This window comes from Lycium barbarum, chromosome 5 (genome assembly GCF_019175385.1).
Source record: "Lycium barbarum isolate Lr01 chromosome 5, ASM1917538v2, whole genome shotgun sequence".
In the NCBI taxonomy this organism is placed as follows: domain Eukaryota; kingdom Viridiplantae; phylum Streptophyta; class Magnoliopsida; order Solanales; family Solanaceae; genus Lycium; species Lycium barbarum.
The window spans coordinates 108201437-108273525 of NC_083341.1; the positions used below are offsets into that span (position 1 = coordinate 108201437).

The 72089-nt window shown below is 38.8% G+C and overlaps 1 pseudogene; it reads right to left on the minus strand.

Moving 5' to 3' along the window:
- Window positions 1-22788: 22788 nt before the first annotated feature.
- LOC132639609 (uncharacterized) lies at window positions 22789-53774 on the minus strand (annotated as a pseudogene).
- Window positions 53775-72089: the final 18315 nt, after the last annotated feature.

A 72089-nucleotide genomic window follows, 5' to 3' on the forward strand; every position in this document is an offset into this window, starting at 1 on the left:
CCTTGTATGGCTACTATGAAACACCGAGCTTATATGGCCGGGTAGTATATGTATAGATGTATATGTATGTATGTTTACGTAACGCGCGCACACCACTGCAGTTGGGTATGGACACACTGAGCCTTGGTAGGGCCAGGTACGTGTAACACTGAGCCTTGGTTGGCCAGGTATGTGTGATCACCGAGCCTATATATGGTCGGGTACGTGAAACACCGAACCTACATGGTCGGGTATGTTATATAAGGATATGTATGAACCACCGATCCTGCGTGGTCGGGTATGCTATGTATATGACATGATTATGTATATGATATGATATAACTATGTGTATGAATGTGAATAAGGGCATGTTTACGAATACGAGCACAAATATGGTATGAGTACTATTGTGGAATACGGACAATGATGTATGTACACAAATATGTATTAGAAATGGAAAGTTTCTATGAAAAGAAAGTAAGTGTATATGACGATGATACTGCCATCTCCCATTCTATGCTATTTCTTATGTTGCTATTTGTGCTTCTATGTTGATGTTGATCATACTTTACATATCCAGTATATTTTTCGTACTGACGTCCTTTTGTTTATGGACGCTGCGTCATGCCCGTAGGTGCACAGGGAGACAGGCTTGATCCATAGCTGCTTTCTCAGAGACTACATAGCAGAGCTCCATTTCATTCGGAGCCATAGCTTTTGGGTACTTATTCTTTTGTGTACATAGTATGGGCATAGCGGGGTCCTGTCCCGCTTATGTGTTATGTTACACTTTCCTTAGAGGCTCGTAGTCACGTGTATGTGGGTAGATATGTCTGGCCTTGTCGGCCTATATTTTGTATATCATTTTGTTGGCCTCGTCGGCCCATGTACATTGATGTGGCATAAATGCCTATGATGATATAAAGAATCTTGTTGTCCAAGGGGACTAGAATGATGGATGAGTATAAATGTATGTTTTAAATATATGGCTCACCTAGATATTTTGCAAAAGTCTGTCAAGGGGTGCCCGGGTGGGATAGCACCGGGTGCTCGTCGCGGCCCCTTAGTTGGGTCGTGATAGTATCATAGGTCGTCCTCAGTTAGTTAGCATATATACAGAAATTAAATGAAAGATAGACTGCTCACAATCAAGTACAAGTATGATAAAGTCTCATTAATACATATCAAGTCCTCAAGTATCAGCAATTCACATTTGTATTCAAACCATCAGCTACCAACAAGGTTCCATAACCGATCAAGTCTATAGTGAAGTATCTAAACCCTAGTGTTCCCTGTCTCATCATATCCGATCAAGGCTATTGTTATAGCATTTAATCTCAAGTGTTCCGAGTACTCATCATAACCGATAAAATATTTAATCAAGTATCCATAACACAATAACATTCCAAGCACAATGATGATAACAAGTGCAATGCAATGTAATGATATGGATGACATGAATGTAATGGCCATATATCAATACCGTTTACACTCAAATCGATGCCTAGGGAACCGTGCCACCTATCCTCGCGGGTCAAAATGGTAATAATAAGGCTCAAGGATGGGTCAACGAGGGTAAAATGGTTAAAAATGCAATAATGACCGGACGGGTCATTACATCAGATACCAATTAGACAATTGCTCGTCCTCGAGCGAAGAAAGAGATTGTGAAGGTTGACGGTAACCAAGGACTTATTATCATAATCAACACGAAGACTCCACGGCATGAAGTATACCAAGATCCCAGCTCACTTACCTTATAAGTCAACGCTTCCTCTAACTAGCCAAAAGACCCAATTTCCGTATAACTATACTCGAAATGCTCCCCCAACTGATTCCTGAATGAAATAGCCGCTCTTACCGGAACTCTCTCTGATTTGATGTAACCATGCCTCTGAAGCGATCAATAGGTCTCACATACATCTCTCGAAATAGCACAAGCCTTTAGACACACCTTTAGACACAAATACAATCATAGCCCACTTTGAACTACTAGAACATTATGATTCCGCTAACCTTTCCTTCTCCCTTCTCAAGCCGTTCTTCAACCACGATTCCTTAGAAGCACACAAGACAAACCCGAAACTATGACTTGCTTTTACCAGAAGAGAATTCTCGCTTCATCAGAAAACCTAAGCTATTCCATCAAAACTGATCTTTCTCGGACCCAAGTTGGCCAGTTCTAAGTCTTCTTAAACCTTCAAATCATTATAAAGGAACGTAACACCGAATAACTCACTGAGCAAAATTCGTCCGAACTCAATTGATTACTATGAAGATTTATCACAACCATAGCGCCTCCTCTAATCATTACCACGCCCATTGCAAACCATTATGCTAACCGAAAAGATGACCCTGGTAAAATATCATCAAGTCTACTCGCGACAAACCCCAAAACTAGACTGAAACTCATCGAATCCATGAAGGTGATCCACTAGGAACCCGTAAGTTCTCCTCGAGATATTAAGATAACTCATCAAGTTCTAATCAAACCACACTGACCCGAAATGAATGCACCACCCCATCTCATTAATAACCACTCGAACTGACTCCCATTTTAAAAACTAATCACGATCTTACCACGCATAAGAAATCATGTCCGTCACCTTTGTCTCCAAAAACTGAAACATATCTAAGCTGTCATCTGAGTACTAAGAACTAAACCTTTTAAATGTAACTTCGAGTTCCTCGACCTTATCCCATACGCACATCTGACTCACCCGAACTTTTCGACGCTAAAAACTTGCTATCTCATATAACAACCCTTTAACCATCGAACTTACCATTGTCTCACCTCGATATTCCCATAAATATTTTTAAACGTATCCAATCTTACAACTGCCGCTCTAAATCTCACGTAATACCTCCCAAGTCCATAATATCCAAAGCGCTTACCCAAGCTATCGAGTCAATATTACTTGCAACATAATATACTACCATGAATATGGTCGCATCTAAAAAATGTAACTCTAGCCTTCCCATAATAGGGATTTCCAAAATTCCTTTCCCTTAAACCACACCAACTTATCCACTGAAGAGTGTTACGAAATTCTTCAACTGTGAACCACACAAGCCACTTCCTTAAGCCTTAACATGTTGGTTACTTGAAACTTTCTTCTCACTAGTCGCTAATCATGAAACCTCACGAAATTCTATCATATCACATAGTCCATTCCTGTAGATTTCCTTTTTTAAGCATACTCAACAATCACACTCATCTAAAACATGCAGGACAACATCACCACTATTTATAATGACCCAAGTAATCCCGAAGATGCATTTAATTCTTATTGACTCTCGACCACTGTACCTTTTATCGACTTGTCAATTTCCCAATTTCTAATGAATTCACGATCATCGATACCATAATCAATCCTCGAATCCAATCAATTGAATACCGTATAATCATAAGTCTTAAGCGCTAACTGAATCAATATTGGAGATAGGATCATACCATACACTCTGCACATTAAAGTCTCCTTAATGCTTACAGCTCTAAATTTAACACTCCCTAAACCTAGCGTATCACTTAATCCCAAGTCCGTCATATATCATAGCCAATATAACTAATATCCTCATGTATCCCACTGAATCATTCTTGCCCAAATTATCTTACTTAATCTCTGAAATGTTATCTCGCACTTAACTCAGTTAACCCATCATCGATCTACCATTTCAAGCATCCTTGTTTACTAACCCCTAACTCAAAATCCTTAACGTTGCTAGCCCTCGAAGAATCACCTCTTACCTCATTCATGGAATATGAATATCACGACCCAACCCGCCATGACTGGCACCCAACGAATCCTAGTGGGCGAACCAACACACAAGATATCTATTCATTCAAGTCCAATTTTATATTAACCAAGTCAATAAGTTATTACTCATTCAAGCATCGAATATACAAAATAAGTCATGCCATCAATACTGAAATATGTGCGGAAGTTCTAACTAATACGAAATCCCCAAAATCTGAAAGTCATCGTACAAGACTCTAAGCTAAAACATGTCTAAGGAATGAAATCTAACTAATATCTATTTATCTATCTATTTATCTATCTATATTAAGACATTATAAGAAGAAGATCTTTAGGCGGCCTGGCATGGGAAGAAACTGACCCTAGATCTGTCAGCAAACGTCCTCAACGCTAGATGTGAGGGCGGGTAGCAGTCTCTGCGTCACAATCTGCACTCAAAAGAATACAGCAAGGTAGTACCAGTACAACACTATGTACCGGTAGATATCATAGGCCGACTAAGATTAGTATTATGCATATTTCATAAAATCAATAGAATAAATACGCCAGCCAACAGATACGAATATCAATAAATCATAACAGGTCAACCAAGGATAAGCACGATCAAATCACCAAGATATCAGGGATCACAATCAACGAAAGCCACGAAGGATGTAGATTTACCACAATAACCACACTCATTGTACACACATGTTAAATGATGTCATTGCTCAGTAGTCATGACCTGTAGGGGACCCATGGTGTCCATGTACCACTCATTCTGGATTCCTTCCACGGACCCGAGCACCAACCTTCGCTCCAGAACAAACCTCGAACGCAGGACATGGCAGCATACCTCGCATTCTCGGAACTAACCTCGGACCACGAGTATCACGACCCAGCTAGAGGCCACGACGGGTACCCGGGGCTAACCACCGAGCACCGCTCGTTCTATTACTCATTACACTCATTCAACATTCCTTTATCAATTTCATACCCAAATTATAAGAAAATCATCTTTCATTTGAAAACATGAAAACTTTTATATACTTAAGCCCTTCGGCCATCAAAATAATATATATACATAGTAGCAACCTCGTGAGACCACATCACCCACACTGCGCATCTATGAGCCTCTACTGGAGTACTAGACATAAGGAAGGGACAGGACCCCGTCGTGCCCAATATATACAAATATACACAAAAGAATAATCAAGCACCTCCGGAACGAAGGAGTGCTTTCAATCGGCTATCAGCTCCTACGAGTCTAGATCAATCTCGCCTCCCTATCTACCTGTGGGCATGAACATAACGTCCAAAGAAAACAAACGTTAGTACGAACATTGTACTGAGTATGTAAGACAGGAATGAAATAAATATAATAGAAGGATCATGAGCCATAAGAGAAAGATATAACCTGCACGAGTTTCATAAGTGAATACATTTCGTACATATATCGTATTTTTATATAATCATGATACATATATCATCCCATAACATATATCATCACATCATAATCCTCATCGTTATCCTGCGTCCGAGTAACCATCATATGCCGCCCACTAGTGGTGATCATGCCCGGCCCTCTAGGCTCGGTGTAAACATAGCAGCCCGCCTTAGCGGTAACATGCCCGACCATTTAGGCACGGTGGAATCATATGCAGCCCGCCTTAGCGGTGACATGCCCGGCCATTTAGGCATGGTGGAATTGTATCGTCATATAGTCAAACATAACCCATCATTATTGCACATCTCATGAACATATCATAATCTTATCATAGCTCGGCATTTCATACATAACATAGGCATATTACAGGCTAGCATTATTGATCTTCTTATAGACATATCATGACTTAGTATCATTTCACATTTATCATTAGGAGCATACATTATATTTTGAAGGCAACCATGGCTATGTCGGGGTGACGTAAGGTCGTGAACCCCTGATTATATTATGAACATTTATGAATATTCTGCCTCACCTTGAAGGAAATAGTATGTAAGGTGAGTGTTAACAATAATGACATCATTAACGTTATAGGATCATCATATCATGAACTTCTAGAATCTCTATACTTTAACTCATCATCTTCGTTATCATGCTCGAATGTAGTTTGGTATATATACGGACTCATAAGCTCAATCATATAGGAGGATCATGGAAAGCTTGAAGGATTCATGCCTTTGAAGGAAGGGATTAGCCTTACATACCTTTGTCGTTTATGTAATCTATCGCTTGCTTGTTCTCCTTTAATACACATGTTCTACCTTCAAGAGAATTCATATCGACATTAGCTAACAATTATAAGAACGGACTTACTAATGCTAGAGAAAATTGGGCAGCACTTCCTTTGTTTATACTACTTTTCTCATTTTCTATATCAACTCCCAAACGTTCATATCAACATTCACAATGTCACACACGACAATCGTCATTTATCTACATTTACCACAATTCGCCATTTCCCTTTAATTTCTCCACAATTATGGTTATGACTCCCTATCGCGTTTTCTCACATATAATACCTATTCTATGGTCTAAATGTCATTTATAACGTATTCAAAATTGCAACATATCAACATTCATCATTCATCCCAACCACTATTCAATAATGACACTATTCACCCATTTATGACCCATTTTCTATGTCTTTCTATAATTCAAGTGTCTCAGCCTTCCAATACCTTAAAAAACATGGTATGGTCATGAAACTTACCTTAGGTGATGGATGAACAAGCCTTGAATGAAAATACTCTTCTAGCACCAAAACCCTATTTCTCTCACCTTGAGTTTTCTTGGTGTTGATAAACTTTGGCTAGGTTTCATACACTTGTTTTCATGGATTTGGTGTTGTTAATCTTGGTTTTCCCATGAATTCTTATGGATAAATGATGGAGAATATTCTAGAGGTTTCTTGAAGTGTAGAGAGTGGAAATGAAATGAAATGAAATGAGAAAGGGTCCCTTATATTAAATTGAAAGCTGTCCCGACCAACTTATATGGACCAACATACGGTCCGTACATTTTATACGGACCGTATGTGTGTCCGTATGTTTGGTCCAGAGAGTGGTGTCCCTCTTGGCTAATTATATGGCCTCACATACGGCCAGTATAATTTATACGGTCCGTATGTTTAGCCGTATAGTGCCCAGTTGTTCCGTTTTCGTTTTCGTTCTCGTCGACTCGTTTGATATCCGATCCTTATGGAACCTTCTTGACACTTGTTTAACACCTAAATAACAATCTAAAGGACGATATCACCCTTCTCCAAGACATAATTATGCCATCATTAACTTGTTACTCATAATTCCTACCCGACACATAACATATCCTTTACTTTCTTTGCCAAACTTCTTCCTTTTTGTCACATGTCTTTGAATCTCGATTAGGACCATCAAATGCTATTTCTTAATTACCCAAATCATCGTATACCTCATTTTCCTCGCTATCCTATTCACTGTACATTAACTGGGATTTTTCGAAGGTGTAACATTTTTCCCCCCTTTTGGAACATCCGTCCTCGAATGTTAAACACTCGGAATTCTACGAAAATTTCGCCATAGTTTCCCCTGTAATATGGCAATACCAACCTGTCACAACAACCCATAATACCATTGCCTCATGGGGCTACAACATAATAGCATTATAAATTGGCCACATACGACCCATGTACATAAAAGAAGAGCATACATACCTCATAACCTCAATGTCTCATCACAGATTTCTTCCGGGGGCTGAAAGAAATACGGATATGTGGATTTCATCTTCTCTTCCACCTCCCAAGTCATTTCCTCCCGGTTTTTGTTTTGCCACAAGACTTTGACTGAAGCTACTTCCTTATTTCGAAGTCTCCGTACTTGTCTGTCTAGAATGGCAATGGGAACTTCTTCATATGCTAGCTTTTCTGTCACTTGGACATCATCAATCGGAACAATCCTCGTAGGATCTCTAACACACCTACGGAGTATCGAAACATGGAAGACTGGATGGACTGATTCACGCTCTGAAGTCAAGTCCAATTCATAGGCTACATGACCCACCTTGCAGGTAATTTTATAGGGTCCAATGTATCGGGGACTCAACTTCCCTTTCTTACCAAATCTCATCACCCCTTTCATGGGCGACACTTTTAAAAATACCCAATCATCAACCTGAAATTCCAAGTCCCGTCGGCGATTGTCCGCATAAGACTTTTGGCGACTTTGGGCTGTCAACAATCGATCTCGGATCACCTTGACTTTTTCTACTGCTTGCTGAACCAATTCAGGGCCTATTAACTGCACTTCTCCTATTTTGAACCATCTGATTGGGGATCTACACTTCCTTCCATATAATGCTGAGCCATTTGAATACTGGAATGGTAGCTATTATTGTATGCAAACTCAATAAGGGGTAAGTGATCATCCCAACTACCACCGAAATCTAGCACACATGCTCGTAGCATATCTTCCAAGGTCTGAATATTACGCTAGGCTTACCCATCAGTTTACGGATGGAATGCCGTGCTAAGCTTCACTTGGGTACCTAGACCTTCTTGGAAAGACTTCCAGAACTTGGCTATAAATTGTGCTCCTCTATCTGTGATAATGGATAGTGGAATACCATGAAGTCGCACAATTTCTTTGAGATATAATCTCGCATAATGTTCTGCCGAGTAGGTAGTTCTAACCGGAAGAAAATGAGCTGCTTTCGTGAGTCTGTCCACAATCACCCATATGGAATCATACTTGCCTCGGGAATGGGGTAATCCCACAATAAAATCCATATTGATCACCTCCCATTTCCATGTAGGGATTTCCATTGCCTGCAATAATCCTCCTAGCTTTTGATGTTCGACTTTTACTTGTTGGCAATTTGGACACTGAGCTACAAATTCTGCTATGTCTCTTTTCATGCCATCCCACCAATATATTAGTTTAAGATCATGATACATCTTGGTGGCACCTGGGTGAATAGAATACCGAGATTAATGGGCTTCTTCTAGAATTTGTCGGCGCAATTCTGCCACATTCGGCACACATAGCCTGCTTCGGTATCTATGAATTCCATCTGTGGAAACTTCAAATGGAGACTTCTCTTTTTCATGAGATATGTCTCTGTAATGGCACAGTTTAGGATCTTCATACTGATGCTCGTTCACTTCCATGTTCAAGGACGAGACTGTGGGATCATTAATGCCAATCCCTGCACTACCCGAATCAATTACACGTACTCCAAGATTAGCTAATTGATGGAGCTCGTGAACCATCTCTTTCTTTTCGGGAGGAACTTCACATAAACTGCCCATTGATCGGTGGCTAAGCGCATCGGCTACCACATTTGCCTTTCCGGGATGGTAAACAATGTTCACATCATAATCTTTTAACAATTCTAACCACCGCCTCTGCCGCAGATTTAACTCCTTCTACTTGAAAATGTACTGAAGACTCTTGTGATCTGTATAAATATCAACATGCACACCATACAAGTAATGTCTCCACATTTTTAATGTATGAATGACTGCAGCTAATTCGATATCATGAGTTGGGTAGTTCTTTTCATGTTTCCATAGCTGCCTCAAAGCATAAGCAACGACTCTACCGTGCTGCATTAACACGCATCCTAGCCCAACACCGAAAGCATCACAGTATACCACGTAACCATCTGACCATTCTGGAAGTGTTAAGACTGGAGCTGAGGTTAATCTGTTCTTCAACTCCTGGAAACTACGCTCACAAGCATCATTCCACTGAAATTAAGCTGACTTCTGGGTTAGCTTCGTCAATGGTTCAGAAATAGATGAGAAGCCCTCTACGAACCTTCTGTAGTAGCCTGCTAATCCCAGAAAACTACGGACTTCCATAGGCGTTGTAGGTCTTGGCCAAGTCTTCACAGCTTCAATTTTCTGAGTGTCGACTCGAATACCATCATTTGAAATAACATGGCCCAGAAATGTTACAGAATTCAGCCACAATTCGCACTTTGAAAATTTTGCATATAACTCCCGGGCTCGAAGAATGCCAAGAACAATTCGCAAATGATCTGCATGTTCTGATTCTATGCGAGAGTACACCAGAATATCATCAATGAATACTATCACAAATAAGTCCAAGAGTGTCCTGAACACATTATTCATTAAATTCATGAACACTGCCGGAGCATTAGTCAACCCAAACGACATTACTAGGAATTCATAGTGGCCATATCTCGTTCTGAAAGCTGTTTTGGGAATATCTCCTTCTCTAACTCTCACTTGATGATAACCCGACCTCAAGTCTACTTTAGACAACCACTTGGCACCTTGTAGTTGATCAAATGAGTCATCAATCCTTGGGAGAGGAAATTTTTTCTTTGTCGTCACTTTGTTCAATTGCCTATAATCGATGCACATTCGTAGATATCCGTCTTTCTTTCTCACGAACAAGACTGGTGCTCCCCACGGTGATGAACTGGGTCTAATAAACCCCTTTTCAAGCAAATATTTCAACTACGCCTTTAGCTCTTTCAATTCTGCCGGAGCCATTCGATACGGAGGAATAGAAATAGGCTTGGTGTCTGGCAACACATCAATGGCGAAGTCAATCTCTCTTTCTGGAGGAAGACCTGGAAGTTCATCTGGGAATACATCTGGAAATTCATTCACTACCGAAACGGATTGGAAAGTTGGCGACTTTGCCTCGGTGTCATAAACTCGGACTAAATGATAAATATAGCCCTTGGCTATCATCTTTCTTGCCTTAAGGTAGGAAATAAACCTACCTTTTGGAGAGGCTGTATTACCCTTCCATTCAAGCACGGGTTCTCCCGAAAATTGGAATCGAACTACTTTCAATCGGCAATCAACATTAGCATAGCACGAGGCCAGCCAATCCATACCCATAATTACATCAAAATCTAGCATTTCTAGCTCGATTAAATCAGCTTTGGTCTGGTGATCACATATCACCAGTACACAATTTTTATACACTTGTCTCGCTATCACGGGATCACCAACCGGAGTGGATACCTCAAAAGGTTTGATTTTCTCAGGTTTCACCCCAATACGACCAGCAACATATGAAGTAACATAAGAGAAAGTAGAACCTAGATCTATCAAGGCATACACATCATGGGAAAATATGCATAATGTACCTGTAACCACATCTGGGGAGGACTCAAGATCCTGTCATCCCGCTAAAGTATATACACGGGGCTGAGTGGCACCTGAAGTAGATGCTACCCCTCTGCCTCTACCTCGACCTGCTGACATCTGGGGAGTTTGCCCTACCGGGCGTACTGAGGAAGAACTAGCTGCTGAACATATGGGCTGAACCCCACCTCTACCATACCGCGAGGGACAATCTCGCATCAAATGTCCAGTCTGTCCACAAACATAACAAGCATCTGTGTCCTGGCGACATGGCGCCGAGTGTAATTTCCTGCACCGGCTACATCGTGGAACTGGTGGTCTCCTCTGACTATAGTCACCCCCAAACTGAGAACCCGAAGCTCTCGAACTCTGGCCCTGTCCTGAAGGAAAGGAGCGATCAAATCTCCTATCTACAAATCATGAAGGCGCACTAGTCACTGACTGGCCTGAATGTCGGGAATAAGTCTGCCTTGATCCCCCTCTATAGTCGCTACCTGCCCCCATAGATCTGGCCCTCTTGGTTTTCCTTCTATCAATGTCGCGATCACCTCTTTGTGGATGTTGTCGTCCCTTTAAGTTCTGGGCATGGGCTTGTATGCGGGAAATATCCATCCCGTCTTGCAATGAAGCCGTTAAGCAATCTGTAAATAAATGTGGCCTTAAGCCACTCACAAATCTATGTACCCGATCTCCCATGTCGGCCACCATAGTCGGAGCATATCTAGCCAAAGAATTAAATTGCATGCTATACTCCCGGGCACTCATATTTCCTTGCTTCAAATTTAGAAATCTATCCGCTCTAGCTCGGCGGACCTCGGGTGGCAAATAGTGACGGATAAAAGCATCTACAAATTCTTGCCATACGGGTGGAGGCGCATTCTCTTGTCTCGATGCTATCCAATTATTATACCACAATACCGCCACATCTCGGAGTCTATACGATGCCAACTCCACGGATTCAGTCTCGGAGGCATGAATAATTTTCAATGTCCTCAACATCTCATCTATTTAACCTTGCGAGTCTTCATCCGGCTTCGACCCGAAAAACTCTGGAGGATTCAAACTCATAAAGTCACGGGCTTGGGTACTAGCTGACCGATCACTTGCGCCCTCATTCTGCCGCTGTGCCTGAGCGGCAACCAACTGTGTCAATAAGTGAATGGCCTCGGTCACTTGTTGACCCGAAGCACCCGGTGGAGGAATTGGAGCTGAAGCTCCCCCCTATTCTTCCACATTAGGCGGGGTGGAGGAAGTATTAGATGGAGCCTCATTTTGTGACTCACCCTCCTCTATATTCATGGGCGGCTCTCTTTCTACCCGCCTTTTTGTCGTAGTCTTGCCCTTCTGGGCGGCTGTAGCTTTTCCCTTTGGCGGCATTTTTGAAATCATAACACACTATTAGGAGGGGAAAATCTTATAAGACAGCTCTATCGCACGATCTCTTAAGAAGAAAGATGGTCGTTTTTCCTAAATGCCCTGTAGCCTCCTGTTTATTGATGTGACGCGTAACACACCATAAACAAGACTCTACTAGACACCGCTCGTAGACACTTCCTAGGACTGAACTGTTCTGATACCACTTTTTTCATGACCTAGCTAGGGGCCGCGACGGGTACCCGAGGCTAACCACCGAGCACCGCTCATTCTATTACTCATTATACTCATTCAACGTTCCTTTATCAATTTCATACCCGAATTATAAGAAAATCATCTTTCATTTGAAAACATGAATACTTTTATATACTTAAGCCCTTCGGCCATAAAATAATATATATACATAGTAGCAACCTCGTGAGACCACATCACCCACACTGCGCATCTACGAGCCTCTACTGGAGTACTAGACATAAGGACGAGACAGGACCCCGTTGTGCCCAACATATAAAAATATACACAAAATAATAATCAAGCACCTCCGGAACGAAGTAGTGCTTTCAATCAGCTATCAGCTCCTACGTGTCTGGATCAAGCTCGCCTCCCTGTCTACCTGTGGGCATGAACACAACGTCTAAAGAAAACGGACGTCAGTACGAACATTGTACTGAGTATGTAAGACAGGAATGAAATAAATATAATAGAAGGATCATGAGCCATAAGAGAAAGATCTAACCAGCACGAGTTTCATAAGTGAATACATTTCGTACATATATCGTATTTTTATATAATCATGGTACATATATCGGCCCATCACATACATCATCACATCATAATCCTCATCGTTATCCCGCGTCCGGGTAACCATCATATGCCGCCCACTAGTGGTGATCATGCCCGGCCCTCTAGGCTCGGTGTAAACATAGCAGCCCACCTTAGCGGTGACATGCCCGGCCATTTAAGCACGGTGAAATCATACGCAGCCCGCCTTAGCGGTGACATGCCCAACCATTTAGGTACGGTGGAATTGTATCGTCATATAGTCAATCATAACCCATCATTATTGCACATCTCATGAACATATCATAATCTTATCATAGCTTGGCATTTTCATACATAACATAGGCATATTACAGGCTAGCATTATTGATCATCTTATAGACATATCATGACTTAGTATCATTTCACATTTATCATTAGGAGCATACATTAGATTTTGAAGGCAACCATGGCTATGTCGGGGTGACGTAAGGTCGTGAACCCCAGATTATATTATGAACATTTATGAGTATTCTGCCTCACCTTGAAGGAAATAGTATGTAAGGTGAGTGTTAACAATAATGATATCATTAACATTATAGGATCATCATATCATGAACTTCTAGAATCTCTATACTTTAACTCATCATCATCGTTATCATGCTCGAATGTAGTTTGGTATATATACAGACTCATAAGCTCCATCATATAGGAGGATCGTGGAAAGCTTGAAGGATTCATGCATTTGAAGGAAGGGATTTGCCTTACATACCTTTGTTGTTTATGTAATCTATCGCTTGCTTGTTCTCCTTTAATGCACATGTTCTACCTTCAAGAGAATTCGTATCGACATTAGCTAATAATTATAAGAACAGACTTACTAACACTAGAGATAATTGGGCAGCACTTCCTTTGTTTATACTACTTTTCTCATGTTCTATATCAACTCCCAAACGTTCATATCAACATTCACAATGTCGCACACGACAATCGTCATTTATCTACATTTACCACAATTCACCATTTCCCTTCAATTTCTCCACAATTATGGTAATGAATCGCTATCGCGTCTTCTCACATATAATACCTATTCCATGGTCTAAATGTCATTTATAACGTATTCACAATCGCAACATATCAACATTCATCATTCATCCCAACCACTATTCAACAATGACATTATTCACTCATTTATGACCCATTTTCTATGTCTTTCTATAATTCAAGTGTCTCAGCCTTCCAATACCTTAAACAACATCGTATGGTCATGAAACTTACCTTAGGTGATAAATGAACGAGCCTTGAATGGAAATACTCTTCTAGCACCAAAACCCTATTTCTCTCACCTTGAGTTTTCTTGGTTTAGATGAACTTTGGCTAGGTTTCATACACTTGTTTTCATGGATTTGGTGTTGTTAATCTTGGATTTCCCTTGAATTCTTATGGATGAATGATGGAGAATATTCCAGAGGTTTCTTGAAGTGTAGAGAGTGGAAATGAAATGAGAAAGGGTCCCTTATATTAAATTGAAAGTTGTCCCGACCAACTTATACGGACCAACATACGGTCCGTATCATTGGTCCAGAGAGTAGTGTCACGACCCGGCTAGGGGGCCGCGACGAGCACCCGGTGCTACCCCACCCGGGCACCCCCTTATCGTACATAACATAACATCTAGGTGAACCATAAGTCAATTCGTGCGTTTTATTTTATCGTTAATCATATTGATCCCATTAGACGACCATCATCATTTAACATATCATAGGCATCTATGCCACATCATAAGTACAAGGCCGACGAGGCCAACAAAAGATATACAAATCATGGGTCGACATGACCGAACATCTCTACCCACATACACATGACTACGAGCCTCTAAGAGTGTGACATATCGTATGAGCGGGACAGGACCCCGCTATGCCCATAATTATGTACACAAAAGAATGAGTACGTAAAAGCTATGGCTCCGAAGGAAATGGAGCTCCGCTCTGTAACCTCTGAATAAGCAGCTATGGATCAAGTCTGTCTCCCTGTGCACCTACGGGCATGACGCCGCGTCCACAAACAAAAGGACGTCAGTACGAAGAATGTACTGAGTATGTAAAGCATGAGCAACATCAATAAATAAGCATCATGAACAACATATGAAATAGCATAGGAGGGGGGGAGACAATAATATCATCGTCATAGCGCTTACCTGCCTTTCGTGGGACTTTCCATTCCTCGTATGTATTTGTACACCTACGTCATCATCCGTATTCCGTAATAGTACTCGTACCATACTTGTGCTCATATTCGTATACATGTCCTTATTCGCATTCATATACATAGTCTTTTCACATTCATATTCATATTATATACATAGCCATACTCTTATATACATACATAGCATGCCCGACCATAAGGTTCGGTGTTCATACGTACTTAGCCAACCAAGGCTCAATGTTATTTCTACCTGGCCCTACCAAGGCTTCATGGTTATCCGTACTATCTGCAGGCGTGTGCGCGCGTTACGTAATCGTATACATACTTTATACATAATCATATACATATATACATCCATATACATATATTCTACCCGGCATTATAAGCTCGGGGTGTCATTATAGCCCTTCGTAGGCACATGTGAATATAATAGCCCGTAGGCACCTTTAGCATCATTATTATTATCATCTTCATCACTATCATCGTCATTATTGCTACATCCATATCTTAGGCTTACTCGTCATATGAGGGGCGTAGTACAATCATAGTACATGTTAAGGATCGTGAGCTTATGAGCTCGGAGTGTCAATCATTGGAATACAACATACTCATATAGAGGAATTAGAAATTTGGCCAAGAACCATGCCTTATGAGAGAAGGGTTAGCCTTACATACCTTTTCGTCGGACTATTCTACACTTGCACGTTTCCTTCCAATGCTAGCGTCTATACCTTCATTAATATCATAACAATGGCCATTAGTCATTCACATCATCCACATTATCTAGATTTCTCAATTTGCTTCTAATTCTCCCATATTTATGGTCAGGACCTCCAACTTCGTCCATTCGTCTAAAGTGTCTAGTTCATGCTCTTAGTACCATTTATAATACATTCATATCGTAACACAACAACATTCATAAATCAATTCAAACTATTTCTCAAAATGTCACTATTCACCATTCATGACCTAGTTGACCACATTTTCTACAACCCATGTATTTTAATTCTCCAATACCTTAAACATCTTGTAAAAATCATGAATCTTACCTTAGAAGTTGTAGGAACAAGATTGGGTTGATAATACTCCTCTTTGAGCAAAACCCTAGTTTTTCTCCATTTGGATTTCTTGACTTGGATGATCCTTGATGATTCCCTTATCCTTGATTCACTTGTCTTAATGTTATTGATGGCTTATAATCCTTGAAAACTCATATAATAAATGTAGAGAGAAGTTTTAGAGAGAAGTGGTGTAATGTTGTAATGAAATAAAACAAGTGTTGGTCCCTTTATTTAATGACTTGTGAAATTTGTGCTGAGATGAACAGTGGTCGTCCATGGAGGTTTACGGACCGTATTCCACTATACGGCTCGTTCTCCATGGGCGTATTTAACCATTTCCAGAACCAGAAGCTGGGCTGCCTTCATGGTGGTTTACGACCATGGTTTACGGGCCGTAAATCACTTTACGGTCCGTCCACCAGGTCGTATTTAACAATTTCCTCGGCTGGCAGAAAGTTGAAACCTTGCATGGCAGTTTACGACTGCCAGTTTACGGACCGTATTGCAATTTACGATCCGTATTTTGAAACCTTCCCATATTTCTTAGACTTCTCATTTTAATCACCCCCGTCCATGCACATGCATCGCTCACCTTGTATCTCATCTTAACTTAGCCAACTTCCTCGTCTCACATCGGATACTTTCGAAATCTCGCCTAAGGTTATCAAACGTCGTTTCTTGTTCATAGACATCATGCACTCATATTCATCACTAGTTTATCCACTTGCGTACCAACAGAAATTTTCCGAGGTGTAACAAGTAGTGTCCCTCTTGGATAATTATATGGCCTCACATACGGCCAGTATAATTTATACGGTCCGTATGTTTGGCCATATAGTGCCTAGTTGTTCCGTTTTCGTTCTCGTCGACTCGTTTGATCTCCGATCCTTATGGATCCTTCTTGACACTTGTTTAACACCTCAATACCAATCTAAAGGACGTTATCACCCTTCTCTAAGACATCATTATGCCATCATTAACTTGTCACTCATAATTCTTACTCGACACATAACATATCCTTTACTTTCTTTGCCAAACTTCTTCCTTTTTGTCACATGTCTTTGAATCTCGATTAGGACCATCAAATGCTATTTCTTACTTACCCTAATCATCGTATACCTCGTGTTCCTCCTATTCACTATACATTAACGGGGATTTTTCCAAGGTGTAACAACGAGCCCATAATATAGGTCACATGTGTGCCTTTTCATACCTCTTTACAGAACAATGTTTCTTACCTTCTCATTATCAATACTCAATTCATCATTTCATGTCACAATACCGTCAAGAAGAACATATTAGCTTCTCATCACAATACATCCACTGCAGATTTAACACACAGGAATAGTAGCACGAAGCCTACACAATCACTCAATCACATTCACATAGCAGTTTAGCCACACAATATCATGCATGAAAACTAGACATGCTTTCTCCTAAAGAATTCACAAAACATAAAATCAACTAACCAAAATCTAACCCAAGTAGATCAACCTACCTCAAATGTAGAGCTGGAACAACGCAAGTCACTCCGCTACAGCTTTTCCCTTCCTCAAAGCCTCGGAGCGCTCAAAGTCTAGAAATAGAAGGCTAAATAAGTCACAATTACTCTAGTCACAATCACCAAATCAAGATTACCCTTCCTTTTACCCCCATTCCAATGGGTGAATGATTCCCTAGGTGTAAAGCAACCTAACAAGGGTCTTAGCAACCATTAATCAACAAATAGTAACAATAATATATCAACATTCTCACTACAAGCAGATTTTATAGTCAAGTTACCATTTTCATAGAACCCTAGGTCTCAATTCACTTAGCATATAGTCATAAGGACTCAATTCATGATTAGGAGGAGTTAATCCAAGCCATTGGAGGATAAATAAGTGATAACTACCATAACCCATCAAGTTTAGGAGGTTGATAAATTTCTAGGGTTTCTATTTCAATTCCACCATTAAAGACCCATAATAGGGATGACAACTATGAAGGAGAAATGGAATGATAGAAAGGAATAGATGCGACTTACCTATCAAGAGTTTCTTACCCTAGCTTGGAATTCCACCCTAGGTTCTTGTTGGGAAATGTGTTGGTGTTTTATGAATAAAGAATGTGAGACTAAGTGTTATAAAACTGGGCTACTGTTTTCCTTCGACCGCTGCAGCGGTCCCGCTATAGCGGTTAAGTGACCGCTATATTAGACCAAGGAAATCCGCATCACTGCTATAGCGGTTCATCCACCGCTATAGCGGTATCGTCATAGCGGCCACCTAGAAAATGGATGGCCGCTGACAGCGGTCCACCTACCGCTATAGCGATACCACTGCAGCTGTACTCCCACCACCACAACGATATCATTTGGGCAGTGAGCTCGACTTTTGCCCAGTTTTTTCCCCTATCACCCAACATTTCATCCTAGGCCTCAAAAGCACAAAGAAAACATGCACATATACATAAAGACGTCCTATGAATCCACCCGTGGCCTCGAAATTCCCATCGGTATCCCAAGGTTTCACTTTGAACGCGCCAAACCATCCAATAGGAGACCTACACCGCTTTCCATACAACGCTTCAAATATGGCCATATCAATACTCGAGTGATAGCTATTATTGTAGGAAAATTTGGCCAAAGGCAAGAATTGGTCCCAATGCCCACCAAAGTCTATCACGTACGCACGAAGTATATCCTCAAGAACTTGAATAGTCCACTCAGACTTCCCGTTAGTCTGAGGGTGGAAGGCTATCCTAAGATCCAACTTCGTACCCAGCTCCTCACACAAAACTCCCAAAACCTGGATGAGAACGTGGTGCCTTTGTCAGACACGATGGAGATTGGAACCCCGTGAAGCCTAAGCATTTCACAAATGTAGACTTTAGCCAATTTCTCCGCATCATAAGTTATCTTCACCGGAATAAAGTAGGCAGACTTAGTCAACCTGTCAACAATAACCCAGATAGAGTCAAAATTCCTAGCATCTTCGGAAGACTAACCACGAAATCCATGGCTATTCTTTCCCACTTCCACTCAGGAATGGGCATCCTCTGCAGTGTTTCCCCAGGTTTCTGATATTCATACTTCACCTATTCGCAATTCAAACATTGAGCAACGAACTCTACTATATCGCGCTTCATCCCAGTCCCCTAGTAATGTTGCCTCAAATTTTGATACATCTTAGTGGTGCCAGGATAGATAGAATACCTCAAACTATGAGCCTCTGTCAGAATGGTCTTGATTAATTTTCCCACACGTGGCACACATACTCGCTCCTAGATTCACAGCACGCCCTCTTTGGCCTTGCCACACAACATCTTATCATGTATTTTACACAAGTTAGCATCCTTAAACTGCTTAGCCTTAATATGTTCTAAAAATGACGACCGAGCCTCAACATAAGCCAACACCCTGCCTATGTTGGAAATATCCAACCTTATAAAACTGTTAGCCAGAGTCTGAACCTCTCTAGCCACGGACGCTCCGAAGAAATCAAACGAGCCAGCCTACCCATACTAGCCGACTTCCTGCTCAAAGCGTCAGCCACTACATTTGCCTTACATGGGTGATACAGAATGGTGATGTCATAGTCCTTCAGCAGTTCCATCCATCTCTGCTGCCTAGAGTTCGCATCCCTCTGAGTGAACACATGTTGCAAACTGCGATGGTCTGTGTACACCTCACAATGGAAACCATACAAGTAGTGCCTCTATATTTTCAATGCAAACACCACTGCTGCCAACTCTAAGTCATGAGTAGGATAGTTCTTCTCATGTACCTTCAACTGTCGAGAAGCATACACAATCACCTTCTTTTCCTGCATCAAAACAACGCCCAAACCAGAACGTGAAGCATCATAATAAATAACAAAATCCTTGCCCTCCACGGGCAATGCTAGAATCAGTGTCGTAGTCAACAATGTTTTGAGCTTTTGAAAGCTCTCCTCACACTTGTCAGAGCACTGAAACGGTACCTCTTTCTGAGTCAAGCGGGTCAAATGAGAAGCAATAGAGGAAAACCCTTTCACAAACCAATGATAGTAGCTAGCCAGACCCACGAAACAACAGATCTCGGTCACTGATGTGGGCCTAGCCCATTCCCTGACTTCCTGAATTTTCTGAGGATCCACCATAATGTCCTCTTTTGAAATATCATACCCCAAGAAAGACACATAAGACAACCAGAATTCACACTTGGAGAATTTAGCATACTGATCCTTCTCCCGCAATACTACAAGAGCAATTCTCAAATGTTTCTCATGCTCTTCCTTACTTCTAGAGTACACCAGGATATCATCAGTGAACACTATTATGAAAGAGTCCAAATAGGGCTTAAACACACTATTTATCAGATCCATGAACACAGTTGGGGCATCAGTAATCCTAAACGATAGAACCAAGAACTCATAGTGTCCATACCTTGTCCGAAAAGCTGTCATAGGAACATCCTCTGCCCGAATCTTCAATTGATGATACCCTGACCTTAAGTCAATTTTAGAGAACACAGAAGCTCCTTGTAACTGATCAAACAAGTCATCAATACGGGGAATAGGGTACTTATTTCGGATAGTTACCTTATTCAGTTGACAATAATCAACACACATGCGCCTATACCCATCCTTTTTCTTAACAAACAACATAGGAGCACCCCGTGGAGAGGTACTCGGGCGAATAAACCCCTTACTCAGAAGATCTTGTAACAATTCTTTCAATTCCCTGAGTTCTGCTGGCGCCATCCTATATGTTGGGATAGAGATAGAACGAGTCCCTGGGTCTAAGTCAATCCTGAAATTAATGTCTCGATCTGGTGGCATACCATGAAAGTCCGTGGGAAACACATCCGCAAACTCGCGTACCACTGGAACCGAATCAATAGATAGAGTATCTGCACTGGTGTCACGAATATGTGTCAAGTAAGCTAGACAATCCTTCTCTACTAGCTTCCTAGCAAGAACAAAGGATATAACTTTCTTAGGGAGGGGACTAACATTACCCTTCCACTCAAGTCTAGGTGCCCCGAGCATAGCTAATGTACCAGTCTTAGAATGGTAATCTAGTATAGCATAGTACGGGGACAACTAACTCATACCCAAAATAACATCAACAATCTACCATATCTAGGATCATCAAAGCTGCCCAAGTACTATATCCTATAAAAGTAATCGCACAAGAAGGGTAGACGCTGTCCACCACTAAAGAATCTCCAATCGGAGTAGATATATAAATAGGGACATCAAGGGTATCACACATCATATCCAGACCCACAACAAAATATGTAGACACATAAGAAAAGGTAGAGCCGAGATCAAATAAAACAGAAGCCATCTAGTAATAAATTGAGATAGTACCTATGATAACCGCATCGGAAGCCTCAGCCTCGGGTCTACCTAGAAAAGCATACAAATGACTACGCCCTCCCGTAGCCTACGAACCATCGCGATTACCATGACCAGTCTGAGCCTCGCCCCTACCGGGCTGCTGTCCCCATCTACCTGTCTGAGGACCGCTTCGGTTAAGCTGGGCACCACCCCTACCCGCGGTGTGGCCGCCTCGCCCTACCGGTGCGCGATCCTTACCCCCTCGATCTAGTGCAAACGGAGCTCAGGGAGCCAGATATTGAGTCCCCAGCCTACTCTGTCTAAACCTTGGGGCAATACCTCTTAATAAGCCCTATCTTACCACACTCGAAGCAAGCACGGTCCAGCGTAGGCCGCTGAACAGAAGATAATGAAGCAGTGTAGCCTCCATGCTGACCGGAAGCCTGATAATTTGCCCCTGATGGGCCCCCAGCTGACACCTGCATCGCGGACTGAACTGGATGCCCTGCATATACTTGCGAACTCTGACCCCTCGAGGAGGAGTTGCTGAAAATCCTACCCCTACGGGCGTTCTTCTATACCTGCTTCCCATGACTCTCCTGTTTAATACCCTCAACAATACGGATATGCTCCACTATCTCCTGGAATGAAGCCCCAGTGTCTATAAGATGAAGAGCCGATAACTGAAGCCCAGTGTTCAACTCCTTCACAAACCACCGTATCCTCTCCCCCTTAGTGGGTAGCAACTGAAGAACATATCGGGACAAAGAGTGGAAATGGGACTCATACACAGCAACCGACGAGTTCCTCTGATCAATGGTAGCGAACTCATTCTTCCTTTGGTCCCTCAGAGTACACGGAACGTACTTATCCAGAAACACAGAGTAAAACTGAACCCAAGTCAACGGAGGAGACCTAGCTGGCCTACACTTCACATATACCCTCCACCATAGCTTGACATTACCCAAGAATTGGAAGGTCACAAAATCTACCCCGTACTTGTCCACGACCCCCATCTTATGGAGCCTTTCGTGACAGTAGATGATGAACTCATATGCATCCTCTGACTCAGTACCATAGAACACAGGAGGCTTCATTTTAGTGAACCTCCAAAACAGATCATGCTCCTCGCCGGTCATTACCGACCCAGCAACTGGCCTCTGCAAGGCCTCAAAACCCGAAATGTCCTCCAAGCGGGTTGTTACTACTGCTGCATGCTGAACCCCCGGAACCTGTGCTCTGTCCACACCAGGGGCTGCTACTTTTGCGTCCTACCTGCTGGACCGGCTAGTATAGCTCTGGCTTGTGCTAACCCGTGCAACAAATTTAGCACCTGTGCCATAGCATCTGGTATACCCTGAGTAGCTGCAGCTCCTGGTGGAACTGGTACTGCCGCTGGCTGGGCTGGTGCGGCTGCATCTCCCGCTGCCTCGTTAGGAACCATTGGAGGCACATGGTCAACCACTGGGACGCCGCCCCCTGCTGGTGCCGCCCCTCTGCCAGCTCTTCTGCCTCCGCCTCTACCTCTACCGCGAGAGAGTGAAGGACAGTTAGATACCAATTTGAATCATCAGATACCAATTGGAATCAACTAGCATGGAAGAAAGAAAGAAAAGGGAATTTTCCTAGTGTCCGGTAGCCTCTCAAAGATAAGTACAGACGTCTTCGTACCGATCCTCTAGACCCTACTAGACATGTCTTTGTACGATGAGATCGACGAACCTAAAGCTCTGATACCAACTCTGTCACGACCCAACCCGACATGACAGGCACCCAACTAAATCCTAGTGGTTGAACCAACACGCATGATATCTATTTATTCAAGTTCGATTTTATATTAACCAATTTAATCAGTTATTACTCATTCAAGCATCAAATAACAAAATAAGTCATGCCATAATTACTAAAATAAGTGCGAAAGTTTTAGCTATTACAAAATTTCCAAAATTTGAAAGTCATCGTACAGGACTCTAAGCTAAAACATGTCTAAGGAATGAAATCTAACTATATATATATATATATATCCAGACTGTCCAGAATAGGAAAAGACATCATAAGAAGAAGATCTTCGGGCGGCCTGGAATGGGAAGAAGCTCACCCTAGATGTGAGGGCGGGTAGCACTCTCTGCGTCACAATCTGCACTCAAAAGAATGCAACAAGGTAGTATCAATACAACACTATGTACCGGTAGATATCATAGGTCGACTAAGATTAGTATCATGCGTATTTCATAAAATCAATAGAATAAACACATCAGCCAATAGACATTAATATCAATAACCATAACAGGTCAACCAAGGATAATCACAATTAAATAACCAATATATCAAGGATCACAATCAACGGAAGCCACAATAACCACACTCACTGTAGATACATACTAACTGATGTCATTTCTTAGTAGTCATGACCTGCAGGGGACCCATGGTGTCCATGTGCCACTCATTTCGGATTCACTCCTCAGACCCGAGCACCAACCTCTGCTCCGGAATGAACCTCGAACGCCGGACATAGCGGCGCACCTCTCGTTCTCGAAACTAACCTCGGACCACAAGCCTATAATCTAGGTCATATGTGTGTCTTCTCATGCCTCTTTACAGAATAGTGTTTCTTACCTTCTCATTATCAATACATCATCATTTCATGTCACAATACTGTCGAGAAGATCATATTATCTTCTCATCAAAATACATCCACTGCAGATTTAACACACACGAATAGTGGCACGAAGCTTACACAATCACTCAATCACATTCACATAGCAGTTTAGCCAAACAATATCATGTATGGAAACTATACATGCTTTCTCCTAAAGAATTCACAAAACATATAATCAATTAACCAAATTCTAACTCAAGTAGACCGTAGCTTACCTCAAACGTAGAGCTGGAATAACGCAAGTCACTCCGCTACAGTTTTTCCCTTCATCAAAGCCTCGAAGCGCTCAAAGTCTAGACATAGAAGGCTTATTGAGTCACAATGACTCTAGTCACAATCAACAAATCAAGATTACCCTTCGCTTTACCCCCATTCCAATGGGTGAATGATTCCCTAGGTGTAAAGTAACCTAACAAGGGTCTTAGAAACCATTAATCAACAAATTGTAACAATAATATATCAATATTCCCACTACAAGTAGATTTTATGGTCAAGTTACCATTTTTATAGAATCGTAGGTCTCAATTCACTTATCATATGGTCCTAAGGACTCAATTCATGATGAGAAGGAGTTAATCCAAGCCATTAGAGGATAAATAAGTGATAACTAGCATAACCCATCAAGTTTAGAAGGTTTATAAATTTCTAGGGTTTCTATTTCAATTACATCATTAAAGACCCACAAAGGGGATGCCAATCATGAAGGAGAAATGGAATGATAGAAAGGAATAGATGAGACTTACTATTGCACCCCGTACTTGCGGAGAAGCACTGATCAAATTTGAGCGTAAGTATGTTGAACTATGGCTAAGTAAAATAACTTGGGAGGATAAGGGACAAAACATTATTAAGTATATTTTATAAGTAAAGGATGCATATGCGGAATTCCGGATGGTCCTATAAGGAATTGAGTGGAAGGAGTTGAGTTAGTATGACTTGGGAAAAAGATGAGTGTTACTTTGAACAACAAAGTATGAGCCAACTTGGGGAATAATATCTTTAGTATATGAGGAGTTTTGAATAAAACAAAAGCCTAAATTTAAGTTCATGACGTCTAGCTTCCAACGCAATAAACCGCTTGTCGATACAACGTTGGAGTAGAGAATTATGAACGTTACAAGTCAGGCTGGCAGAGTAGAAACACGCAGCTACAGTACGCGACACGCAGCTACAGTGCGTGAAAAGTTCTAGGTCAGTGCCAACCAACCCTAGATCACTATAAAAGGGGTTTTACCTCTTATTTATTCATCCAAACCCTCTTAAACATATCCCAACTCCTCTAGAACATTCCCCCAACTTCCACAACATGCACATATATTCCTACAAGTCTATATGACAATTTTTGTCATTTTTATTTCATTTTTAACATAACTCCAAGTTCTAGAAATCCCTAGAAACCTCTCCAAACATATTCCAACATATTTCCAAGCCTAAACCAAGGATCAAAGTGAAGATTAAAGTAGTTAAGGGTTCCAAGTGAGGTCTACACTTGTCTCCTCTTCTTAAAGATGTTTAGGTGAGTATTTCTAAGGTGGAGTAATCATGGAATTGAAGTGTTATTGAATTTTTAGGTAATATTTCATCTTAGTTTCATGTTTATGAGTTTGTTGGTAATTATGTTAAGATTTGAGGAGAAGAAAATTGGAGGAAAAGTTCAAATATGCATTTGATGATATTTTGAGTTATGAATTAACTTCAGTTATAATTATTAGTATGTTTTGAGCATAATCTTGCTATGAGGGATAATAATGATGTTAAGGAATTGTCGTATACAAGTGTATAAGGGGTTGTATGAAGTTGTTATTATGGATTGATTATGAAAAGATGTTTTGGGATTGAATTGAGTATAGTTTGAATGTGATCTTTTGATTATGGAATTGTTGATGTCTTATTGTGCTTTGGGAGTTGTTTTGAAGATTGGAGGGAGTAGAAGATATAGGGGAGATGCTACCCAAATTTTGGCAGATTCTACACGGGTTTAATTTGAAGGCTTAAGATACGCATACGACGACAAGCCTAACAATAGTATGAATTTTCTTGAATGTAGATATACGAGCTTAGAAGGATAAGCGTTAAGTAGTTAAGGAGACCAAAAAGCTATGTTAAGGTTGTCCCTTTCTTTCTAAAGGAATGATTCTTTTCTTATGAATCTATACGTGTTTTCCATAACATCCTTATTCTCAAAAGCTAGAAGTTCATGATTTTCAAAGTTTTTATGATACTAAAGATAGATGTTTCCTATGATGATAATGATGATGATGATGATCCCATTTCTAGAAATTTCAAAGCTTATGGTTTTGATGCTATTATGAGATTATTGAGTTTATTTTATGACTTTCTTGATTTTATTCATTGTTGTTGATCTCATCTTATGTTACTTTTTCCTTCAAGGTAAGATATAGCGATAATGATTGTTCCATAATATAAATCAGAGGTTACCGACCTTACGTCACTCCGATAAAGTAGTAGCTTTTATTTGAGCTCTCATGCATGCTACTTATATATATATATTATATATATATATATATATATATATATATATATATATATATATATATATGGGATATAGGGAAAGGTGAGGCATTATATACGTATAACCACCTGATCGGCTAGTATACTATGATATCGTCCTGACGCAGGATGCCCGGACGTAGGATATATGGGATAAATGGATCGGGTCGTTTGTACCGCGGCAACATATATGATGATGATATAATATAGTTATGGATTGGGCTGCATGTTCCGCAACACTATTATGTTATATATGTATGAGAAATGTTTTTTTTAAAAGAAAGCTAAGCATGCATCATATCCACCTTACGAGGCAATCAGATGTACAGGTTATCTCCTTATCCCATGTTATGTTCTGTATCTCTTGTTATGTTGTTATTCATGCCTTACATACTCAGTGCATTCTTCGTACTGAAATCCTTTCTTGTAGACGCTGCGTTCATGCCCGCAGGTAGACAGGTAGACGGACCAGACCCTTAGAAGTTTCATCAGCGGAGTTTCAAAAGCGCTCCAGTTCCTTCGGAGCTGCAGTTTATTGGTATTACTCTTGTGTATATGTATACTTGGGCATGGCGGAGTCCTACCTGTCTTCATGGATTCTTGTATTCTATATAGAGGCACGTAGACATATGTGTGTAGCTAGAAGTCCCATATCGTTATCAGTTCATATTGTTGTATTATATTTTGGCAGCCTTGTTGGCTTATGTTTGTGGGCATAGTTATTGATGATTATATAGAGATGTGTCATTATTTTATGATATATGCCCTTACAGATCATGATACCCATGAGCTATCTTTGTGGTCCACCTAGAAATTATTATGAGATGCATGTTCAGAGGTGCTCGGTAGGATAGTTTCGGGAGCCCGTCATGGCTATCTGGTTGGGTCGTGACACTTACTTCTCAAGAGTTTCCCATTCTTTATTCATAAAACACCAACACAGTTCCCAACAAGCACCTAGGGTGAAATTCCAAGCTAGGGCAAGAAACTCTTGAGAGGTAACCAAACATACCAACTCCACGACCAATTACCTCTATTACCCCACGACATAACCAAACATACCAACTCATCCATAAACTCTGAAGCCCACTCTACACTGTACAATCACAACCAAGCTCTCACATTACTGGCTCTCGCTTTAATGATTTCCTTTCTGCCCTTAACCTCGAACATACTAATCAACCTCATCGGTCACACCTTTTTACTGTACGTCTTGATATAATGCCCCCGCAGTCCAAACACGACTCAAGTACCCATATTACCTCACCTCAAGTCTTACGAACCTTAATCCTCTAAACCCGATAGCAAGATGCCTCATTGTAATCCTTCAGTTTCCGTATTTCATTCAAGTCACTTTTAACCAACAAACACTCAAATCCACTCGATCCTCTAAACTAATCATCCCTCTAAGCCGAACGAACCACCAACAATATCAATATTTCTCCTCAAATTAGTGAAATAACTAGTAACTCTTCAAGTCATTAACTCATCGCCTTCGCCCATAATTGAAATCATTTCTGTAAGTCGATTACTAGCTCCTTAAAAGTCTACAACCCATTAAAATTTACCGATCAAGCGATATGCCCATAGCAACACTTAATAACAGAGTTGTCCCTTAACATCAACGAGCTTATATCAAGAATGACTCTCAGTACCATATCCTCGAACTCTTAGTACCATATCCCCGAGATATCACGTGAACCTGTAAGTACGACTGTTACCAAACCATTCCTAATTATTTCCACAAGATTTAATACTCCATAATGACTATAGCTCCGACGACCACTACCATCGGTACCATTCTGTCATACTGAACCCCCTTTACCTTTCACAACAAAACACGAAATTCGCCCTCACATCAATTGCAACCTTATCCTGACAACCATGTCATATACCAATTTTTCCTTCCCAACTCATGAAAAGTACTCATGTCTAAGATATTTTATGAAGTCTCACTCCGCTACACGCTTTCCACAAAATTCTGCCTTCATGTCCTTATTGTCAACTTCTTTTCTTTATTACCTGCGATCACAATACGTTTTCCCAAATTCGATGGTTATTACCGAACTTACACTTATCCTCACATACCGACGTCTAATACTCTGCCACTGCTGAATCGTTGACCTGCCATTAGTACACCAGTGTCACGCACACCATCATAAAGCCTTGACAAAGCTGTAGTTTTCCCCAAATCGATCATATTATCGAGCAACCCAACCTTGTAACATGGAGACCATGTAACCCTCTGAATTATCTTTCCTATTTCTCACAAACTCCCACAATAAACGAGTCTAATAGCGACTCCACACAATCGAATCCTTAGGCCATAACTAGAAACTGAACTTGATCACGTATCCGAATCAGGACGACACGTCTCGTACCATACCAAGCCATGTCATAACAAAACCGCTCGCATAAGAATTTAATGACGAGTTTCCACTCTTCGTGGGTGATTAAGATAAGAAAAGTCCAGATACCAATTTGAATGAAGTCGCACGAGAGAATGAAAGAATGTGGAGTTTTCTAAATGTCCTATAGCCTCTCGCAGATAAGTACGGAGCTCATCGTACCGATCCACGAGACTCTACTAGACACGCTCTTATATTATAGACTGGGTAACCTAGGGCTTGGATACCAACTTGTCACGACCCAATTTCATTAAGTCATGCGGGCACCTACCTTTCCCACCTTGGTAGACGAACCCTTAACACAACATTCACAAGTAATAGAAAAATAGCGAAAGAAGATAAGATAAGGTAAGTCTCATAATAAGATATAAATAAGTGTGAAAGTAACTGAAATCCACCCCAGTATCTGGTCTGGTCATACAAGAGGATCTAAACTAATTACTACAAGTCTGAATAATAATACATAATGGTCTCAAAATCATGTTTCAGAATGGAAAGCAAGACATAATAATAGGAAGAGTCTTTAGGCAGCGAACGTCCTTATGCTCACCCTGAAGAGACTCCAATCAGCAATAATGGAATATCAGCCATAAGGGCTAAAAGTAGATTTGTCCTAGTGCAGCAAGTGTAGGTCAGTATACACAACAAATACTGGTAGGTATCATAGGCCGTCCTTAGTTAGCTAACATATATACAGAAAGTAATGAAAGATAGGCATGCTCACAATCAAGTACAAGTATGATACAATCTCATCAATGCATATAAAGTCCTCAAGTATCAACAATTCACATAAGTATTCAAACCATCAGCTACCAATAAGGTTCCATAACCGATCAAATCTATAGTGAAGTATCTAAACCCTAGTGTTCCCAATCTCATCACATCTGATCAAGCCTATTATTAAAGAATCTAATCTCAAGTGTTCTAAGTACTCATTATAATCGGTAAAATATTCAATCAAGTATCCACAACACTATAACAATCCAATCACAATGATGATAACAAGTGCAATGCAATGCAATGATATGGATGACATGAATTCAATAGCCATATATCAATACCGCATACACACATGGCTCGAGCGGAACATCACGTCTCGACAGTCATGACCCATGGGGGACTCACGAAGTCCATGTACCATGACGCTCTGTAACACACATCCTAGAGACGACCTTTCCACCGTTCACACCTGCCAACCATCCTGTATCACATAGCCTAGAATGGTCGGGCAATCAATATAGTACTTCCCAAGTGTTTCCAAGAAACAACATATGCCACATCGTCACCCCCGGTCAAATGTCCCTTATATCTATATATATGCAAGATGAGTGTTCAATGTATGATGTAAGTATGAAGATGACAACAACAAGATCTCATATTAACCTCATATCAACAAACAACGTGCCCCACATGGACACCTCATAATATCAATCGCATCTCAATTTTACGCTCTCCGGCAAAGACCTCAGAGGCTACACTCTCTCACTTATCATCATCTATACCATAACCATGCAATATCAATGTATCATGGAAATGAGTATGAATACGATGCAATGTAATATCGATAACTAATTCAATCCCCAAATAGTACCACACATGGCACACTAGTAATGTCAATAATAAGGCTACACAATAATCCACAATGGAATCACAATTCTCATCTCCAATCAAGTAAAGTACTGTAATATCCTATCCATGATATTTCACTAATCACCAATATCCAATGTCTCAACGTGGCAACGAGCAAACAAGTAAATAGAACAAGATAAGTCAATAATGCAACGGGGTGGCTAGCCTCCAAATCACATAACAAGGCCCAACCTAAGACAATATCTAACCCGACTTCATATCCCGAAGGCTCACATGTTTTCTCCACCACAAACTAACTATACATATGCTTCACAAACCGAAGTCTAACCAGAACGTAAGCCGTAACCTACCTGGAAAGCCGAACCGTAAACTTGAACCTTCAAGCATAATTTTTTCTCTTCTTTGGTGCCTCAAGGTAATGGAAGTCTAGTCACATCCGAATAGGGGATTAGAATCAAGCAGAATCAATGCTCACAATCTTACTTCTATTCAAGTCCCAAATCCTAACCCATGGAATGGGGTTTATGAACAAAATAGGAGAAATTTGGGATTCTAAGCTTAAACATGAAATTCATACTCTAGGTGATCAATTCCCATCAATTAGAAGCTATATTAACTCATGAAATACTCAAATTTGGATTCTAGGTGAAACCCCCAATTTTGGGTATAAACCCTAACTTTAAATTTCACAAATTTGTCAGTAATAATAAAGCAATCATGTTTATATAGTTACTTACTACTCAACAATTCCATGCTTAATCAAGCTTAATCCACCAACAAATCAAGCTTTTATGATTAACAACTTCAAACATCATCAGAAACATCATGAAAGAGGATATGGCGACAAATAATAGAGGAAGCGCAGACAAACTGAAGCAAGGATCCAGTAACAAACCTGAAGAACGAAGATCGATCTGCAACAACAATGGCTCTACTTCACACCAACATCAGATGTCGAATTTGAGCTTCCAACAACTTCATAGGAGCTTACAACAATGGAATACACATAGAGAACACCACAAACCATGGATAGTTCACCGACAGAGACACCTCGGATGGAGGAAACTTGCCATCTCCATCGGTTCAACTTACTCTTTTGGGGGAACAATTTTATTTTTCTTTTGTTTTGTCTTTAGATGTAGGCTATTTGTTTTATGTTTGACAACTTGGATAATGTAATAAAAAATTCACTGGGTCCCACTAATGACCTTATTTTTAAAAAAAAAACAAAAAAAAAGATACCCAAAAACTCTGTCATATTCTCCAAGTTCTGTGGAGTTACTAGCATGAATTCTTACTTAGGAAAGGTAATGAAAGAGATTGAGATCAGAGAACTTACCCTAAAGAGAAATCTAACCAAAACCTCTTCAAATCGCCTCCAAGATGCTAAGGCATTTAAATCAGAAAACTGCCGTCAGCCACTTTTGCAGAGCACCACCGCTATGGCGGTCAAGAGGACCATTGTTGTGGCATCGCTATGGCTGTCAAGGGGCCACCCTAGCGGAACACCTGACACCAGAACTTTATGGTGTCTTCCAAACTTGGAATCGAGACCCGAAACCACCCCTGAACCTCCCGATCACAAACCAAATATGCAGATATACATAAAAACGCGCTACGAACGCACTCGTCGTCTCGGAAGTCCCAACGAAGGTCTCGCTGACTAAGTCAACCCCCCAATGGCCTAAAAGAAACTTTTCAACCCAAGTTCCAAAAACGCACCGAGCGCATTGGGAACTAAACCAAACCTACCAATCTGTCACAAATAATCATCCGGACCTCCCGAAATTAACAGATTTCCGAAAAAGGTCTGTTTACCCAAAAGTCAACTATGAGTCAAACGATTTTTACTGAAGAGCCAAATTTTTCCAAAAGTCACGTCGAAACTCAAAATGATGCCTAGGGAATCGTGCCACCTGTCCTCAAGGGTCAAAATGGTACAAATAAGGCTTGAGGATGGGTCAAAGAGGGAAAAATGGTCAAAAATGCAATAACGACCGAACCGGTCATTACAGCTTAAATTCTCAATCCTCATCATTTATAGACTCAGGTTTCTTAGAAAAAAAAACGCAGGTAAATGCATTTTCTTGACAAAAAGAAGATCTTTCATCTTGCTTTTTTAAATATGGTAAGTACGTCCATTTAAACAAATCATCTTGCTCATATTTACTTCCATCATTCAAATAGACAATCAACTCAACCAAACACAACCACAAGCTCTTTGTTGGGAAGAAACACGCAAATGCCAAATTGCACGACAAGGTAACAACCGAAAATACGCAAGTCAAAACTTCCTATACTATTTGGACACGAGGAGAAAAACTATTTCAAGCACAAATGGAAATCCTGACAGCAACTATACCAACGATAAAATAATAAAGCAAGCAAAATAAATCAAATGCAAGAGACACCAAATTTACGTGGAAAAAACCCTCAAAGGTGAAGAGGAAACAACCACGGGTCCAAAGCTCCACTATAACATATGAGAGAGTTACAACGTATTCTCCAAATGGCTACAACATCCAAGTCAAACACGGAGCAACAATAACAACAAGAACAACCATCAAACAAGAGAAGATTGGAAGCAAATCACCCAAAAAAGCAACTATTGTTCACTGACAAAAATCTGGAGTGACGGGGCTCCAAATCCACCTCTGTCAGTACCAAAGCAAAGATTAATAGGAAGGAACACGCTGTCCAAAAACAAGCTCAATCAGACAAGGAACGAAGTGGGAATCAATAGAACAAGTTGGCCGCACAAGCTGATTTTCAAGCAGAAAAATCTGCACATTCTCTCTATTTCTGAGTTGCTCACTCTCAATGTTTCTTACCCCCAAATCAGACTTAATAGGTCTTTTAATGTATGAGCCAAATATATAAATGGGCTGGACCAAGTTGGGTATTTATTTATCCACATAGGAAGGGAAAATCCCAAAACCCAACAATTCTCCCCCTCCCGACGATCATGCAACACTCTTCAAACTTCCCTCTTGGCAAAGCTTCATCATGTCCGAACCATTATCATCAGCGTAAATATTCTCAAGTTCAAGCAACTTAGAATCCTACACATCTCTAATCCAATGGTATCTCACATCAATATGTTTCGACCTACCATGGAATGTAGAGTTTTTGCCAAGATGAATAGCACTTTGACTGTCGCAATAAAGCACATACCTCTCTTGAGCAAAGCCAACTTCCTCCATAAATCTCTTAATATTCTTCGTTACTGGAGATCACAGAAAACAAGTACCATGACTTCTAGACAAAACACAGATCCAAAATCTCAAACAAGAGAATCAACACTTTAAAAATTAACTTTAATCATCATATACTATTTAAAGTGGGAAGCCACAAAGCCTAACGTTAAAATATGAAAATACCCATCAAAGATTATTGATTGGCCAGGTTATCCTTCTTTAAAGAAAAATGAAAATAAAATATATTTTTATGACCTTCTACTAAACGTCTAACCGGATGCAAATTCATGAAATAGTAAGGGCCCTTTTAACTTTCCAATTAAAATCATACGTTACAGTCTTTTCACATGCTTTTTCTTCCATAAAATGTGACTTCACTTGTACATTTTCTTAATTATTTTGTCTTCTTTGTCAAAGCTCTTATCCATTATCTAAATCCTTAATTTTTCCCACACAACACAATGCTTTTTTGCTCTTCTCATTTGGCGTAACACAGTGGCAGGAGATAATTAGTTCATCTCTGAAATTAATATTCTAAAATATCAATTGTCTTTGAGCAAGATACTTTATTCATAGATATACTTTGTCAAAGCTCGTCCATTATTATAGTTTTTTTCCGTGCTTTACTGAAGTTTTTTTCCTTTCTCCACAACTGATAAGAAACAATTCTAAAGAGCTTTAGTTGGACCAAGTGCTTCTCAACATACTTAGTTATGACAAAGAGTACGTATACTTCATTTATGTTGATAAGAAACAATTCTAAAGAGCTTTAGTTGGACCAAGTGCTTCTCAACATACTTAGTTATGACAAAGAGTACGTATACTTCATTTATGTGGACCGCTGTCGTAGCTAACTCCGCTTATTCTTCATGTTGCATCTTATATTCTTATTTTGTCCTGTTTATTATGTTTATTTTTAAATTTGATAATCTAAAGCTAAATATCACTATGCTTACTTTTTAACATCAAAAACATTTATGCTAGATTTCTTTATCAACTGAAGCCCACCATTTTAGATGTTAGTGTCACTATCTTATTTGATGACTTCTTTTAATTTTGATAAAATTTTCCAGTTTTTCCCGCATTGACAAAAGGGGAATGGCTAAGAGAATGAAGCATTTACCTATGACGTATAATGTGATAATTATGTCAAGACAATAAAAAAAATCCCTTTTTGGGTAAAATTAATTTCGACCTTCAACAAACATATACTTCTTGAGACTATTTTGTAGCATAATTTTATGGCTTTCAATTTAAAAGAAACTAAATTAATCCATAGGCTCAAAAAATGTGGAAACATGATCATCACCGTGTTTGATATTATTTTCTCACTTTTGGTTCATAATTAGTTTAGGATTGATCCTGGAATATATCCATCATTCATTGATAACATAACTCTTATCTTAATAATTATTAAGTATCTGAGTGTATCTCTATCACAATTAGCTACCATTTTGCAGATATAGATTATGAAATTGACAATGATCTACCAACCTACGGAAGATATGTATTGATCGAATTTCTATATGACTTCTATAAAATATTAATTTAATTCGATAACGACTTCTTGATATGTATGCATCTATAAAACGGAGAACACTGGAGTTTCTCTAAAGATAAGGCAGAAACTTCTAGATGTCATGAAGTATTTACAACCATAACTGACTTTGCTCATACTCATACCCAAATACAAATTGTGGTTGCAAGACAACTCAAGATGAATATTTGATATATCACAAGAATTCATAATTTGAAGTTGTTCAAATATTACTTTAGTTGTTGCATTAATTTTTTTGATAAAAATATATAAGTAAAACAACACATAATGGTAAACCTAAATTTGAATTGTAACTAAGTGACAGAGGTGATACCAACACAATTATACGTGTACAACTACAAACTGTAATGGTGATCCAAGTAGAAAAAAGTACTACTAAATTAAATTTCTTTTTCTACAAAATTCAACTTTCATGAACCTGAAAATGAAGGATATTCTTTCACACTCATTTGGAAGCAACTTCCAACATGTTTTTACTTTGCAATGACAATAAAATATCGAATAGGCTCACGATTCATTAGTTTGAGCTTCTATTTTTCTGTTAAATTTCGTGTAACTCGCCATATAAATATTCCAATATAGAACGTTTATACTGATTGGCATGGAATACACGTGCAACACACGCGCCAAATACTAGTTTATCAAAAGCATCACGGAGTAGAAATAAAGCAGAAAAAACTTTAAGAAGATTCCATCGACAACACAAACTGATTCTCTTCATTTTAATTTATTAAAAACATCAGTTATCTAATCTCATTTTCAAAATAGCTTTGATTTCTGAATCATTTAATTCACTCCAATTTTCAAAAAGCTGAGCAGAGAGCTTTGAAGAACTTTGAACCTGTAACGACCCATTTGGTCATTATTGTGTTTTGACCCATTTTCCCTCATTGACCCTTACTCAAACCTCGTTAGCATAATTTTGTCCTGCAGAGATGGGAGAAAAGGTTCCCGAGGTTATCAGGCGAGTCTTAGAGTGATTTGGGGAAATTAAAGCCTTTAAGTGAAAAACCTTTGACCAATAGTTGACTTGTTAAACAGACATTTTTTGAAATTTCGTTGATTTCATGAGATCTTGAGGGTCAATTGTGACTTGGTGGGATGTTTGGTTCAGTTCCCGAGGCATACAAGAGCCTTTTGTACCCTTGGTTGGAAACTTGGTTTTGGCCGTTTGGGGATTGACCAAGTCAAGGTGACCTCCATGGGAAATTCTGAGGCCACAGTTGAGTTTGTAGCTAGTTTTTACATGTGTCTACATGTTCAGTTTGTACCTGAGAGGTCTTAGGTGGATGTCGGGATTTAGGGTTGAACTTGGTGAAAACTAGATTTTTCTGGTTTTATGATGTCCCACTCTAGCGGGCGAGTTTCCGCCTCTGCGGGTCTGTCCATACAGGACTTGGCCCGCATACATGAAAAGTTGAGTCATTAATGAGGTCCGCCGAGGCGGGAGCGAGTAAGCGGAATCCTGTGCACTAGAGTGAGGATCGCTGAAATAGATTCCCCTTTTATTCCCAATTCGAACCACTCTTCATTCATTCACTAAATTGAAACCCTAATACATTTTAAAGGTGATTTACAGATGTTGGGAGTGATTTCTTCATTGGGTGAGTTCCCTTTTATTTCTTTGTGGTTATCTTGTTTATTTAGAAATGAATCTATGGTAGTTTTAAGATGTTAATTGGGGAAGATGGGTTTAGCAGCTCTTTTGTGAAATTTTTAAGTCTTAAGCTATGAACATGGGTTTAATTGGTGAATCTTGCTTAATATGATCATAGAACCTTGTGAATGACTAGACTCTAAGCTTGAATCTCCATTTTGATGAATTAAATTATGGAAAGTTAGGGTTTCATCCCAATTTGGGGTTTTTTGATCTAATGGGGAAATTGATGATTTCTTGAGTCTATTTAGCATTTGGGGAATAGTATTGAACTTCTAAAATGTTGGGTTACCAATTTTGATCTCAAAATTCCTATTTTGCCTTTGTGGGCCTGATTTTTCTCTTTCAACGGGGTGTTTTCGATTCGATTAGTACTATAGCTTTATGGATATCATTAGTATCCATTTATTACATAGAATGCATTGTTGAATAGACTTCGATATTTCAGAAGCTCTTCGGAAGGACAAGGCTAAAGTTGGGTAGTTCGTGGCATCCGCTCGGCATCAAGGTAGGTTACGGTTTACCTTTCGGTTAGACTCCAATAGTGAAGCATATGTAGGAGTTTGTTATTGAGGGGGAAAGCATGTTAGACCTTCGGGTATGGAGTTGTGACGGTGTTACACCTCGGAAATTTCCCCGTGAACGTTCAGTGAAAAGTAGCAGAATTTTCACTTCGGCCCAGTGGTCGTAAAGTGGAAGACGGCCCGTAAACTGCTGTCGTCCTCCAACCTTCCAAGGTTTCAACTTTCTGTCAAATGTTGAAATTGTAAAATACGACTCAGTTTACGGACCGTAAATTGAAATACAGCCCGTAAACTGTGACCGTAAACCACCATGGTCCCAGCAGACCATTCTGTTTCTGATATGCTTAAATACGACCATGAAGGACGGACCGTAAACCACTATACGGCCCGTAAACTGGGTTTACGGCCACTGTACACCCCGAATACTGTTCACAAAAATTAGATTTTTAAGTTAAGTATAAGGGACCCCAAGCTCGTTTTATTTCATTTATCATATTTCCAATTCAAGAACTCTCTAGAACACTTCAAAGCACTTCATCCACAATAATTCAAGAGAATCAAAGGAAAACCAAGATCAACGACACATAATCCATGAATCAAAGTGTGTGAAACTCAAGAAAAGTTCATCTTCCTCAAGAAAACCAAAGGAGGTGAGCTAGGGCTTTGGTGCTAAGAAGAGAAACTCCACTCAAGACTTGTTCAACCATCATCCAAGGTAAGTTTCATGGCCATTTTATGTTTTTTAAGGTATTGGAAGGTTAAGATACCCGAATTGTAGAAGAACATAGCAAATGGGTCTTTCAAGAGTGAATAGTGTCATGAGTGAGTGGTAGTTGAATTGAATCATGAATGTTAGTGTGTTGTGAGTATGAATATGTTATAAATGACATGTAGACCATGGGATAAGTGTGATACATGGGAAAATACGATAGCGAACCCAAAACCATAAATGTGGGGAAAAATGAAGAGAAATGATGGATCATGGCCATTGTATATGAATGATAATTGTGATTTGCTATATTATGATTGTTATTGTGGGTGATTGGGAGTTGATATGGAATACGGGAAAAGTAGTATAAACAAAGGAAGTGCTGCCCAATTTTCTCTAGAAATAGTAGTGTGTTCTTATAGTTGGTTAACTAACGATAGTACGAATCCTCTTTTTGAAGGTAGAGGCGTGACATTGTAGGAGAATAAGCAAACGCTAAATTGCTTAAACGACAAAGGTATATGAGGCTTAACTCTTCTTTCCAAAGGCATGAATCCTTCAAGCTTTCCACAAATCCTTCTATAAGATGAAGCTTAAGAGTCCTTCTATATATTAAATCCCCTATGAGCATGATAGTGATGACAATGAGCCAGAGTCTAGAGACTCAAGAAATTGTGGCATGATGTTCCTACAATGCTAATGATGCTATTATTGTTAACACTCGCGTTACGTTTTCTTCCCTTCAAGGCGAGGCATGATACTCATAAATGTCCATAATACAATCGGGGGTTCACGACCTTACGTCACCCCGACATAGTATGGTTGTCTTAAAGCTTAATGAATGCTCTTAATGCTATTGTATGTTATGACAATAAGATGATAAGTAATGCTAACTTGTAACACTATGGGATACATGGAACACTAAGAAATGATAACATGATGCTATGGCTTGAGATGTATAATAATGATGTGTTATGATTGTTGTTGTGATGATAAGATTTCCATCGCGCCTATATGGCCGGGCATGTCACCGCTACTGCGGGCTGCGTATGATTCCACCGCGCCTATATGGCCGGGCATGTCACCGCTAATGCGGGCTGCGATGTTTACACCGAGCCGAGAGGGTCGGGCATGATCACCACTAGTGGGCGGCATATGAGGGTTACCCGGACGCGGGTAACAATATAGATTATGATGTGATGAGGCATATGATGACGTACGTGATGATGTATGGGATGTGATAACATGGGTACTATGATTGTGTAAAATGTGAAATATGATAATAATACGATTTCCTATGACATGTGTGCAGGGTATATCTTTGTCCCATGACTCATGATCTTTCTATTCTGTTTGTTTATTTCATTCCTGCCTTACATACTCAGTACAATATTCGTACTGATGTACTTTTTCTTTGGACGCTGTGTTCATGCCCACAGGTAGATAGGGAGGAGATCTTGCTCCGGATTCTTAGAGGCTGCTAGCTGACTGAAAGCCCTCCATTGTCCCGAAGGTGCCTATGATGATTCTTTTGTGTACATTTGTAGATGTCATCTCTTAGAGGCTCGTAGATACTCGACGTGGGTCGTGTGGTTTCATGGCATGGTCATTATGTATATATATATATATATATATATATATATATATATGCGTATTTTATTTTGCTAGCCTAAGGGCTCGTATGTATAAAAGAATTTTGTTCCTAAATAAAAATGGATTTTAATATAAATTAAGCATGAATCGGATAAATGATTGCTAAATAAGCTTAATAAGTGATGGCACGAGCGGTGCTCGGTGGTTAGCCCCGGGTACCCTTCACAGCCCCTAGCTGGGTCGTGACAGACGGATTTCAATTAAGTTTGTTTTGTCAGCTGTTGTGTAGGCTTGTCGCCATATTTGTCACGTTGGGTTGGTCGCCTTATTTCCTATGATTGGGCTTGTTGCCATTCTTGCTATGTTATGTTGTATTGCACTCATATCTCTCTTTGATGTTCCACTTATAATCGTAAAAAGTAAGGATAATGATAAAAGATTGAATTGTGATGTGTACTTATGATTAAACGCAAATGAGATCCTGATTATGATATATTGTTGATAGTGATATAAAGCATGGCATACATACTCATTTCATATGATACATTGATATGAACATGTGACTTGGTACTGATATGATAAGTGAGAAAAGTGGAACATCCGAGGTTTTTACGGGGTTATGAAAAGATAACAAAAGAAATGAAATGTGAAATCATGAATCCGATATGCGGTCCAGATGCGAGTTGTAACAACCCGTTTGGTCGCTGTAGGCTTTTCGGTACTTTTGACCCTTCCCCGAGCTTGTTTAGCTCACCTTTGACCCCAGGGGACTGTTGTCATGCTTCCCTAGGTGTTTGGATATGATTTGGGTGAAAATTTTGGCAAATTTGGGCTTAAAGAGAAAAACAGTTGACTCAAAGTTAACTTTTGGGTAAACATACCTTTTTCGGGAATTTGTCGATTCAGACGGGTCCAGTAGTCTTTTTGAACGTGTGTGTATATTTGGTTCGATTCCCAATGCGGTCGGCTACATTTTGGGACTTAGGCTGGGAAGTTTGTTTTGAGGTATTGAGGGTTAACTCGATCAACGAGACCTCCGTTGAAAATTTCGAGGTCATGAGCCCGTTCTTAATGTGTTTTTATGTGTGTCTGCATATATGGTATGTAAGCAGATGGCCTCGGGTTATAGTCGGGATTTTGGCTTGGGTTGTAAAACTTGGGGATTTCTGGTGTCTGGTGCCCGCTATGGCTACACCAGGACCACAATGGCGGCACCGCTATAGCGGTGGCCATGACGTAAAAGCGGACTAGTTCTTTCTATGGTTAACCGCCGCAGCGGTCTGAGGGGGCGTAAAAGCGGTACCGCTGCAGCGGTATCGTTGTCGCAGGAGTGGGTATCGGCCAGTTAATTTCATTAAATGAGTGTTAAAAGTCCTAAGTCCCTCATTCATTACTATTCCAAAAACTGAGTTATTGGGTGCATTTCAAGGCGATTCTTGGGGGGGAAATCCTTGTGGAAAGTCCCTTCACTTTCCTTTCCATTCCATGATTATTTTATCACCTTAGGAATCCATTATGATGCTGGTTTTTTAATAGTTTGATGATTAAAAGAGGATTCAATTGGTTCATCATGTTAGGCTATTAAATCTTGATTTGTTGACTGGGTTAGCTTTATTAAGCATGGAATTGATGATTAGAATCTATTATTGCATGACTCCTTCCTAATTAGTGGTTAATTTATGGGATTGGGAGTTAGGGTTCATACCCAAATTGGGTGTTTTGCCCAGAATCCGAATTTAAGCATTTTGTCGGTCCTCCTAGATTATTATTGATAGGAATTGATCACCTAGAGCATTAATTTCATGTTGAGGCCTATAGATTCCTAATTTCGTCCTTCTAGTTCATAGAACCAATTTCAGAGACTTTGTTGTTCGGCTCTCCAGGTAGGTTAAGGTTTGCCTTATAGTGAGACTTCGATTAGCGAAGCGTATGTTTAGATGATATTGTCGGAGAATGCATGTAAACCTTCGAGTATGAAGTTGGGAACGATTGAGTGTCCAATGGTCGAGGTCTTTGCCGGGATAGTGAGAGTGGTACATGGACTTCACGGGTCCCCCATGGGTCATGATAGCGGAGACGTGGAGTTATTCCATCCTGGACATGTTGTACAAAGTTGCATATGCATTGCATTCATCGTACATAAATTATTGCATTGCATTATACTTTCTGGTTTATGGTAATCTGTTGTGATAATATCGTGATATACTGATTCATATTGATTACACTGAGACTTGGCCCTTTAGGTTTACATACTATAACATAGGTGATGATCTGTACTATCGTTACGAATTCGTGTTGACTTGTATTTGTTGGTTTTTATGTTTATCTTGCTTTGTTATCTTTATATACGTCAGCTAGTCTTAGTCGGCCTATGATACCTACCAGTACTTGTTGTTTGTACTGACCTGCACTTGTTGCATTCTTTTATGAATGCAGAGTTCCGGGTTGGATCGACCTCTACTCCTCGTGGCTAATAGTAGACGAGGATTGTTGTTTCGAGTCTTACAGGGTGAGCACTAGGACGTTCGCCGCCTTGAAGACTCTTCTTTTATTATGTCTTTATTTCCGTTCTGAGACATGACTTTTGAGACATTTAATGTATTACTATTATTCAGACTCGTAGTATTTAGTTAGATGCTCTTGTATGACCAGACCAGATACTGGGGTGTAATTCATTATTTTCGCATTTTCTTATATTATTATCATAAGACATACGTTATTCTATCTTCTTCCACTTATTTAATTATTTATTCATGTTTTTATGATTGTTGGGATAAGGGTTCGCTTACCGAGGTTGAAAAGGTAGGTGCCCGCGCGACTTTGTAAAATTGGGTCGTGACACGAGTGGAGTACATGGACGTCATGGGTCTCCTACATGTCATCACTGTCGAGACGTCGATATTCCGTCCGGGGAATGTGTGTATAGGTTCGAGGTATTGGCCAGTGCAATGCATTGCATATCATTACATTTCATCCACGACATCATATGGCACTTTTATTATTGATTCTTGATGTTGGCTGATGGATTATTCTTGTAGTAAAGATCTATTATCTGACTTGACAGAATTGTGATTTAATGACTCCGCCTAGGCTTATGACTTGAATAGTTGAGTTTCTATGTAACTTCTGGCTAGTGCAATTCCTTTATTATTGTGATGATCTGACTTGCGAGTATGCTTGATTTCTTAACTGCCTACTTATTGGTCTCATTGTTCATATATCTGAACTATTTGTTATCGTCCTATGATACCTACCAGTACATAGTGTTTGTACTGATACTACCTTGTTGTACTCTTTTATGAGTGCAGAGTTTGCTACAGGTTACACTTTAACACCTCGCGAGTGATCATCCCGAAGCCCTTAGTCTGAGTTTCTAGGGTGAGCTGTGATCCCGATCCGCTACCCGGAAAACTCTTCTATCATGATATTTGTCCCTTGTTTTGAGACAGTATTATTCATACATTGATGTATTTCCATTATTCAGACTTATGTACTTATTTAGTAGCTATTGTACTATGACTTGACCAGACCCTTGGGTAGTTGCTTGTATTTTCACACTTATATATTTATATGATTTGAGACTGCTTTAGTACTTGAAATTTCTTTCACATGTTTATATTTGAAAGTTGAATAAAAGAAAGGTTCGACCACCAAGGGGGATTGTATGGGTGCCCGCTCGACCCATGAGTTGGGTCGTGACAGAACCTTTCCTTCAAACATTTGTCTCTTGTGAACCAGTAAGAGAGTCTGCAGTCCATTTTTGAAGGAAAATTAACAAGAAATAACAAATAAGGGAGAATGCCAGTTGTGTTTTCAACATCCTAATTCCTAACAATATCAAAAGATGACTTAAAATTCAAAACCCTTTACCATCATCCATGCAACTGTGATTCCTTCTAAAGTACAGCAAAGAAATATTGAAACTCCTCAAGTATTTCAAACATTTGATATATTTTGGAACATAATCCAAGGTAGGACTAATGAAAAAAATGAGTCCAATGACCAATAGGCAATTTTAATAGCCCTAGTCTTGTATCGGGGCACTTTTAAACTACAGTATTCTTCGCTAAATTATGAGCTAGAAAAGGAAACTGACCCATAACCTTAGCACTCAGATTCAGTGACAGAACAAATACTTTTTTGTTTTTTTTTTTTTTGTTTTTTTTTTGTTTTGTTTTTGGTATTAGAGCACGTAACCAAGACATGTACAATACTAACAAATCTGGGGTAAGAAGGGTGGAAATGTACTCAGATGAACATGGAATATACTAGATAAGAGTCAAGGAGATGATCTTGTGGCCCGATCTTGAGGTTGTATTGTAACTCTGAACGCATAATTTGCCATATCATCATGTGGAGTTGTTTGAATTTCTTAGGTAGAATTGGCAACTGACCGGCTGCACCAGTTTACTTCAATGCTTTCTAGAGATACAACATCCTCAAAATGAAAAAGGATTTCCTCAAGCCGCTTATGTCACGCCCCAACTCCGAGAGCGTGCGAGCACCTATCATTTTCCACCTCGGTAGGCGAACCCGTCCCTTAACCAACACCCAAACAAATAAATGAAATCAACTTCCAAGAATAATATAAATAAGTCTGACATAAATGTAATAATAAGTGTGGAATAATACATGGCCACTGAATCTGGTCTAAGTCATACAAGAGCTACTACATAGATAAAGTTTGAATACATAGTCTCATAGATAAATACTATCTCAAGGATAGAAATAAGATAAGTAATGAAAGAGTAGCTATCTGGGCTGCTGAGTCTCCAAGTGCTCATCCTGGATGCTAGTGAATCAGGCCTTGGGATCAGTCACCAGGGGTGGAAGTCTCTCCAACAGCGTATTCTGCACTCATAAAAAGAGTACAACAAGGTAGCATCAGTATAAAACACGGTATTGAGTAAGTATCATAGGCCGACAATAGTTAGATCACGCATGAGAGCAAGGAAATGGAATGATAATTATGCACACAGACAGATACAAGTCAATTTATCCAAGTAGAACAAACCATTACGAAACGATGGGTCAAATATTTCATGAATCCAGACATAACCCAATACTCACCCAAAAACTCAAATATCACCGAAGATCAATATCAATCCAAATGACAATAAGAATATATAATGTTTATGCAAATGGAATGCAATGCAATGATACAAACATGCTCCGAGGGGGACGATGTCCACCTCTCGAAAGTAATGACCCATGGGGGACCGCTAAGTCCACGTACCGTCATTCCATATCACATAGCCTAGAATGACTTCTCCATCCAATATTATTGCTAACCACTCCGTATCACACAACATAGAGATGGCTACACAAATACAGTAATGTCATATGAATCATACTTACCTCCGTCATCACCATCTTCCAATATCAAGATCAAGACAGATATGTTATGGATATGAGAAAGTATATCATGCAACGAGATTATCATAAATAACATATGGATTCCAGTTAATTCATATAGGGACTGCCATCATAGTACAAGCATAGCATGAATCTGTTCCTTCCAATCAGTCTCCCATAATACATAGAAACCATCAATTCTCAAAAGAATAGCCAAGCATAAACGTAGGGATTCTACAGGCCATGAGCTCGAACACACAAGTCACACAATAGTACTAATCCTAAGAATTCCATCCCAAATTTTATGCCCGAAGGTTCACATGATGTCTCCAACAATTTCCTAGTACTACATACGAGTCGCTAACCGGAGTCTAACAAAAACGGTAAGCCATAACCTACCTGGAGTGCCGAACAGGAATCCAAAACAAATCACGCGAGCGCTTTGCCCTTCTTTAATGCCTCCAAATACTCAAGGTCTATATATAACGTAATCTAGATTAGAAATCACGAAGAACAATACCCAAATAGCTAGGCTTTTAATTCGGTCAACTTAAGCCTATGAATTTAGGAAAATGGGCCCATAAGGGAAAAACGAGAAATTCGAAAGTGAAACATGCAATTAAAGTCTAAGTGATCAAAACCCACCAATCAATTTCTAAACAACTCAATATTAAGCTAAATTCGTATTTAAAGAGAGACCCCCAATTTTGGGTATGAACCCTAACTCTCAATATCATAAATTGGTTACTAATAGTGAAGGAATCATGTTTATATAGATATTACCCTTCAATTCCATACTAATATAAGCTTATTCCATCAACAAATCAAGGTTTGGTAATAAAAAAGTTCATTCAAGAAAGAGACCCCAAGAACCCTCTTTGATCCTTATGTTATTGGAAGACTTTAGCACGAATTAGGGAGTTTCTAAGGTGGATTATGAATCATAAATGAAGAATAGGGTTAGATGAACTTACCCCAATGAAGAATTGCCTCAGAATCTCTTGTTTTGCTCTCAAAATAACTCTAGAATCAAGAGTATTGAATGACAAGTGATAGGGTTTGAAAAAGGAATTAAGGCATTTATGTCCCCCTCGACCGCTACAACGGTCTGCAGTCTGCTACAGTAGAACCGCTGCCGCGGTAACATGACTGCTAGGGCGGTCACTCACAATTACTCTGCACCGCTATAGCGGCAGGGCCATCGACATGGCGATACCGTTGCCACGGTCCTGGTGCCGCCATGGAATTACACTAGACACCAGATATTTACACAACTCCACAAGTCTCAACCCGAAATTCGAGTATCACTCGAGGGCCCACATATATAAAACAAGCATGCAAAAACACATAAAAACGCTCTACAAACTCACCCATGGCCTAGGATTTCCCAACAGGGTCTCGTTGACCAAGTCAACCCACAATACCCCAAAACTAACTTTTCAACCCAAATCCCAAAATGCACTCTAATGCATTGGGAAACAAACCGAACATACCTGTTGGTCACAAATGATCATCCGGACCTCTCGAAATAGACGGATTTCCAAAAAAAGTCTGTCTACCCAAAAGTCAACTTTGGGTCAAACATTTTTTTCTTTCAAGCTTATTATCATAAAACCCAAGCTAATATTCACCCAATGATCTCGGAATTAGCACCACCCATCCCCACAAGTCTAATATAAGCTAATAAAGCTCAAAAAAGTTCAACAAGGTTAAAAGTACCGTAACGGAAAAACGGGTCGTTACGGCTTACATTTTGTTAAAAGCAAACGTTCAAGCTTAGAAAAAGCCTCGTCAGCAACTGACCACTGTGAAATGTTGAGGTTATCCAATTTTAAGTACTTGAGTTCAGGGAAGTCCAAATCCTTCACTTCCCACAGATTACCTTCAAATGCTCTGAAAAGTAACTTTAGAATCTCCAAGTTAGGCAATTCACCTATGGTCAAAATTTGGCTCCACGATAGAAGAAATTTTGACAAAGTCAATTCCTTTAGTTTTGAGGGGAAATTGAATTCATGAGGATGTTTAGCTGGGACACTGTTGGAAAAGAGCTTCGGTGATTCAAGATGTTTTAGAAAGTCTAGTCTTGGGTAAAAAACACAGTTTCCTCTCAGTTTGTTTGAATAACCCGATGATCCCTGAAATATGCATCTCAGCTTTCTCAAATTTGGCATACTTCTCAAGATCTTCTTCACCATAAGAGAGACGTGGAGTGGAAAAGGTCTTCAAACTTTCTAGTTGTGAGTCAGCAAGTGACTCAGTACATATGTCATCCTGTAAACTGAATGAAGCATGGATATTTACATGTAAATGCTTCAATTTAAACATCTTCAAAAGTGAATGAGGTAACTTCTCTCTGCGTAATTATTTAACAATGAAAGTTTCACGATTCCAAAGATCAACTATTGCTAAAGGAATTGAATCTACAGTCGTTCGAGTAGCGAAGTACCTCATATGAATTAAAGCTCTTATTTCACTAGGAAAAGTGTCAACAATGCTGATGGATTCCAAATCCATCACTTTAACAAGTTTGAAGCTATGAAAGATGAAGGAGATATCACATGCTATTGTAGGGTAAGAATCATCACTATTAGCATTGAAAAATAAAGAACGAACACTTGAGACAGATGGCAGCCACTGAGAAAACTCATCCCGTTTAGAATAAATGGATTAGCATAAAGAATAGAATCCCCATATTGGTCTCTGTTTTTTTTTTTAAATACATGAAAGTGAGAATACAAATGAAGATTATCATAATTAAAGCAGTATAATTTTTTGTACCTATGGATACTATGCAGGAAATTATCTTGTTTGGCCTTTTCCAAATAGAATTGATGCAACAGATCGTGAATGCGGCATGTTTAAAATTTCCCATGGATCTCTTTTTCACATCCGTTACCAAATTTCTTCTAATAAGAACCTTGGGCAACATCTTCCAGTCCCATTCCCTTACGGTTTTCAACAATTCCTTCTGCTAACCACACCTTCAACAATATTGAAACAGGAATATCCTTACCTTTCAAAAATACTCCAAATAGAGAAAACATGGTTTTAGATGGTGTGGTTAATTCTCGTAACTGAATCCAATTATAGGGATGCTCTCTTCTGAGCCAACAAAGTTATGGGAACCTAGACTTCCTTGTACTTCTTTCCACGATTCTGCTCACTTGTTTTTCTCTTTGAGAACACCAGCTACTAAAACAATAAGAAAGGAAACCCTTCACAACTATTTGCTATTTGTAATCCCACATCTCCAAGTTCAGGTGGGCAGCCCTGCTCATGAAACAACTCTTCTTGTAATAACTTTTTCAACTCTCATCATCTGTGAGTAAACATAGTTGATGGGGCTCTCTTTTACATTTAGTATAATGGGCAACCTCATGTATCCTGGTTGTCAGACTAATTCGACTCTTATTCTGAGAGCCTTGAAAGCACATGTGCAAATAGCCCCATGTTGTTATGTCCCACACATCATCAATGAGAATTAAGAATCCCTTGTTCAACAAAACATGACGCAGCTCAGTAGCTAACTGGTCATCTCCTTTAATGGTGCGATCAGTACGCTCAATGACATTCAAAATAGTAAGCAACAACTCTCTCCATGAATATACTTGAGTCACATGACACGTACTATGAACATCAAAGTGAGAGAAAACTATGGGGATCATTGTAAATCTTCTTTGCAAGAGTGGTTTTGCCATTTCCAGGTTTACCAAATTTCGAGATAACATCTAGTTGATGCGATCCTCCAAGTAGCTGCCGCTTTATTTTGTCCATCACATCTTGAAAACCCACCATTTCTTCATTTTCTCATTTTGCAACTGATACTCATGAGACGAGATTAGTGGAACCTTATGCAACTATGTCCATATCAATCTTCTTTCTTTTGATGTTCTCATTAACAGCATTATTGACAAGCTTAATATTCTCAACAACTTCAGATATAAAATGAGCTTTGTACCACAGTGGGTAAGAATTGGCCAAGCAAGAGTCTACGATATACTCGGCCTTGTTAGCATTTTAGTACCAATGGTTATAAGACACAAACTTCATCATGTTCATCATAGGTTTCTGCCAAATAATTAGAAGACAATGTTAGACACAATAATCCCTCCTTGACCGACACAATCTGAGGCTTCAGTTCTATCACTATATTGACCTTGGAATGTACCAACTCTTCCAATTTTCCCAATAAACATTGGAGAATCCTAATCAATTGGTTATTGGAAAGATAAGGCGTGTCTTGTTTGGAACTTTAGAACAAATAGTTTTGACCTCTGCCTCAACAAAATTAAGCACTTGAGCACTTGTCTGACATCAGAGAGATATAACAGGTGACACCAAGCATGAGTATCACCACTGACAGAGAAGAAAATGACCAACTTTTCCCCATAGGCGACATCTCGAACACGTTGCATGAGGTCTTTGAGTTCTCTGCTAATATTACACAGTTGTACAATATCAGCAAGAGACTTTAATTTCTCTTGGACTACTGGGATTTGATTCCTCACAAAAGAGATCACCTCACCCCTAGAATGCAGATGACTCGGCATGTCAAATAGCATGTTGATAAGGCATTCGAGATCTGTCATAGTAATGTCACGGGCTGATTCATGCAGCAAATGAAAGTATAGATCTCTTACCTCTGTATTGACAGACTTGATCTCCTCTAGGAAATCAAATATTATCCAACTGCCGCTTCCATTGCTGAAACTTTCATAACAGCAACTGCTAATAAATGTTACCTTGTTGACAGTCACTTCAACACACATTCAAAAATCATTAAATTTTTTAAGCTCCGTGTGTTGCCTGAAAAGATCCACGAGGAAGGCTTTCAAGAAAATAAGCTGTTCATAAGCATTTTCCATCAGATAAAGAATTTCATCTTCCTAAGAGGCTTTTTGTATTAATAGATCAGTCAAGTTTCCATCAAACTTGGTTAGCTTGACAGCCATAGTCACGAGTTGAAGCAAAAGACTGACATCCCTACTTTTCTAGATAGTCAGAGCATCTACAAAAGATAAACGGATAGCCGCTTCAACCTCTTTTATTATTGTTGTTTTTTTTAAAGATGGTGCAGCAAGGTTGGAAGAATAATAAAAAAAATACCTCTCAAAGATTTTATTAAGCATAGAGTGCTTTAAATAGTCAACTTGAAAACATAATCTGCAGAAAATCTGCACAACAAAAATGCAAAAAAACTAAAATATCTCGCAGTAACTTAAGTAAATTTCAACACTCCTCCTTTGCTTCAGTTGCTGGGATGTAAAAGTAGTTGCTCCTCCTCAAATTTTTCTTTGGAGATTTGTGCTTGTGGATTGTTTTGAGTGTTTTGAAGTTTCACACTTTTGTAACATAAACCTTTTTCTTTTTCTGAATTTTTTTCATAAAAAGCGACCTCAAAAACTTTGTCAAAGAAGGAACAAGTGGAAAGATCTCAACTTGGTAACAAATGTTGATTTTTCCCCAAATTTTGGCTTGATCATGTGATTTTTTTATAGAAGAATAATCCATGTTTTCCAAAGTTATGTATAAATAGCACCGGCAGTTTCAATATTAACATTTAAAATGCTCAACAATTTCAATCATGTATTCTCTAATTATCTGTTTGTCTTTCTTTGACCAAATTTGATAGTTTTCACTAGTGAATATTTGTGGGAGATTATAAGAAATGAAACTACATGCCATATTGAAAAGAAAAGAAAAAAAGGTTAAAAGTTGATATGGTTAAAAATGTGTATGGATTAAAAATAAGTACGAGTTGAAAATGGTTAAAGTGATCGAAAATAGCTTTTTAAAGTGAATTCACAAAAATCCTATAACACTAACAAGGGACTTGACACCACTGTTGACTTCTTTAAAACATGGTTCAAGAAAAAAAGGTTGAAAGAATAATTAAAAATATCCTCAAAAGTTTTATTAAGCATAGAGGACTTTAAAAAGCCAACTTGGAAACATAATCTACAGTAAATCTGCTTAACAAAAATTAAAAAAAAAACCTAATATTTCTCAACAAATTAAAAAAAATTTAAAAATAAAAAATGTATATTCATTCTAAAACTAAGCAATTTATTATGCTAAAAAGATGCAGCAGTGACTGAAGTAAATTTCAACAGTTACACTTCCAGTTTCTGTCAATAGACCATTTTGCTTCTTACATTCAATGAACTAGAATGGGGGATCAACAAGAAATGTTGCCAAGAACAGCAACCCATGATGAAACCTTTTAAACTAATCTATATCAATAAGTTTCAGGTTGGCCTCATCCTTTAGTAGCAAATTTTCGACAATATATTCATGAAACCCCAAGAAAACCACATCCATCCTCAGGCTACCAGAGGAGGACGAAATCTTTGAGGATGGCAGCATGGTGAAATAAGAATAAATTGTCTCAAATTTAGTAGGAAGAAAGTTCTGTAGATATATCATAGGATGATTTGGTGTTGATGATGCAGACATGATGGGACATATCTGTGTAATCGTTACCTTAATAAAATTGAACTCAAAAAGTAATTTAAAGGGCAAGAGTTCAATTTTCCAGCCTAGTTCTACTTTCTCTGAATCATGAGAAAGAAAATTAATGAATGACTCTACTTCGGTGGTCGCACATAGGACTAAGGCCAAGACATCAACAAGTGATGCATATACCTTGATAGACTCAACCTCTTCTTTGAAATCAGATATTTCCCCATTGCTGCTCTTACCAGTGAAACCTTCATAATTATTGTTTAGCAAGACCCAATATCTATCCGAAGCAGTACCAGATTTTCGTTTATAGGATAGAACACGTTGCTCCACCTGTTCCAAGCTAGCGTTTGTAGAATAGTAAAGAACAGTAAAGTAGAAGACACAACAGTTTTACGTGGAAACCACCTAGCTCACAAGGGTGCAAAAATCATGACCTAAACCTTTGTAGGATTTTCTCCAAACTCCACTACAGTTGTGAACCTATGCAAATTCAAGTTACAAACTCAGTAACTTAGGAACTAACTTCTAATTCCTATCTCACTAATCTCCCTAGACTAGAGAGCACCCTTCAAGTTATCCTAACTTGAATTTGAATTTGACTAATTGTTTGAACCTACAATTTATACTTCTATGAAAGCAGATAAAGATACAACTCAATAAACAAACCTAATACACAAATCTAGACTAAAGAACTGTAAAAAAACATAAAATCTGTTGGACAACTTCATTAATCATCTTCGTAGTATCAGGTGGTACTTCTGGAATCAAAACACTCAATATTGCATTGACTATATTTCCTCAATATTCTAATTTCTTTCTTTATGAATGTGCAAAATTCTTCAACACAAGACTTGGATATATATATAGCTTTTGGTGCGCAGTAAGTCGGTTGAACACAGACCCTACATGATGAGGCCCGTTAAGATAATTAGGGTTTGAATTGAATTAGGCTTCTTGTGTGGATGTAGCTTCATAATCCCAGGAGTCTGAAGTGCATCCTGGATAATTAAGGCAAGAAATTCTGTAACTTATCTGCCAAGTACTTACCTCATAAGGAAACATAGCTCACCTATCATGCTCTTCTCAAATTCGCTTCCCATAAGTTTGGAAGATTCTTCTCATAACGATTCAAGAGTAGCACTAGAAATAATATCATCAACATACAACTTACATCTTGTAACGTTTCTAGCTTCACCAATCTTGTTTATGAATACCCACCTGGTTCTTTATGATAGTTCTGTTTGCAAGTCGAGGAACTATGTACCACACCTTATTTTCGTTTAGTTTTATAAAGCTCATATTGCCTATACATCATCCAATTTGCATCATTCTGAGCTGGTTTCTATTATAATTTCAATGGTGGACAAGAAAGCAGTGAAGGCACACATTTCCGCACTTTAGATATATAATGCATTCTAGAATTCCTAAAGAGTGAGTATTTTCTTTGGATTAGCTCAAGCCTTTTGTACTTTCAAGTCCCATAGGAATATCCTTATCATTACTTCAAACCTGAGCATTAGAGGCAACAGATTCACCATCATTAGTTGCTCTATCATCAAATGTTCTATTCCCCCTGTCTGATAATCAACATGCTCAGCTACTAAGAATCTGGTTCATCCAATAGTTCAATTTGTCCAGCATTTTAGATTTCATCGATCAGGTGACTCAACATTTCTCCTTATGATTCCAATACCATCATCATCATCATCATCATCTTGCACACCTTTCTCAGCCAAGTGATCAATTTTATCAAGGATAACATGAATACTTTATTCAATACATAAAGTTCTATTGTAAAGACTTTGCAAGCTTTACTATGTGATGAATACTCAAGAGACATTCTCTCATTACTTTTAGCGTCAAACTGACCTAGAGCATCTTTCCATTATTATGCACAAAAAAGTGCAACCAAAAGCTTTTAGGTAAATTAGATTGCGTTCTCTACTTTTAAGTAATTCATAGGTAGTCTTCTTGGTAATTCTACTGAGATTCCTGCGATGTAACAGGCTCATCCACATGTTTCAGCCAAGGTTCTCCTTGTCTAAGTGTCCACTTATTCAGTATTTGATGACTATCATTCTTCATTGTGTTCACCATTTTCAAAAGCCACATTACCTCCTTGAAGAGCTGCAAGTGAAGGAAATTTGTAGTTGTTTCTTTTCATATGTCTTGAGCTAGCACTATTCATGTACCATTTGTACTTTCTTCCTTTCCCTTTAATTGCAAGACAATCAGAGGTTAATTTTAGGAACCCAGATTAGCTTGAGTGCTTTTCCTCGAGAAAAGGATGAATCAAATCATTATTTTTCCAACCTGGCAACACATAAGAAGACCTGTTGCGTCTACATGTTCCAATTATTTTAACAGGTTTTATCTTTTTATTTATAACTTTCAGATTTCTTTCTTTAAGCCTTAGGTTCATTGGGCACTTGATTCTAGGATGTCTTTTTTTGCCACAAAGAGTGCACAATTCCTCTTCTACCAATTCCCTTTTTTTAGTTCTCCAATTAAATCCTAAGCCAGTAGTTACACTATATGCTCTATTGGTGGGATTAGTAAGAATTTGAGAGGATTGAGTCCAGAGATTAGCTTGTTCAAGATCACACTTTACCTTAGTAAGATCTTTTTTCAAAAGTATGAATTTCTCACTTTTCATGTATAGATCATCTTTGCCCCTTTTTAGTTCAGTTTCTAATATAACCTGTTGGTTACTAATAACACCTTTTTCTTTTGCAGTATCTGTGAGTTTCAAGATTTAAGATTTTAAGGCTAAAACAAATGAATCAAGTTGATGAACATGTTCCTTCAAGGAGAACTTTTGTTTGTCAGCCTTACCTTTACTAGTTTCAATACCCATGAATTCACGTTTTAAACTAGTAAATGCACTCAATAACTGATCACTTTCAGATCTCACACCATGGAAGCTATCAATCAAGGTGAGCGTCATGGAGGTTAATCTTTTCTTTGAGAACAAATTGAGCTTACTTTTAGTTCAATAAGATTTACCTATTCATCAGCTTTTTCATTATCAGAACCTTCATCTGAGCTTCCTTCTGAAGTTGCCATCATAACTTTTGAACATCCTCTTTTTTTGGGTCACGGACCTAGTCCTTATCTACTCGTTTATTCTTAGCCTTCCCCTTGAAAAATAGAGTCCTGTGACCTTCACTATCTCCGATTGGTGGTGCAACATTAATTGTGATCTTCTCTTAAGGTGTTAGCCTCTTAAAGAGAACCCGCTTTGATAACAATTGTTGTTTTGCACGACCTAATATCTATCCAAAGCAGTACCAGATTTCGCCTATGGGATAGAACATGTTGCTCAACCTATTCCAAACTAGCGTTTGCAGAATAGTAAGGAACAGCAAAGTAGAAGACACATCAATTTTACGTGGAAACAACCTGGCTCACAAGGGTGAAAAAACCACGACCTACACCTTTGTAGGATTTTTTCCAAACTCACTACAACTGTGAGCCTGTGCAAATTCAAGTTACAAACTTTGCAACCTACGAACTAACCTCTAATTCCTGTCTCACTAATCTTCCTAGACTAGCAAGGACCCTTCAAGTTATCCCAACTTGAAGTTGAATTTGACTAACTATTTGTACCTACAATTTATGCTTCAATGAAAGAGGATAAGGATATAACTCGGTAAACAAACCTAATACACAAATATAGACTCAAGAACTGTAAAATGTAAGCTCGTTAGAATCACTTCTTCAATCTTTTTCATAGTATTAGGTAGCACTTCTGGAATCAGAACACTCAATATTCCATTGACTGTAATCTCTCAATATTCTGATTTCTTTCTTTATGAATGTGCAAAGTTCTTCAAGACAAAACTTGGATATATATAGCTTTTGTTGTGCAGTAAGTCGGCTGAACACAAACCCTACATGATGAGGCCCATTAAGATAAGTAGGATTTGAGTTGACTTTCGCTTCTTGCATGCATGTGGCTTCATAATCGCTTTTGGTGTCTGAAGCGTATCTTGGATAATTAAGGCAAAAACTTTTGTAACTTATCTGCCAAGTCCTTACCTTAGATTCTTTAATTTCAGAAATCGAACTCGCAGCAGGATTTTGAGTTGGAACATATTCATGGACCAGGTTCAAGCACCTGGTTCATTCACTTCGTCATGTATATGCTCCGGCCCCCATCTCTGGCAATAATAGTTTTTTTGTATGGGTGTTATTATGTCTCCAATTTGTGCTGAAATAGGTCTTTAATGTCTATCCAAATTAGACACAAATCAGCTCGAAGAATAAGGAAATTTTCCTTAAAATTGTTCCTTGTCAAATTTGTCTTTCTTGATTCATGTGGCTTCCTTTCCAAGTACGTAGCTTTAATTAATCCTTTCCTTGTACGAACTGGAAACTTCAGTTACCAAATAATTATTTTGTAATATAATATCATGAATTGCTTAATCATAATCATTCTGCACCGCCTCCAAAGTTTCATACTCGAACCTTTCTTCTAACATTAATACGCACATAAACCGAGTTCTTCAAACATGTTTGTCAGTCATCAAAACACATACTCATCATAACTCAATGATTTCCCCCTTTTTGATGATGGCAAACCCATAGTAGCTTTACACTTCTTCATGTGCATCTTCCCCCTAAGGAACAACTTCTATGTTGACAATCTTCCCTTTAAGAACTAGCTTCCTCTTGAGAACCAGCTTGCTTCAATCATAAGACTTTGTACTTCATCACTCATCTTCATTATATGTTAAAGAACCAAATACATAAATACACATTCTTACTCAGAAAACCGCTACACTTCATAACTTCCCACTTTTGACATCATCAAAACAAAATTAGTTACGTCAAAAGTGAGAAAGTTAGCAATATTAACTCATGGCCACTGGGGCTACATTAACATGAACATAAGTGGAGAGATGAAACATTTAAATCAAAAATCATAGTCATATTGAATAGAAACAATCAAACCAATAATCCAGAACCCCAGTATGTACCATTTTAACCCATAAGACCTAAACCAACAATAATAAGAAGATCCAGATTTGAAAAGCCACAACAACAAATGTTAAACCAGTAGAGTACAACGCTATCATTTGAGAATCAACTCTTTATACAGAAAGGGCTGAGTTTGGAATAGGTTAGGAAGAGACAAAGGACAAGAAGAAAACAGTACTACACACTGATAAACATTTTTGCACAAAGTAGTGACCGCTTGTCTTTCATACCTACTCCTACACTCCATTTGATTCATTTCCCAACCTCGAGTCATGTCACAATCATTTAGCACAATGTTAGGATTTGTAGCCATAGCTATCTTTGCATTTGTAGCCATAGCTATCTTTGCCTTTCTTTTTTTTCTTTTCTATTACTCATGCAAAACATTTTTTTTCTTATACATGGCCTTCTCCATAACACTTTTTCAATTTTGAACTATGAGACTTAGTGAGATTTTGAATTTTCTAAGTCTTTCTTGGGACTAACCTTCCACTTGTCGCAACCCAGTAGGTGGCTAGGTTCATGTGAACCTAATAAAAATTCAACCATTTTTTTTCACAAGAAACAGGTTCATCAGCACTTTCGACTTCTTTCAACAATACCCTCCCCTTATGAGAACTTGAACAAACATCATCCATCCAAAGTCTAAACCTTCCCCCTAAGTACTAGCACTTCCTATTAACTTTCAGAAAGACCAATGAAGATAAAAATCTAATTCAAATTCAGCCAAGGAGAAAAAAATCCAAGACTTTGTTAGATGAGTCAACATGAAGCTAATTTTTTTCTTTAAAAAAAACTTATAATGAATAAGAATTGACTCAGGACCCTGGTTTAACATGTGGCCTTTTAAACAAGATAATGCAATTAACTGCTGGAAAAGAGGCACATACCTGAATGTCATAAGAACCAGGTTCTTTGACGAGTTTCCTCAACATTGGCAAACTGTCCTTAGACCTTTCTCGACTCAAGACCATGCTATACATGCATACCTGCTACAGTATAAGACTGAGTTAGATATTGCTTTCAACACTTGGAACATAATTAAATAACTTATTCTCATAGCCAATCATTTAGGGAACCCATGTGTGCAATCCGTCCATCTTGATCAGCCTAGGCTTCATGTGGTTCATCTCAAGATGATCTCCAATATAATGAGCATTAGCATATCCCAAAGTATCAGTGGAGGAATATCCAAGAACCAGATATTGAGTACCTTTGAGATACCTCAAGATCCCCTTCACAATTTTTCACATATAGGTTCTTGTGGTTAGAGGTATACTTCTTTTCTTTAAGCAGAGAACCAGGTTTTTCCATATCCAGCTTAGTAGCAATTGCAAAGAGGAATCAATTGTCTCCACATCAAACGTTTGATCAAGTCCCAGGGACTAGTTCTTGATTAGTTTCTCACGTTAGCCCATCCAGAAGGAAACATAGCTGAGCTATCATTCTCTTCTCAAATTCACTTCCCATAAATTTTGAAGATTCTTCTCATAATGATTCATAAGTAGCACCAGAAATAATATCATCAACATACACCTTGCCTCTTGTAATATTTCTAACTTCACTAATATTGTTTCTGAATATCCATCTAGTTCTTTATGATGGTTATGTCTACAAGTCGAGGAACCATGTACCACACCTTGTTTTCTTTCAGTTTTATACAGCTCATATTGCCTATACATCATCCAATTTGCATCATTCTGGGCTGGTTTCATATTTTAAGTCAATGCTAGACAAGAAAGTAGTTAAGGCACACATATTCCTCACTTTAGATATATAATGCATTCTAGAATTCCTAAAGAGTGAGCATTTTCTTTGGATTAGCTTAGGCACTTTGTGCTTTCAAGTCCCACAGAAATATCCTTATCATTATTTCAAACCTGAGCATTAGAGGGACCAGGTTCACCATTATTAGTTACTCTATCATTAACTTTTTTGTTCCCCCTGTCTGATAATCAACATGCTCAGCTACCAAGAACCTGGTTCATCAAATGGTTCAGTTTGTTCAGCATTTTAGATTTGTTCGATCAAGTGGCTTAGAATTTCTCCTTATGATTCCAATACCATCATCATTATCATCCTGCACACCTTTCTCAGCCATGTGATATGTTTTATCAAGGATAACATGAATACTTTCTTCAACAAATAGAGTTCTTTTGTTAAAGACTTTGCAAGCTTTACTATGTGATGAATACACAAGAGACATTCACTCATTACTTTTAGCATCAAACATACCTAGAGCTTCTTTCCACTATTATGCACAAAACAACTGCAACCAAAAGCTTTTAGGTGAGTTAGATTGGGTTTTCTACTTTTAAGTAATTCATAGAGAGTAATTTGTTGAGATTCCTGCGATAGACCAGGTTCATTCAAGGTTCTCCCTGTTTATTTAGTATTGAATGAATATTGTTCTTCACTGTGTTCACCATTTTCAAATGCAAGATTACCTCCTTGAAGAGATGCAAGTGAAGGAGTTTTTATTTGTGTTCTTGTCATGTGTCTTGAGCAACTACTATTCATGTACCACTTGTACTTTCTTCCTTTCAATTCAACTGCAAGACAATCAGAGGTTAGTTTTAGGAACCCAGACTAGCTTGGGTCCTTCTCCTCGAGCAAAATGTGAATCAAATCTTTATTTTTCCAACCTGGCAACACATAAGAAGACCTGTTCCATCTACCTATTCCAATTGTTTTAGCAATTTTTTTCTTTGTATTTATAACTTTTAGATTTCTTTCTTTATGCCTTACGTTCACTGGGCACTTGATTCTAGGTTGTCTTGCGTTGCCACAAGGAGTGCACAATTCATCTTCTACAAATTCCCTTTTTGCAGTTCTCCAATTAAATCCTAAGCCAGTGGTTACACTATGTGTTCTATTGGTTAGACTAGTTAGAATTTGAGAAGATTGAGTCCATCGACTAACTCGTTATCCTACACTACACAAAGACCAAACATATAACTGATCTTACGGCCGGTCTATAGGATACCTCAACAAGTTCAATCAATAAATCTAGATCCAAGTACACGTCATTGCCCAGGTAAAGCATCTAATCCTAAATGTGCCAAGTCTGAATAAATCAATCTGAATCCAATCATCACAAGTAAACACCAAATCATCTCAACAAGCCATAATGCAATGCAATGCAAGATGTATCAATGCAATCCAATGCAAGATGTATGGATGTAATGCCATGCCAAGACAATGAGGTGTACACATGTACTACAGGCAGAAATATCGACGTCTCAGTATCAAAATCCAGTGTGACTCGCGAAGTCTGAGTGCCACCCATCCCGGATCTTTGCCCAACAGATAGACGGGATCCTAGCTAATTGCTCATAGGGGGAGTCTCACCGGCACCACTCTGGGGGACCCGCGGAGTCCATGCACTAACAATAATTCTGAGATAACATCGGAATCGACCATGCAACAACGATGCGCGAATATAGCCATCAGACATCGGCTTCCTCACAATCACTCAATCAACGATACCGGATCATCACTGGGTATCGGCCATGTATCATGAATATGAGGGAATGTATGTAATGCACATATCAACGATTCCGAAATTGAACCTCGGACATCGGCCTTCTCACAATCACTCAGTAAAAGAGTTTCTTAAATATCAGTTTCATAAAATTAACGATTCCGGAATGGATCTTCGGACATCGGCCTTTTTACAATCACTCAAATTAGGAGTTTATCAAATATCAGTTCATAATCAACGATTCCGAATCATAACCGAGTATCGGCCATGCATCATGAATGTGTGAGAATGCGTGCAATACGTATATCAAGTATCAACAATCAAGTTTAGTATCACAAGTACCAACAATGGGGTATGCCAACAATGTATATATCACAATACCAACAGTGGGTATGCCAACAATACACCAATATCATAACACCAACGGTGGGTATGCCAACAATATATCTAATCACAATACCAACCGTGGGTATGTCAACAATATATCAATATCACAAATACCACAGTGGGTATGCCTATAATATATTCGAACCAAGACATATAATGAGGTCTAATCTCTATCAACACCTCATGGCATCGAGCCAACACAATAGAATTATCAAGTACAACACAACGGGATAGCTAGTCCCAACACACAACAGGTAAATTTACATTATTACCACTTCCTTAAATCAGCCTATTCGCTTAGAACAAGTAATGTCACCTTACACTCATAATCATTCATCATAACTCTTTTTAGAACTCAATCACAATCGTTGGTATATTTTATCCTCCTATCTATCAACTAGGTTCACTAGTAATGACATAACACAATAATCACATGTTACGGGAATTTCACATCATTAGACACAAAAATAGGTTTCACTCGCTACTTCCAAGTCACATATATCCACCGATATTAATGAAAAACCACATCAAACAACCTAAGGAATCTATAGGCCACAAGCCCGAACACACAATCACACAACAATACCATCCTAAGATTCCATCCCAAATCTCCAAATCCTATACATGCATTATCCGTTCCTTCTAATACACAAATATATGAAACTAACCAGAGTCTACTGAAAGGGAAGCCATAACCTACCTGGCAGTCGAACAGGTGCCACGAACCCACACATTGCCTTGTCTTTCGAAGCGTCTCCAAATAATCAAAACTTATCATATATTAATTCTATGTAAGAAACTGTGAATAATGATACCCGTATTGGCTACTTTCCATTCGGGTCAAATTCCAACCCTTAATTTAGGAAAAAGGGGACCCAAGGGCAAAATGGAAATTTTATGACCGCAATACCAAATTCAATACTAAAAGGTCAAAACCCATTACTTTAATCATAGGAATACTCAATTAATTCTGAAAATCATCATTTATATGAAAACCCCAAATTTAAGTCTAAGAACCCTAACTTTGATTCAAGAATTTCAACTCTAGAATGCAAGATTGTTGGTTACAAGCCTAGATATATCATTATCTAGCATAAATAGCAACAGTAACATCATTTATTCACATACCAACCGTGGATAGGTCAAAAATATATCAATATCACAAATATCACATGGGGTATGCCAATAACATATCTGAAACAAGACAGATAACGAGGTCTAATCTCTATCAACAACTCATGGCATCGAGCCAACACAATAGAATTGTCAAGCAAAACATAACGGGGTAGCTAGTCCAACACACAACAGGTCAATTTACACTATTACCACTTCCTTAAATCAACCTATTAGCTTAGAACAAGTAATCTCACCTTATACTCACAATCATTCGTCACAACTCTTTTTAGAACTCAATCACAATCGTTAGTGTATTTTATCCTCCCATTTATCAACTAGGTTCACTAGTAATGACAAAACACAATAATCACATGTTATGGGAATTTCTCATCATTAGACACAGAAATAGGTATCACCTGCTACTCCCAAGTCACATAAAATCCATCGATTTTCAAGAAGGCCACATCATACGTCCTAAATAATGTACAGGCCACAAGCCCGAACACACAAATCACACAACAATACCATCCTAAGATTCCATCCCGAATCTCCAATTCCTATACATGAATTCTCCGTTCCTTCTAATACACGAGTATATGAAACTAACCGGAGTCTACCGAAAGAGAAGCCATAACCTACCTGGTAGCCGAACAGGTGCCACGAACCCACATGTTACCTTATCTTTCGAAGCGCCTCCAAATAATCAAACTCTATCATATATGAATTCTATGTAAGAACCATGAATAATGATACCCATATTGGCTACTTTCTATTCAGGTCAAATTCCAACCCTTAATTTAGGAAAAACGGGACCCAAGGGCAAAATGGAAATTTTATGACCACAATACCAAATTCAATACTAAAAGGTCAAAACCCATTACTTTAATCATAGGAATACTCAATTAATTCTGAAAATCATCATTTATATGAAAACCCCAAATTTAAGTCTAAGAACCCTAACTTTGATTCAAGAATTTCAACTCTAGAATGCAAGATTGTTGGTTAACAAGCCTAGATATATCATTATGTAGCATAAATAGCAACAATAACATCATTTATTCACAATCTAGGAAGCCAATTCGTTTTTAGAACTCTTTCATGAAAAATCCCAATTTTGGGTTCAAGAACCCTAGGTTTTGCATAGAGAATTTTGGAAGAGGAAGGGTTTTACAAAGCCAAAATGATGGATTAATTAATGGAAACTATTAAGAATGAGATTTAGATCTTACCCATAGGAAAAATCTTGATAAATAATCAAGAATCCATTCATCCTCAAGCTTCCAAGAGAGAAGGTATCCAACATAGTCTCTTTTTTTCCTCGATTTTCGTACCAATATGACCTCAAAATTCAGATTTTATTGCACCAATTGATTCCACCTGAAATTTCCTTGAATTTAGGCTTTTGAATCGCCTCATTTGGACTTAAAATGAGGGAGATATGAGGGTTTTTATATTCGATCCGACATTAGTTTTTAGCGGAAACCACTACCGCTACAGCAGTCAAACCGCTGCAGCGGTCCTAAGGACGCTGTAACGATGTAGCGGTAAGGGGTCCGCTCTAGAGGTCACCAGACACCAGATGCCCCGGTTTTTCGATTTTTTGCCCTGGAACTCCGAAAACTCATCCGGAACCTGATTTTGACAAACAAAATATGTAGATATAGGTAAAAACGCGTTACGAACTCATTCGTGCACTCGCAATTCCCAACGGATATACCGTTCCGTAAGTCAACTCCCAAACCTCAATAGCATGCCCAAACCAAGCCCCAAAATGCACCCGAGTGCATAAGGAACCGAACCAAACCAACCAATCAATCATAAATGGTCATCCGGACCTCTCGGAATCGATGGATTTTCGAAAGAAATCCATTCACCAAAAAGTCAATTCCCTGTCAAACGGTTTTTGCTTAAAGCCAAAATTTTCTAGAAAACATTCCAAAGCTCAAAACGATGCCTAGGAAGTCATGCCAACTATCTTCTCGGGTCAAAATAGTTCTAACGAGACTTAGGAACGGGTCAATGAGAGCAAAAACGGAAGAACCATGGTAATGACAAAACGGTCGTTACATCAGATACCAATTAAACAGTCGCTCATCCTCGAGCGAAGAACGAGAGTAGGAGAATCTTACGGTAACCAAGGAAATCATATCACTACCAACACGAAGCTCTTACAACTAGAAGCAAACCCAAATCGCAATTCGTTTGCACTTAGCCAAAAGACCCAATTACCATGTCTCTAAAACACACAATGGATCTCTCTCATAGATAAATCAAATAACACGAACCTTTAGACATAACTAATCATAAAACATTCAGAACTGGTAAGATATTCTGAGCTAGTCACTCCTTAAATCACAATTTTTTACAAGTACACAATACAAACCGAAACCATGACTTACTCTTTCCAAAAGAGAATCCTAAATCTTCCAGAAAACTCTAAGCTATTTCATCGAAACTTATCTTTCTCGTAGCCAAATTGGTCAGTCTTAAGTCCCTTTAACTCTTCAAATCACTTACCTAGGAACTTACCATCGAGTATTATATAGAGCAAGATTTGCCAACATCCAATGATCAGAACGGAGCCTTATCACAATCCTAGAATCTCTCGAAGCACAACCATTATCATTATAACCCGTTGTACTAATCGAAAGGCTGACTCTAGTGAAATACCACAAGGACTACTAATAACAAACCTCAAAAATCAGGCGTTCCTTATCACATCCGTTTAAACTGATTTACTTGGAACCCATAAGTTCCTTCGAGTTACAAACTCGATCTAACTATTCCCATTCAAAACATAATGACCCACAATGGACGCACCATTTCAGAATATACCAATAATCACACAAACTGATTCCAAGATCTGAAACCCACCACACTCTTACTGTGCATAGCAAACCATAAGTTACCGCTCTTTGCTCTAAAAGCTGAAACTTACCCAAATTGTTCTAACGGTACCGGATGACTAAATCTTGCGAGTGTCGCCTCAAATTCCATAACATTACCCAATACGCATTCCTGGTACAACCTAAATTTTTTCGACACTAAGGATATATGTACTCATAAATCAATCTTTTAACTATCAAACTTTCCATTGTAATACCTCAATAACCCATAATACTTCTGAAAGCATCAAAATCTCACCATCCCTGGCGCTAACAAGCATAATCACTTCGGGCCCATAATATCTGAAGTCATTCCATCAATGTTGTTCATAACATAAAACACTTAGCACAACATGATCGCATCTCAGAAACACTGATAGCCATAACATACTAAGAATTTCTACAAATCCTTTCTCTTAAACACACACTAACTCATTCACTGGTCACCACTTCTTATCACTTACCCATTCTGTAATCTTACGTTCTCAATCACACAACAATCACAAGCTCTTCTATTCTATACTAGAATACAATATCATCATTCAAATAAATTCAAGTACTCCCAAGGGCGCACCTAATTCTTGCCACTCTCGACTAACACCAACTAATTCTTGAAGCCACTAAATCAATTACCACAAATCATAAGTCTTGCACACTACCAAACTAACCTTGAAGATAGAATCACACCACACACTTTACACATTAGAGTTACCTTTCAACGTATTAGAGTCTAAACCGACTAAACTCTAATTCCACGAAGCACATACTTTGTGCACAATGACCCACTTTCCTCCAACAAGGTTCCCTTATTCCATTCCTTATTTTGAATTCCAAAATGATCCATATAACTCAAAAAGGTTTAAGCCTCATCTCTGATTCACTAAATTAGGATGTCTCCATTGTCGAACCTAAGCATACCTAACCATTCTAGCGGCTATACCATCAACTTCAACTGGATAACAACACTGATAAATGATAAAATTCACCGAAGCCACACAACAAGCACAAAGGCTCTCGGCCTCAATCCAATATTGGACATAACTCCTAACGGTTGCTTGGTTACTAGAATCTCTCTCTCGTAATAGTCACAAACACATTCTCATAAGTATGCCAGATACCAATTATTCCCTTCTTAGTGCTCAAGAATTTTCTATCCAAATCCTTTTTATCTCGACTCAATTCCATGTACACAACAAGTACCAATACCAATCCCCTTAAGAATTCGAATTCTCTATGCTCCCTTACAACATCAACCTGTTAGTACTTACTCTCAACTTCTCTTATCTACCATACGCAATCACTATACTCGTCGAATCTGGTAATCCCTAGCGAACTCACACTCATTCTCGCATTCGGAGTTAAAACCCTTTTTTTCCCCAATCCAATCCTATCCTCAACAGATTGCTCTTACTAAGCCCACATGCATTGACAATTTCCGAGCAACCGACCACTAAGATCACAGATATCTTTTGGCTCTTATTACCAACTCCACATCTTTCAAAGAACCAACAATGAAACATCTTAACCAAATTCCCACAACGGAAACTCACAGAATAACTAAAACTGAACTTGGTCAAGCGTTCGAATTAAGATAGCACTTTTCATATCGTATTGCAACCTGACATACAAAATCGATAGCACAAAATTTAGAACGGGTTTCTGCCATTCAAGGGAGAATACAACAAGAATTCACAAATACCAATTGGAATCTCTTAGATACCAATTGGAGCCTACCGAGATACCAATTCGACCAAACTAGCACGAATAGAAAGAATGAAGGGAGTTTCCTAACATGCCTCATAGCCTTTCGTGGATGGGTACAGACGTCTTCGTACCATTCTACGAGACTCTACTACACATTGCTCTTGTACTTAGTAGACCGGTAACCTAAGCTCTGATACTAACTTGTCACGACCCAATTTTAGGATCACGCGGGCACCTACCTTTCCCACCTCTGTAGGCAAACCCTCTCATTGATTACACATCAATCAAGTAAAGGCGATTCATTTAAATCAATAGATACTTAGAAATTCAGCGAAAACTTCAAAATATATTCAATAAACTCAAGATTTAATATAATTACAACGATGTAACACATACAGACTCGATCCACTTCCCATGACCTGGTCTAGACTAGTACAAGAGCGACTAATGATTTCAGATTACCATTACATTCTAAGACTCAATCTCCGTCCCGAAATGAAATGGGAAGAGGTCTTCCAGATAGGCACCGCGTATTTCCACATATGCTTCGATCAGTCACCTGAAACAATCTACACCCCAAAAAGGGTGTAGCAAGTGCAATATCAGTACAAACCACGCGTACTGAGTAAGTATTATATGTCAGCAATGGTTAGTAACACATATCAGTAAAAGAATTCACAGATAAACATGATAACAACCCAATCAAGTGATACAGTTATCTACCACACACTGTATATCAATACCCTTAAGCATTAACTTCACTCTAATAATTCACCAGTCAAGCTCACAACGATATCGAAACTCACATAACATTAAATTGATCTTTTCAGTCTAGTAGTCAACTCATCATTAAGACACTCGTTATCCTACATCACATAGAGACCAAACATATAACTGATCTTACGGCCGGTCTATAGGATACCTCAACAAGTTTAATCAATAAATTCAGATCCAAGTACACGTCATTGCCCAGGTAAAGCATCTAATCCCAAATGTGCCAAGTCTGAATAAATCAATATGAATCCAATCATCACAAGTAAACACCAAATCATCTCAACATGCCATAATGCTGTTATATCCCGCATTTTAGCATGTTCGGAAAAATTCGAAATAATTTTGACTTGTAAGAAATAAGGCCATAATTTGATTTTTATTCAATATATGGGTGTTGTTCATGAAATGTTGATGTGGAAACATGGAGGAAGGTCAAGGGAAAAATGGGAAATTTTAGAAATTAGTTTCGGGAATTACAAAACAAGACTCATAACTAATTGGGCTCAAAAGAGAGAAAAAAAACAAGAGGCCCAAATAAAAAGGGGTGGCCAGCCATGGCTATGGGAAAAAGGCCCAAGCCCAAGTAAAATTTAGACCATGTATTAAAAGGAAAAAAAGAGGCCACAACTCTTCATTTCAATAAGTTTCAAGAACAACAACTTGAGAGCACCCAATTGAAGGGCCATTCGGCCAACACAAAGAAAAGAAAAAGAAAAATTTTAGCCCATCATCTTGAGTCCAAAAATTGTAATTTTCTTGTATTCCTACTATGCTCAAGACCCTCTTCAGCGTGGTATAAACTTTGAGGCAAGAAAGTACTTTTTTTACAAAGTGGAGAATTTGGAAAAGGTAAGAATTCTACTCTTTTTAGCTTGGAAGAATTTTTTTTATATATGTTGTAGTATGTGGGAATGAATGTAGAATATGAAAATTTTGTGTAATGGGTATGTGTGTGTGTGGCCGAAAATGGGTATTGATGGAGAGGAATGATCAAATTTTATTTATTATGTTAATTGTGTTGTAATGGCCTTTTAATGCAAATGGAAGAATTCTAGTTCAAGTTGGCATGAAAATTTTGGTTAAGTTGTTGTAGGAAATTTGGTGATTTTATTGTAGATTTATGAAATTATGAAAATGGAATTGTTAAAGTGTAAATTGTGGTTGTTGTTGATGAAATGGGAAGATGAAAAATGTGTTGTTAATGTTGTGTCGAAGGTTGGAGATTTCGGATGAATTCTAGTCTTGGTGGATTTTTTGTATATTTTGTAAAATGGTATGAAATGCTTTGAATTGCACTTGAATGGTCTTGAATTGGTAATGAATGTGTAGGTGTCGATATTGGCTTGAAATATCTGTAGTTGAATGGAATGTCGGTGAATTATGTTGAAAGGAAGGTTACTAGTGTTGGGATGCATTTTAAATTGGTTTTTGATGTTATTGGTTTGGTTGTTGGTATTGTTGGTATGGTTGTTAATGAATTTGGCCGAGTTTAATTCTCGGGGATGTTGAATTTACAGGGGAGATGCTGCCGAAATTTCTGTAGACAAGTACTAATTAGAATTAAACTTCTAAGTACTTGTAGCTAATATTTGGTAATTGATAATATTATTGTAGATATTGGAGAGCCCGAGACTTAAGTCGGGATTTGGTTAGCGAGCGATTGAGGTATGTAGAGCCTACCTTTCTTTCTTTTGGCATGACCTTTTCTTTGAATGAACAAATAACGTATAAGTATGCTCCTAAAGAAAAATCCTATTCTTAGAGCCACTAGGATGGCTAACATCTTTGACCTCCATAAGCTATTCCATATGGCTGAATACATATTTTATGATGTTCAAAGATCCTATTCGTTATGTTCCGAATGTTGTTCGAAAGAAAGAAAAACGAGAAGACTAAAGCCTTTGATGAATATTTCGATATGAAAATATGGTCTTAAAGTCCCCATTTGATTTGATCCATAATGTTATCCGCAAGTCTCCTAATATGAATATGTGATCCATAATGATGTTCGGAAGTCTTCTAATATGAATGATACTTAAATTTCCAAGTATGACTTATGAAATATTTTCGGTTCGAAAGATTCTAGTTGGTATACTTCCGAATGATGTCCAAAAAGATTTGATATGGCTAAAGTTTTAGATACATATATTTTGATACATACATATGATCTTAAAGGATCCATTTGATTTGCTCCATAGTAATGGTTGAAAGTTTCCCTAATATGAATGTCACTTGAATTTCCGAAAAGAGCTTCTGAAATGCCTTTAGAAACTTCTGTACTTCAAAAGTTTGTAACTTTCTCATACTAACTCTGATTGACCCGAAACTGATTTCTGAGCCTTCGGATGTCATAAATATATTTGCCCATCGAGTTTTGAAATTTGTTTATGTATTTATATGCATATGGTTTCCTCACTACTCCGCTCGTGCATACTACTATGATATCATTCGCCGGATCTCGGGCCGGCTTTGTGATCGTGCGTACTATGTTATATTCGGGAGTATAATGTGTTACGGTTCCCGAGGCCTCGCCATAGGGTCAGGTTCCGCTTATATACGGCGTTATGATGTGATATGCCATATGATATGTTCTGATATTGTGATGTGATATGATGATACGATATGTTCGGGGATTGTACGGAGATTTGAAACCTTCTGGAGTATGATGTGTTGTGGCGCCAGTGTCGGAGTGGCGACCACGTTCCTGAGCCTTATGCATGATTTGTATTTGCATTACTTATGTTTTAAAACAGGTTTGATATACTGGTTCTGTAACCGCTTTCCATACTCTTTATTTCAGTTCTGATTTGGATTACTGTACCTCATGCTTTACATACTCAATACATATTTCATACTGACCCCCTTTCTTCGGGGGATGCGTTTCATGCCCGCAGATACAGACATTTGTTCTGGTGACCCGCCAGTGTAGGATACATTCTGCTACTTTGGAGTGCTCCTTTGACTCGGAGCCCATACTTTTGGTAAAGACCTTTCATGGTATATGTCTCTGTATATATGTATGACTATTTGGGGTACGACGGGGCCCTGTCCCGTCTTATGTTTCTGTTATATTTTGGTAGAGGCCTGTAGTCATCTATGTGGGTCATGAGTCATGTTTGTTCGTTTGTGATTACGATCTGCGTCTTAATGCGGCCCCGTTTACTATTATGGCCAAAACGGCCCATTTGTCTGTATATGTGTATATATCTGGCGATGTGTATCCCGCCAATCTATTGGATTTGGATATGATGTTTCTGTACGGGCGACCGCTTAAGATGATATTTTCTTTCAGTATTTTCTTAAAATGACGTATGTTAAGTTTGAATGAATTTTGATATGTCGATCTGGTACGTAAGTCTGTTTGGGTGTCCAAATAGGGCACCAGTCGCGGCCCACGGGGCTGGGTCGTGACAAATGCAATGCAATGCAAGATGTATGGATGTAATGTCATGCCATGCCAATGAGGTGTACACATGTACTACGGACGGAAATATTGACGTCTCGGTATCAAAATCCAGTGTGACTCGCGAAGTCCGAGTGCCACCCATCCCGGATTTTTGCCCAACAGATAGACGGGATCCTAGCTAATTGCTCACTGGGGGAGTCTCACCGGCACCACTCTGGGGGACTCGCGGAGTCCATGCACTAACAATAATTTTGAGATAACATCGGAATCGGCCATGCAACAACGATGAGCGAATATAACCATCGGACATCGGTGTCCTCACAATCACTCAAAAGAGTTTATCAGAATATCAGTTTCACTCAATCAATGATACCGGATCATCACCAGGTATCGGCCATGCATCATGAATAAGAGGGAATGTATGCAATGCACATATTAACAATTCCGAAATTGAACCTCGGACATCGGTTTTCTCACAATCACTTAGTAAAAGAGTTTCTCAAACATCAGTTTCATAAAATCAATGATTTCGGAATGGATCTTCGGACATCGGCCTTTTTACAATCACTCAAATAAGGAGTTTATCAAATATCAATTCATAATCAATGATACCGGATCATCACCGGGTATCGGTCATGCATCATGAATGTGTGAGAATAGGTGCAATGCGTACATCAAGTATCAACAATCAAGTTTAGTATCACAAGTACCAATAATGGGGTACACCAACAATGTATCATATCACAATACCAACAGTGGGTATGCCAACAATATACCAATATGACAATACTAATGGTAGGTATGCTAAAAATATATCTAATAATAATACCAACCGTGGATAGGTCAAAAATTTATCAATATCACAAATATCACATGGGGTATGCCAATAACATATCTGAAACAAGACAGATAACGAGGTCTAATCTCTATCAACAACTCATGGCATCGAGCCAACACAATAGAATTGTCAAGCAAAACATAACGGGGTAGCTAGTCCAACACACAACAGGTCAATTTACACTATTACCACTTCCTTAAATCAACCTATTAGCTTAGAACAAGTAATCTCACCTTATACTCACAATCATTCGTCACAACTCTTTTTAGAACTCAATCACAATCGTTAGTGTATTTTATCCTCCCATTTATCAACTAGGTTCACTAGTAATGACAAAACACAATAATCACATGTTATGGGAATTTCTCATCATTAGACACAGAAATAGGTATCACCTGCTACTCCCAAGTCACATAAAATCCATCGATTTTCAAGAAGGCCACATCATACGTCCTAAATAATGTACAGGCCACAAGCCCGAACACACAAATCACACAACAATACCATCCTAAGATTCCATCCCGAATCTCCAATTCCTATACATGAATTCTCCATTCCTTCTAATACACGAGTATATGAAACTAACCGGAGTCTACCGAAAGAGAAGCCATAACCTACCTGGTAGCCGAACAGGTGCCACGAACCCACATGTTACCTTATCTTTCGAAGCGCCTCCAAATAATCAAACTCTATCATATATGAATTCTATGTAAGAACCATGAATAATGATACCCATATTGGCTACTTTCTATTCAG